We start from the raw sequence: 72,089 nt of genomic DNA, 5'->3' as shown, positions 1-72,089 counted from the left end.
TGAGCTTTCCTTTCAGCACAAGTGAGACTTATGCTCCATGTACTTCATTTATTCTTTAATAAAATCAAGTGAATCAACTTTCCTTTTCTTTCTTATTAATATTATTGTTTCTTTTATTTTTTAGCTAAATGGTTTTAACAAGTCATTCCAATTCTTGGAAATTAGATAATGACCAAACTGGGTCTGGAAACCAAGCCAGGTGACACTTGACTTCCAATCTGATTTTAACTTTTCCTTTCTAAGTTTTTGCTTTTTGGTAAAGTACAGATCCTTTGTAAATGCTCCTACATTTCTTGATTTTTGGGAATTATAACCAACTTGTAAAACCCAAATGCTGATCAGTGCAAACTTCAAAATGTGCTTCAGTGATTTAATGATGAGCATGAGGTCATGATTTTTGCTTTACATAAAGTTACTTAATCTACTTTGAAGAACAAAATATGACTTTATTCTCATTATTACTGCATGAGAACTGGTCAATTTAGTTTTTCAACAGGTTTCAGAATAATGTAAATATTAAAAAGAATATCAAGTATTATTGCAATCCTAGCATGATTTTAAATGACTCCTAAGATAAAGAAAAAATAAGTTACAGAAATAAAATATGAGTTCTAAAGCATGAATTGCTTAGAAGTTACTAGATTATTAACTTTTTATTAGCTCATTCAATGGAATTATTCTTCAAGTATAGTCTAACTAAAATTTAAATCTTGAAATATCAGTAAGGTAATTTCTATTTTTTAATAAGATTTTTATTTTTATTTCTATATAATCTTTGTAAGAAAATCAATATTCCCTCCTTTTCCTTTAGCTTTTTAAGTGAAGTTGCAATTATTATTGTGTTGTTTGCGTTAAATAGATAGTAGTACTGTTTCCTATCCTCTCCTTAGCAGTCAGTGATCTAATGATTTAAAGTTTTTGATTTGAATTAAATCATACAAAATTCAAATTTCTTCACATGATCTGCAAAAATACAGAGGAACCTAGTCCCTGACCACCTTCTCAAACTTCTCATGTTATTTTCTTCCCATGCTCCTTACACTACTGAAGACTATCGAAACCAATGTGATTAAGAGATTTGGGGCCTGAAGAGGGATAAAAAATTGTGATCTTGAAATTTCTGGAAATTAAAGTGCTTAGGGAAATTCGTATGTAATAATAGGTCTCTCAGCAGCGTCAAAAGAGCCCCAAGGCACCATGAAAGATAATGTCATTCATGGAACATGAAGACTATAATTATCTTGATACACCCTTAATGTCAGAAGTTGTCAGTATTGGTAGTCAGTATAATCATAGTCAACCAAGTAAGCTTCATACAAAATTCCTTGGCAGTAATAATACTCATAGGATTAATCAACTTTAATCCTCACAGAAATTATTTGACAATTTTACAATTGAAGAAATTGATGTTCTGAGAGATTGGTCATTGCCAAGTTCACACAGTTCATACATGATAGAATGGGGTTCTAATCCAGATCTGCATCACCCAGAGAATATGCTTTTACCCATCATGTGGTTCTGTCTCACTCCACTGTATCTTCACAGAGAGAGTATACTCACCTAAATGCACTCAGAAAATGTCTTTTTGAATATATATTAAGACCTATCTTTTGGTGATCATGGAATAGTTCACATCAATACTGTTTGGTCCTGTGGGCACTTTGGTGGTGAGGAAGCTGTGGTGACTACACCTGAGGGGATAAACTCTATATTATGAAAAAATAAACAAAGATGTTAAAAATAAAAAAGAGACTGCTTTGTAGGAACTTTTATACCACAGCAATTTTAAGTGTGAATTTTTGGAAGAAAAGCAATTCTGTGCTGTGCCTTTGCCTCTATTATGTCATATTATGTACAACATAGTATAATCCTAAATTCCTTTAAGAATGAAATACAATTGCTTTTTACAAATGTAGTCATCCATTTTCATTTTATTACTTTGTGCTTGAAATGTACTTCCAGTTCTCATTACATCCCATAATTTCTACCCATAACATCTGGATAAATACATATAGATTTTATGCCAAAGAGCTATAATGCATGGAAAAATCCTCTTGGCATTCTCTAGACTTTTCCATTTCTTTAAAGTTAGACTTTACTTCTCTAGTAAGCAGAAAAGAAAACATAATCATCTAATTTTTTCCTACTTGATGTTTTATTTGCTATTTAATTTTCTATGTCAATTTTCCCCCAATATGTCTCTTGCCTCTTGTTTTTGTGAAGATTCTTATACAAATGATACTTAGTGCTGATTATCTTTCTGTACTGCTTATAAAAGAATATAATTTCCCAGTTTACCCTGTGTTCATTCCTTAGTCATCTTAGGTCTACTGAAGCATAAGAGGATGCTATTTGATTGCTCATGCAGACTGCCAAAACCAGTTCTGGCTGAAACAGCATATCTATTTGTATTTCACTTAATAATTGGTGTCCCTAATTTTTCACAATTTGGTGCAATACCTAAAAATTAAGATGGCATCTGGAAATTCCAGACTCTTTAAGTTAAATAATAAGTATGATATTAATGTTAGAAGTATGAAGGCATTTCACAAAATTTCTGTATTTCATTTTACTTTTTATGCCAATTGTAAAGAAAGTAACTGTATATTAAGAACCTATAGATACCCTGATTTTTAACAAGGTGATTTTAATAATACACAATATTTAACCCTTTAATTAGTTTTAATTATGCAAAACTAACCACCAGAAACATGAAAATTGAGTTTTGTGAAAGTTGTGACACCAGTAAATCATTTCTGCCAATTGTGGTTTAGATCTGAATTATTTTTTCCCCAGAAAATTGGGCCATTTTCTTTGGAAACCATAACTCATTATATCTTATTTTTACTTTTATAAGGCTAATTAGCAATTTTTCATCAATTGCTTGGACAGGTGATTGATTGAAAAGCCCATGATTCTACATAGTATGCTGTTTTGTGATGTTTATATTTTGTTTCTTAGTTAAAAACTCCTGTGCATAATGGTCAAGAAGAATATAAAAATATTTTCTCACACAGATATAACTTTCTGAGGAAAGTTATATAAAACAACTAAATCCTTGACAAGTTTGAAGTTTTCATCACTGAGAATGTTCTTTCCGAGAACATTGGATGTCAGAACTGACCTCTAAATGATGAAGAGTTGCAGAGATTCTTAGGAAACCTGGAAAGGAAGGAACTATATTTGTCATTAACTCTCCATGAATAATTACTTGTCATAGATTTGTTGAGAATCAGTCTTCTTTTTCTAGCTCTATTAGCAGAATTCTGGGGGAGAATACTAACTAGGAGTTTTCACCTTTTTAATAAATTCTTTTGTAGTAAGAAACCTGAATTTCAAAGGGAAAGCTGTATTTTTTCCTGCATTATGAGTTGTATTAGGGTGCTTATATGGTACAAGTTGAATTCCATATTATCAAAAATATATCTTTTTCTAAAATTTATTTATTTATGCATACAAGAGTGGGATGTAGGCCAGGGGTGTGGAAGCGAGGTGGGGGGCAGGTGAGAGGATTCACCTGAGACAGAGTGGGGAGCAGAACAGGCAGATCTATTGATATACACTGCTGAGGGGAACAGTGGGTGAGACAGGAGAGTTCTGCTGTGCCATGTGGATCAGCTCCCTGGCTAGTTATCTAACTTGTGCTGTAGTGGCTGCCTATGGCTTCATAGTGCTAAGACTTAACCCTTTGTGCCACCAGGGAGGTCCTCAAAAGTATATTTTGGGCCTCCCCAGTGGCGCAGTGGTTGAGTGCTGGGCTGCAAAGCTGCCCGCAGCCTTTGCAGCGCTGGTTCGATTCCCAGCCCCTGGCAAGGGTCCCCCACGGAGACCTCTCCTGCTGTGCCCACTGCTCCCTTCAGCTGTGTATTTCATCAGTCTGTCTGTTCTGCACCTTGCTCTGGCTCTGGCTCTGGCTCTGGCTCTGGTGAATTTTCTCACCCTCCCCCGCTTCTGACTGTACCCAATGCTTGTATAAATAAATAAAATAAATCTTAAAAAAAAAAAAAGTATATCTTACTCCATAGTAAGCTTCTATTTTGGACCACCATTGGACTTTAAACTTGTATTTGAAGGGCAACTTTTGTGCTTCAAGGACAGTCTTTTTTTTTTTTAATATTTCCATTCATCTTCCCCCAATATCCTCCATCTCATATTTTTTGACTAAGCAATAAAACAATAATTTTATTTTAATCATTGCAGATAGAACCGTTCACTATTGACGATGAGTGACAGAACATGAGAATTGTCATTCAGTGTACTAATTGATTCCTTCAGATATTAGTCTAAATATTTGAGTATCAATTCAGCTTTACTTAAGTACCCATCAAATAGAATATCTGCATTTCAAATTTGGGACAGAGTTTAGCCATGAGATGATTATAATGCAGCTTGCATTAGTCAGTCAATAGAGCAATTAAAAATAAGAAAGGAAATTAATTTTTATATATGCTTTAATTTAGCCTCTTTCCAATACTCAACCTGGTATGTAGACTCAAGTTCTTATCATTTACATTATTCTGAAAAGATTCTTTATTTTTAATCTTTGTATTATATTATTTTTTATTGAGGTAAAATTGGTTCACAAAAACATTTATGATTTAGAGATATAGGATCACACCTCTTCAGATACATGGTACCACATATCTACCCATATTGCCCCTATCAATATGAGGGATTCCTTGCTGGTATCACTTGCTCCATATATGGATGAGAGTCACTGTTTTATTTACTAGCCAAATTAGGTTTTATGTAGAAATAATATGTAAATACTTTTTAAAATTCTTAATTCTTTGGGAATGTAACACTGAATGGTATGTTCAACACATGCTAGTGGTTTGTAATAATTATTTAGTAGCAAAAATCATACTTGAGTCCAACTTTCAACCATTAATATAATAGGATGTGTTTAATGAATTGTCATCATAAATTGTAAGTTAGCTAATTAGTTAATACTGAAGTCATTTTGCTTATTTTTTGGCTTAAATAATTCAAATAACTTGTTTTTATAAAATACAGACATCATTATCAAAAATATAATTTAGGGCTTCCCTGGTGGTGCAGTGGGTTGTGTGTTGCACCATGAAGCTGTCCGCAGCCTCTACAGCACGGGTTCGAATCCAGGCCGGTCAGGGAGAAACCCACATAGTGTGGCAGACCTCTCCTGTCTTGCCCTCTGCTCCCCTCAGCAGTGTACTTCAGTCTGTCTGCCTGTTCTGCCCCCACTCTCTCTGGTAAATTCTGTCACCCTCCAGCGCCTCTGACCTGTACTCCAGTTCTTTTATAAATAAATAAATCTTTAAATATATATATAATTTCCAGAATTAAAAATGTCAGCCTTGTGCAAATTGCTTCATGGTTTCATTCTAATTTCAATCTGAACTTTAGTGGGAATATGAGAAATGAGATTTAGAAGAAATTAATCACCCTTTAAAAAGATTATAATCTAATAGACACTGAGTAGAAACAAAGTTTGGATTAAAAAAATAAACATCTTCATATTTTAATTCAAATTAATTAATTTAATTCTTTCAAGAAATATCTGCATGGTGACTTCTATGTCCAAGCATCATCCTGGATGTATGCAGAGGCAAACATAAAAGGGAGTGGCACCATCCAAAGAGATCGGAAAGTGTAAATATTATTTCACAAAAGTTACAAAATATTTGGAAAAAACACTAAATGTTAAGCAGGGATAAATGACAGAAAAGGTCAACTTTATTCATACTGCAAATTTTCCAAAATTCAAGAAAGAACCTTCAACAGACCAATTGAAAATGGGCAAAGTAGCAATGAATAACTGGCATAAATAGAAAAAGAAATAAATTTTAAACTTGTGAAAAGAAGCATAACATCACTTGCAATAAGAGAAATGGAAAATTTTGCTGTAAATTTTTATTTTTCACCAGTGACCTTGGTATTAAAAAATCATTATATGTTATACTAACAAGGAAGAAAAGAAATAGGCAACCTCATACAATTTTGTTGGGAGGGTTGGTTGACATAATATCTTTGGTGTTCATTTTGCTCATACCAATCAAAGAATGAAATATAAATAACCACTTAAAAGAATTATTCTAGTAAAGTGTCCAAAATTATATACATATGGATATACATTTTAGCATGTTTGCTTCTAGTAACTCAAATATGTATAAATATATCAGATGCCCATTAACAAGGGAATTTCACTGCATAACATATTATACATAACATATGTGTAAAATGCTATAAGGAGTATACATTGTAATATAAACTAAATATATTATCATCCATGCATGCAAGAGAATATTATGCTCCATTAAGACAAATGTAGATTCTATAGGAACTGTCCTAATATTATCTCAGGGTATATAAGTAACTGGAACATGTAAATTATAGACCACTGTAAAGAATATACTACAACCTTTAAAAACTATATAAATGTGTGTCAGTGTTCTTCTATGTATATAAATTAATGTTTGTATGAAATATTTTTGAATAATGCAAAAGAAAGTAATATGAGAATGTGCCTCTGGGCACATTCAGCACTTGGAGAAATAGTGAGAAAAACTTTATTTTACTGCATATAATCTCCATTATCCAATATATGGTAAAAATAAAATAATAGCAGAGGTATTTCAGTAACATAGGTAAGAGATAATTAGCACTTTAATTTTTATAATAAACTCAAGATTCAATTCAGAAATAAACTCAGTTGGCATCATTTGGATATGGTTAACTAGAAAACATGACTATATATTTATGTTTATATACATACATATGTATATCTGTGTATATGTATATATGGCACCACCTCTAGCTTATTATGTGGTCTAGTAGTCAATCACATTCTACCAAGTTCATTCTCACATTTACAAATCTGTATTTCATTTTCATCCATTACCAATTTCTAAAGTTTCGTTGATATAAATTTGATATTATCTTTATTTGCATTTTGAGAAAATCATCTTATTTACAATAAACAAATATTAAGTGAGAAATATAAGTGCCTATCTGAGATGAAACTGTATGATTTATTTGTCCAAGAGGAAGTACCAGGATGAGGAGATTCTGAAGGCCAGATGTGTTAGTGGATTTCAGACAGGGTAATGAGTAAGAATAACCAAAGGAGACTCCTGGCTAAAGAGGGAATTTAATCCATTTTGTAGAAATTTCTCTTAGTCATTAATTAATCATGTTTTAAAATATTCCTCCTTATAAATGTATTCTAAAATTATTTTAATTAACATATTACAATAAGCAAATTATATTATTTAAATGTAAATTTTTATAAAAAGTCAATTAGTTTTTACTTAGCATCTGTTGTAAATTATGACTTACATTCACCCTGCTACATATCCTGCACACAAAGTGACAAAAGCACATGATAGATCTTTTGGTTCCTTACTGCTTGGGTATGTCTGCATCCACTTCATCCAACTTGGCAAAAAAAATATTTTTCTAGTTCCAACATTAACTATTTTTAATTCATTAGTTTGGCACACTATAATAATAAGTAATATGGAACATATTCTATACCTTAAGGGCTAACCATAAAATTACATAGAGCACATTTGTAAAACAGTCCCTCTGGTGGATTTAATCCAAATGTGATTTAACTGGACAAGGATTACTCACAGAAAACTGCTTTTATTTTTCACTTCTTATCCCCATTTCAGTGTCTCATTTTACCAGTCAATAAGATGTAAATAAATGTATATGTAAATTTTTTACTCAAGTAACATTTTTCTGGAAAATATACTTAATAATCAAGTTTTTAAAATATATATTACTACAGAAAAGATTGCTCTTTAAGGAAACCCAGGGGGTAAATATTAGAGATATAAATAATACCCTTTTTTCTCTTTCTAAATTTTTAAGTTGTTATAGAATGAATTCTTTCAAATGTACTATTGAAAAAATAACATGCTATGATTCATTTATTTCATGTTTGTTAATGTTGAAAATATGTAATGACTTACTATTTCAATTGCAATGGGTAAAGATTTGGTAGAATTTCCTAAACATACATTGAAGGGAGCTTAGAACAAGCAAGTCAGTATCTCAAAATGTTATACATTTATGGACTTTCTTCTTAGGACTTCAGCTAATTCCAGGACATTATCTGGCAATTCATCAGTTAAACATAGAATTAACATATGACAACAATTTCCACTCCCAATAAATGCTCAAGAAAAATGAAAATGTATATCAACATACCAAAAAATGTATATACCAGTGTTTATAGCAACATTACTTATAAAATACACAACTGCTCAGTAGTTGACACAAGATAAACAAATTAGTCTGTCTATATAGGCTAATGGGATATTATTCTATACAGAATAATGGGATATTATTCAGCATGAAGTACTTTTATTTAGAACGAGGAACTGATAAATAGATAAACCTTGAAACATGTTGGTAGGTGAAAAAAGTCATTCGTAAAAGACTCCATTTATATGAAAGTCATTTGACTCCATTTATATGAAAGTCCACAGTAAGGAAAGCTGTAGCTTAAGGTTAGAGGATATGTGGAGTAATAGCTAAAGGCTACAGGGCTTCTTTTGAGGTCATAAATCTCATGTTCAGGCTTTGAAATTGATTGGCTTTGGTGGTAATGATTGCATGAATCTGCACACATTAAAAACCATTGAATTGTGAAGTTTGAATGGCTCCTAATATGGCATACAAATTATATCTCAATAAGGTATTTAAAATTTTTGAAAAGAAAAATAATTGAAGAAAGAGTAGGTCAGGACTGAGTATACTTATTAACAGTATCATTAAAATCAATCTTCTGACCATCCATCCCTTACAGGCAACTTTTGAACATTGGGGTCTCAATGTGACCTCTTTATCTCTAACTCATGACCATATTAAGTGGAGAAAGAAAATGAACAGCACCAATAACAGAAAAGCAATAAGTTTCCCAGAAACCTTCATTGTTTTGCCTTTGGCTTTAGAAATATGGCCATACTTAACAACACAAAAGGATAGGTAATTCAATGATTTTGCCTGGACACGTTTTCACATCAATCCAAATATGAAGAAATGTCTATTAGGCAGTCAATTTGCAGAATCTGTCACAAATTCCTATCAATGAGATATTTAAAATTTACAAATCTTTCATTTTTTTTAATCAGGCACCAAGATTCAGGGATTTTATTTTTTAAATCAGTGTTGAAGTTATAGAAGAATAGGAACTTAAGACAATAAAAGCCCTCTATTTGACTTTAGAATGATAAGCAAATGAATCCTTCCCTACTAGTCATAAATATTAGTCTATAATTTCCATCTACCGGGCCTCCCTGGTGGTGCAAGGGGTTAAGCACTGCTCTATGACGCAACCCGCAGCCTCTGCAGCACAAGTTCAATCCCCGCCAGCCAGGAAGAAACCCACATGGTGCAGCAGACCTCTCCGGTCTCACCCGCTGCTCCCTCAGCAGTGTATTTCAGTCAGTCTGCCTGTTCTGTTCCCCACTCTGTTTCTGGTGGATCCTCTCACCCCCCGCATCTCTGACCTGTGCCCAGCTCTTGCATGCATAAATAAATAAATCTTTAAAAAAAATTTCCATCTACCCAGATAACTTCTTTTTTTTAAGATTTATTTATAAATAAATAAAATATATTTATACAATATTATATATTTATACAATAAAATATATTTATAAAAGCACTGGGTACAGTCAGAAGGCAGGAGAGTGAGAGAATTCACCAGAGCCAGAGCGGGAAACTTAACAGGCAAAATGACAAAATACACTGCTGAGGGAAGCAGCGGGTGGCAGGAGAGGTCTGCTGGGCCATGTGGGACCCTTGCCCGGCGGCCGGGGATTGAACTGGCGCTGCAGAGGCTGCAGGCAGCTTCACAATCCAGCGCTCAACTGCTGCGCCACTGGAGAGGCCCCAGATAACTTTTTTGATAAGCAAAAGTTAGGAACAAAATCCTAACATTATTTTCTAGGAACAAAATCCTAACTTTTTTTCTATATAACTGTCCCTATTAATTAATTTATAATAATAGATTTACTAATTCAATATTACTGGTTGAAGATGCTCTATTATTCACTACCCCTCAAGTTCTGAATATATACAGACATCTAATTCTATGATACTACAAAGGAAATTTTCACCAATTGGATGGGATTATCAATTCTTCACATTTGGACTGATTCTTAAAGGGAAATTGTTTCTTATCAGAGAAGAGGAGAAAGTTAATGAAAACCACAAGAATACTTGATTCATTCACCCAAGGGTATTTTATAAAGGTGGTATTGCAGGAAAAAAAGTGAAAAAAATCTATATATGCAAGGAGTAAACAGGGCACACAGAGAAGTGATGAGATGACATGCAGCTGCTAACGTACATTAAAGTGCCAATTAGCATGGATCTTACACTGTAGACTATGTGAGCTAAGGGGGCAGTTTAATAAGAGTTAGAAGAACCCATGATCGTTTTATACATTATAAGTAATATTATAAATATAACAACAAACAGTGTGTGGCTTTCAATGTTAGAATATAGCAAAAGTATGGTAATGTGTACGTGAAGGGGGTGATCTTTTTTTTTTATTTTTTTTTTATTATAAATTTTATTGTTATATTCCCCATACAATTGCAGCCCCCCCATTCTGACCCCAATCCCTCCCCTCCCGCCCCCGCCCCCCTAAAAGTGTCTCTGGTTCATAGTTTTTTGTTGATTTTGATTTTCACTTTCTTATAGTTATTCATTTTACTGGTCCCTTATTTAAGTTTTCTAGATTCCTGCTATGAGTGAGACCATCCGGTATTTTTCTTTTTCTTTTTGGCTTATTTCGCTGAGCATGATCCCTTCCAGCGCCATCCATGTTGCTGCAAATTGCATGTGTTTATCTTTTTTGAATGCTGAGTAATATTCCATGGTATATATGTACCACATCTTCTTGATCCAGTCATCTATTTTTGGGCATTTGGGTTGTTTCCAAAGCTTAGCTATTGTAAACAGTGCTGCTATAAACATAGGGGTGCAGGTGTTCTTTGGAATTGATGTTTCTGTGTCCTTTGGGTAAATACCTAGGAGTGGAATTGCTGGATCATATGGAAGCTCTATGTTTAGTAGGTCCAGAAATCTCCACACAGCTTTCCACAGTGGTTGGACCAGTTTGCACTCCCACCAACAGTGCAGAAGAGTTCCTTTTTCTCCACACCCTCGCCAACATTTGTTGTTGCTAGTTTTTTTAATATGTGCCATTCTCACTGGTGTAAGATTGTATCTCATGGTAGTTTTGATTTGCATTTCCCTGATGACAAGTGATGTTGAACATTTTTTCATATGCCTGTTGGCCATTTGCATTTCCTCTTCAGAGAAGTTTCTTTTAAGCTCTTCTGCCCATTTTTTGACTGGATTATTTTCTTTGTTGTTGTTGAGTCTCATCAGCTCTTTGCAGATTTTTGTGATCAGTCCTTTATCATTAGTGTTGGGTGCAAAAATGTTCTCCCAGTTGGTGGGGTTTCTCTTTGTTTTTGTTATTGTCTCTTTTGCTGTGCAAAAGCTCTTTAATTTGATGTAGTCCCAGCTGTTTATCTTTGCTTTCACTATCACTGCTTTGGGTGATGTGTCTGTAAAGATGCCTTTGATGTGCAAATCACGTAGTGTTTCGCCTATATTTCCTTCTATATATTTTATGGTTTCAGGTCTTATGTCTAGTTCTTTAATCCATTTTGAGTTGATTTTTGTGTATGGTGTGAGGTGGTGGTCAAGCTTCATTCTTTTGCATGTAGCGACCCAGTTTTCCCAGCACCATTTATTGAACAAACTTTCTTTGCTCCAATGCATATTCTTTGCTCCTTTGTCAAAGATTAGTTGACCATAAATCTGTGGGTTTATTTCTGGATTTTCTATTCGATTCCATTGGTCTGTATGTCTGTTCTTGTTCCAATACCATGCAGTTTTGATGATTATGGCTTTGTAGTATAGTTTGAAGTCTGGGAGTCTGATGCCTCCATTCCCTTCTTTTTTTTTTCAGGAGAGCTTTGGCTATTCGGGGTTTTTTTGTGATTCCATATGAATTTCATCAATAATTGTTCTATTTCTTTGAAGAATGACATTGAAATTTTGATTGGAATAGCATTGAATCTGTATATTGCTTTTGGAAGTATGGCCATTTTAATAATGTTTATTCTTCCAATCCATGAGCAGGGGATGTCTCTCCATTTCTTTGTGTCTTCTTCTATTTCTTTTAACAGTGTTTTATAGTTTTCTTTGTATAGGTCCTTTACCTCTTTTGTTAGATTTATTCCCAAATATTTGATTTTTTTGTTTCAATAACAAAAGGGATGGTCTTTTTGATTTCATCTTCTTCAGATTTATTGTTTGTGTATAGGAAGGCTACTGACTTTTGCGTGTTGATTTTGTATCCTGCCACTTTACTGAACTGATTGATGAGTTGAATTAGCTTTTCTGTGGAGTTTTTGGGGTTCTCTATGTATAATATCATATCGTCTGCAAATAGTGATAGTTTGACTTCTTCTTTTCCTATTTGGATTCCTTGGATGTCTTTCTCTTGTCTTATTGCCCTGGCTAGGACTTCCAGTATTATATTGAAAAGCAATGGTGAGAGTGGACATCCTTGTCTTGTTCCAGATCTTAATGGAATTGCTTTCAGCTTTTCACCATTGAGAATGATACTGGCTGTTGGCTTGTCATAGATGGCCTTTATGATGTTGAGGTATGTTCCTTGTATCCCAAGAATTTCAAGGGCTTTTATCATGAATGGGTGTTGCACTTTGTCGAAAGCTTTCTCAGCATCTATTGATATTATCATATGGTTTTTATATTTCTTTTTGTTGATGTGTTGGATAACGTTGATTGATTTTCGGATGTTAAACCATCCTTGTGCCCCTGGAATGAATCCAACTTGCTCGTGGTGAATTATCTTATGGATACATTGTTGGATTCTGATAGCTAAAATTTTATTGAGGATTTTTGCATCAGTGTTCATTAGGGAGATTGGCCTGTAGTTTTCCTTTTTTGTGTTGTCCTTGTTCGGTTTTGGTATTAGTGTAATGTTGGCTTCATAAAACGTGTTTGGTATTGTCCCTTCCTTCTCAATTTTTTGGAAGAGTTTGTGAAGGATAGGCACTAATTCGTCTCTGAATGTTTGGTAGAATTCATTTGTAAATCCATCAGGTCCTGGGCTTTTGTTTTTGGGGAGGTTTTTGATTACCATTTCAATTTCGCTAATTGTAATTGGTCTGTTTAGGTGTTCTATTTCTTCTTTATCTAGCTTTGGGTGATTGTAGAGTTGTAGGAATTTGTCCATCTCATCTAGATTGTTAAACTTGTTTCCATATAACTGTTCATAGTAGTTACTGATTATTCTTTTGATTTCTGCTGTGTCCGTTGTGATTTCTCCTCTTTCATTGATGATCCTGTTTATTTGTGCTTTCTCCCTTTTTTCCTTTGTGAGCCTGGCTAGGGGTTTGTCTATTTTATTGATTTTTTCAAAGAACCAGCTCTTGGTTTCATTGATCTTTTGGATTGTTTTTTTAGTTTCAATTTCATTTATTTCTGCTTTGGTTTTTATTATTTCTTTTCTTCTACTGGTTTTGGGGTTTTTTTGTTGTTCTTTTTCTAGATCTTTGAGCTTCGAGATTAGGTTGTTTCTTTGCGTTCTTTCTTGTTTCTTGAAGTGAGCTTCTATTGCTATATATTTTCCTCTTATTACTGCTTTTGCTGCATCCCATACATTTAGGATATTGGTGTCCTCCTTGTCGTTCAATTCAAAAAATTTTTTAATTTCTTCTTTGATCTCCTCATTAGTCCAATGGACTTCCAGTAGTGTGGTTTTTAATCTCCATTAGGTAGGAAAGTTCCTTGCCTTCTTTTTATAGTTTATTTCTAGTTTGATGCCTTCATGGTCAGAAAAGATGGTTGATATGATTTCAATCTTGGTGTATCTGTTGATGTTTGTGATCCAGTATGTGATCGATCCTGGAGAATGATCCGTGTGCGCTTGAGAAAAATGTGTATTCCGTTTTTTTGGGATTTAGTGTTCTATATGTGTCTGTTAAGCCCAATTGCTCTAGGTCCTTATTTAGAGCTTTGGTTTCTTTACTTATTTTTTGTCTTGTTGATCTATCCATTGTTGATAGTGGTGTGTTGAAGTCTCCCACTACGTATGTGTTTTCTCTGATGTCTGTTTTCAGAGAGGACAACAGTTGTCTGATATATTTTGGTGCTCCTTCATTTGGTGAGTATTAATTAATGAGTGTTATTTCTTCTTGAAGTATTGTCCCCTTGATCATAATGTAGTGACCATTGGGGTCTCGTTTTATCTTTTTGAGTTTGAAATCTGTTTTATCTGATATAAGTATAGCTGTTCCTGCTTTCTTTTTTGGTCCATTTGCTTGTAGGATTGTTTTCCATCCTTTAACTTTGAGCCTATTTTTATCTTTTGTAGCTAAATGTGTTTCCTGGAGACAGCAAAAGGTTGGGTTTTGTTTCTTAATCCAGGCTGCAACTCTGTGTCTTTTTATTGAAGAGTTTAGTCCATTTACATTTAGAGTTAATATTGATATGTTAACATCTGTATTTGCCATTGTGTTTGTCTTTCCTTTGATTTTATTTATTTATTCTTTTAATAACTTTTTTTTTTTTTGGCCTTCTTTCATTATTATTCGTCCCTCTGAGGTTCTGGCTTTAGGACTCCTTGTAGTATTTTTTGGAGTGGGGGTTTAGTTGCAATGAAATTCCGGAGTTTCTGTTTGTCTGGGAAGGTCCATATTCTTTCTTCAAAGAGGAAGGAGAGCTTTGCGGGATAGAGTATTCTTGGTTGGCATCTGTTTTCTTGGAGTCTGTTGACTATGTCCCTCCACTCTCTCCTTGCCCGTAGTGTTTCTTCGGAGAAGTCTGATGTCAGCCTGATTGGTTTTCCTTTGAATGTTATCTGTTTCTTCCCTCTTGCCAGCTTCATTATTTTTTCCTTGTCCTGGATTCTTGGGAGCTTTACTATTATGTGTCTTGCTGTATTTTTCCTTTCGTCGTGGAAGTTTGGTGTTCTTCTTGCTTCTTGTATATCAATTTTCAGCTCCTTCTTCACATTTGGGAAGTTCTCTTCAATTATCTCTTTGAATATTTTCTCTGTTCCTACATCTCTCTCCTCTCCTTCTGGTATTCCTATAACTCTTATATTTCCTTTCCTCATGGAGTCAGATAGTTCCCGAAGTCTTTCTTCGTTCTTTTTCCTTCGTACTTCTCTTTCCTTTTCTGTTTTGGTTCTTTTTATTTCTGTGTCTTCAAGATTACTTATTCGTTCTTCCATTTCATCTATTCTGCTTTCATTGCTTTTTCCAGAATTCTTTAGTTCTTCCATTAATTCTTTGATCTCCTGCATTTCTTTTACTTCCCTCTTTAGGGACTCAATTTCTTTCTTCTGACCATTGTTTTCCCTCTCTAGGGACTCAATTGCATTCTTCTGATCGTTGATTATTTTTCCCTTATCATTGTTTTCCTTTATGACTTCTGTCAGTTTTTTAATCACGGCAATTTTAAATTCTCTTTCTGGAAGGCTCAGAAATTCTTCCAAGTTATTGTCTTTGCAATCTGGGGGCTGGCTTTCTTTTTGTGGTGTGCTTTTTCTCTGGAGAGTTGCTAGGTTGCGTGTGGTTCTTCTCCTCCCTACTGTCTGTTTTCTAATTTGGCGTATGCGTTGGGACACTGTGTTGTTGGGACTGGCCGGCATCTTGGGTGGGCTTCTCTGTTCCCCTCTGGTTCTTCCAGAGGAAAGGAACTATTTCAGCCACCACACCCCGTGAACGGGAGCTGTGGAGAACCCTGCAGGATCCGCCGCGGAGGTGAGCTCCAGGCGCCATTAAAGAGAGCCCCGCCCCCCAGGAGGAGACCAGCACCAGCACACAGCCCCGGCCGCCCGGTAAGCTTCCGCGGAAAGCGGCGCTCAGATTGCAGCTGCCCAGGTCCCCGCGCCTGCGACCTAGGCTTGCGGGGAGACAGTGGAGGCCCTCCCTGAGTGGGCAGGAACAAGGCGCCCAGGCAGGGGAGCGGGATTCAAAAGGCGCCATTCCCGCGCCACTGATCTGGGCTACAGCCCGCGTCCTGGAACTGAGGGCTTTGGAACTGAGACCCGGGGCACGAAATTAGGGGCGTGGGTTCCCCACGACGGTGGGGCACAAGGCAGACACAGCACACCAAAGCCGTTGAGGTGTACCCTACCATCCCCGCTTTGCTCCCTGTCCCATGGGGTGGAAAATCAGCTCCCCAAGGGCTCTAGGAGAGATCTCTGGCGCCACCTAGCGACTTGAAGCCAGCAGAGGCTCCTGAAGGAGCTAGTGGCCAGCTGGGGAGTTAGCCCACACCGGGCCCCTTCCGAACAAGTAGTCTGAGCCCACAGGGAGAGCGAGCACCCACAGCCGGGGCAGACCAGGCGCGCAGAAGAGTGTGCCTGAGACCAGAAGCGCAGGGAGTGTGTCCCACATCACCATTTTAGAACAGGGACATTTCTTCAGTAAAGACTACCTGCAGAAGGCTTCCTCAGGAGCCAGAGGTGAGCGGGGGAAGTTCGCCCACGCCAGACCCCCTCTGGCCTGCAGTCCAAGCCCAGAGGGGAGCAGGAACCCACTGCCGGGGCAGACCAGGTGCACAGGGAGTGTGTCCCCACATCGGCATTTTAGAACAGGGACCTTTCTCCAGTGAAGGTGGTGATCTTAAACCTCCAAGTCAAATACAGTGTTGTCAACCAATGTTACCTCAGTAAAACAAAACAAAACAAAACAAAAAAGACTATCCTTATGAAGTTCAAAGAAATCTAATCTCTCTGTGACCTGAAGATTTAAATTATTTTACCTCCAAAAGATGTAGTGTTATAGTTCACCCCCAAAATAAAGATAAAATGACTATAAGATATAGCCTAAAATATATTTTTAAAATAGGAAAATATATGTGAAAATTAGGTTTCTTTCAAATGTATATGCTACAAAGAGCACAGACTCCAATAAAATGATTACTTTTTCTGAATTATATTTATATTAGTTTAATTTTTCAGTATTTATTTTTATAACTAAGATTTTATTTAGTTTGTTTCGTAGAATGTTGTAATCAATTGATAGTTTTACTTATTTGTTACTTTTTTATAAGCAGCATTGTAACAAAATAACACCTCTTTCATTGTATTACCATATCATTTAAAATATTTTAATTTATAATTTTAATATTGTATACATGCAAAAGGATAGTAGTGGGCTCATTTGTTGGTCCTTTGTTTTGTATTATTTTGGAAATTTTGAGAGAATCCCCATGAGATTTACTTGCAGTAGAAATTTAGAATATTTTAGATATCAAATTAATATTATACTTGTATAAAAACATTTTAACAATAAAGCTTAGCTTTTTTTTTCCTGACCCATGATGAATTCTAGTATAATGTAGAGTAAAATTTGATTTTTGTTTTAGTTATATTAGAAAAAAATATGACTATATGTGATCACCATAGACAGTGTTGGAATCAGGTTTTCCAGTTTTTATCATGTATCTGCCATAATCTGTTGTGGATCTTAGTAGCCCAAATCCACCCTCCCCCAGGGTAAAGAAGGAAAGCTTTCTGTCCCTTTCCCTGGGCAGTGTGAGATATATGAATACTATAGAATTGCTGTCACCTTTTGTCACAATAGAAAAGATCCAATGCAAAAGGTGACATGGTCATGGGAAGTCAGAAAAGAAAGAACCACTGTGAAATGGTGTCAGAACTCTGATTAAATTATACCTGAAGACCTCCTACTTCTAATTTTTTTTTTACATGACCTGGTGCAGACCTTCCATTGTTTAAAAAGTTTTGATTGAGCTGCCTGTTATTTGCAAGTGAAAAATGAACTGAATAATTGACACAGATTGAATTCCATCTCTATACTTTCTATTGTATCATAAAGGATAGGGTGGTGTAAAAGAGAGGCAGGGAACATGAGCTCTAATTTAGCTCTGTCTGCAGAGTGTTCCGAACATTGAATGAGCTCTGGCCCTGTAGGGTTGCATAAGATTCTACATTTCCTCCCTGACATCAACATTCAGCTGGTGCCAATGCTTATGATTGTGCAATATTTTTATATCACCCCTGCTGGCAATACAAAAGCAATTAGGTCTCTCTCAGGTTCTCATTTCCAAGATGATCAAGAAAGGAAGGAGTGTTGGTCATGCCAAAGAGGACTACAGCTATATGCTCACTGCACCAACTGTGCCCAAGTTGTAGTCAGGAATAATTCTCATGTAGTCTGTAAGGATGGCATACTCCTACCCCAATTTAGAACTGCAGGTGCTGTCCTATGACCCTCACCAAAGTCTAGACAAGGAATTAAGTCCCTAAGGACTGAAGAAGCTGTACTCTAGGAAAAAATGAAATGGAAATTATACTTTTTTAAAAAAAGATTTATTTAAACAAGCACTGGGTACAGTCAGAAGCACGGGAGGGTGAGAGAATTCACCAGAGCCAGACTGGGGAACAGAACAGGCAGACTGATGAAGAAATACACTGCTCAGGGGAGCAGCAGGCTTGGCAGGAGAGGTCTACTGCTCCATGTGGGACCCTCGCCGGAGGCTGGGATCGAACCGACGTTGCAGAGGCTGCAGGCAGCTTCACAGCCCAGAGCTCAACCACTGTGCCAACAGGGGAGGCCCGGAAATTATACTTAAAAAAAATAATCTAAGGGCCTCCCCGGTGGTGCAGTGGTTGAGCGCTGGGTTGTGAAGCTGCCCGTGGCCTCTGCAGTGCCGGTTCAATTCCCGGCTGCTCCCCGGCCACCGGAGGAGGGTCCCGCATGGCGTGCAGACCTCTCCTGCCACCCGCTGCTCCCCTCAGCAGTGTACTTCCGTCCTTCTGCCTGCTCTGCTCCCCGCTCTGGCTCTGGTGAATTCTCTCACCCTCCCGTGCTTCTGACTGTACCCAGTGCTTGTATAAATAAATAAATAAACAAATCTTTAAAAAAAAATCCTTTAAAAAATAATCTATTTCTTCAAATAATTTAGTGTGGCTGGAGAGTACATGGCATATAATTAGATGATTTTCTAAAATATTGTTTCATGTGACTATGTGCATGTGTGAGTACATCTGCACCTACTACAAATAGTGTTCATCAAAGAGAAGTAACTGAAAGAACCTGTCATTGCTAAAGTAAAGAAAGTAGGTAACATAATACATGGACAAAGACATAATATCATGAACTGGTTGATGTTACCATGTAGCTATTTGCCTGTAAGTTAAGAATTAGAGAGAGACTAATAGGAGAAGAAAGAAATCATGCATATAAACAAAACGAATATTGTTTTAAAAAGGTTCTGATAGTTAAGGGATTATTATCCCAACTAAATCATTTAATGATAAAGATTTAAAAGGATATTATGCCCTTAAATTTAAGACTACATAGAACAAATCCATAAAGTTTTATATATTTGATGTTATTTAAACTTAGATAAAAGTGTGTTTGACAGAATAAAGACAGTTATTATTTTATGGTATAGATTAACAGCAAGATACCAAATCATGAATTATAAGGGAAGGTTCCAGTTTCGTGTGTAAGGACTTAAAAATCTCCATTCCTTCCTAATAATTAGGAAGTTAAGTAAGCTAAAAAAATCAACAACTCTTCTTGGATTCATAAAGACTTGGAGGATATAGGACTCCCAAGAGTGGATAAACGGACAGGCAAAAACATGGAATCAACTTAGCAGAGCAAAGATTCAAGAGCAGAATCTGCCCCAGGTACCAGTGCAGGGGCAGAAAAACCTCCAAGCTAATCGATGAATGGCTAAGGCTCAGTGTGAACAACTCAGAAAAAAGTTTCAAGCACCCAATTGTTGGAGGCTCCTATAATATTGTGACATTTACCTCCAGGAGTTTAGCCAGGGTACCACAGTAAATCTCTGAAAAAAATTACTTCATACTTCTAGCAGGGGGTGGGGAAAAGGGGCAGTTTTGAAATAAACCAAAGTACTTTGTTATTAATAGTTTACTCTCCCTCAGGGTAAACTAGTTAACCAGAACCCAACCTGTTGGGGTATTATCAATCCTAACTGACCCAAGGGGAGGAAATACCCAAATCTTATCCCTCTACAGGGGGTTGGAGAAGAAATTGAGAAATTTGTGAAGACTAAAATTTGGGGGCATAGACTTACTAGAAGATTGAGACCTGTTCATTAGATTATAAAATGCTTCTCCCCTCACACAGCCACACATTACTAAGTCCTATTTACTACAACTCATTTTACCCAGTACGTCATGTTCAGCTACCAGTAAAAAATTACAAAGCATACCAAGGGCAAAAATTTCACTTTGAAGAGACAGAGCAAGCATCAGAATGTGCCATGGCAATGATACTGGAATTATCAGAATGGGAATTCAGTGCAACTTTAAAATGCTAAAGGCTCTGCAAGGACAAATGTGTAATGGCAGCAGGAGATGGAAATCCTGAGGAAAAAAAATTAAATCCTAGATTGAAAAAACATTGTAACAAAATGGAAAAATAGCTTTTATGGGTTTATTGGCAGGTTGATATGACTGAGGAAAAAATTCTCTGAACTAGAGTACATAACAAAACAAACAAACCAAATGCAAGCAGAACAAAAAATTAAATAGATTATTCATGAACTGTAGGAAATTTTCAAAAGATTTTACATATACATAATGGAAATATAGCAAGATGAAAAAGAGGAAGGAAGAGAAAAATTATTTGAAGCAATAATGACTGAGAATATCTCCAAATTAGTGTTAGACACCAAATTACAGTTCCAGAAAACTTAGAGACTGCCAAACAAATTAAACAGCAAAAAAAAAAAAAAAAAAAAAAAGAAAAGAAAAGAAAAGAAAAGAAAAAGAAATAAAGAGAAAAGAAAGTTGCACCAGGCAAATTAGTTTCAAATTACAAAATATCAAAAAATATCAAGATAAAAACTTGTAAGGAGTCTGAGGAAAATAATTCATTAGCCTCAAAGGAACAAAGATAAGAATTACATCTGACTTCTCAGAAACCACGCAAACAGAAGAAAATGAAGTGCAATAATTAAAGTTTTGAGGAGAAAATAAAACCTCACTAACCCAGACTTTTGTACCCTATGAAAATTATCCTTCACAGTAAGTGAGAAATAAAGGCTTTGTCTCAAAGAAACAAAAATTGTTTTTTGAAAGTAGATTTGGATTAGCTAAAATATGAATATTATAGATCTTAGCGCAACCACTAGAAAAATTAATAAAAGAAATGAATAAAACTGATATGCCATGAAAGAGCAAAAATGCAATAACACTAAATACTCAGTTACAACTACAAAAGAAAGAAAAAAGAATGGAAGTCAAAGAGAAAACAGCAATGAATATTGTAGCTATTACTGTCAATAATCACTTTGAACATCAGTGTTTTAAATGTACCAAGAAGAAAAGACAGATTGTTAGATACAACTGTGTGAGGTCTATAAGAAATCTATTTAAATATAAAGACACATATATATTAAAATAAATGGATGTAGGAAAATATAGCAGGCAAAGAAAAGTCAATTTCCTAGTAATAAATGAGGGTAGGCTTAAGAGTGGAGACTATATAAGACTCACAAGGTACATGGTGAAGACAAAAAGGCAGATGTAAAAAAAGGCTTTGTGATAGCCACTTAATCATCAGGTGGAAAATTAAGAGTGTCTAGTACACAGTATAAGATCATTAACTGTAAACTACTGCTTTTATGTTTTGACTACTTCATCTTGAGTTCTTCCCATGAGCTATATTATAAAGAAGTTGTGACAGTTCCACCAAGATCAAGACCACTTAACCCAGTATTGTTGAATCAATTTCAATATCCTTTTCACTGGCAGTTTGATTCTTTAACTTCATACCAACAATTTAAAAGACTTCTCTGGCTTAAGTATCTGCTTCCAGCCCTGGATTCCATCATTATTTGTCCTCTGATTCCTGGCATACCTGCTCCTACTCTTGATCTGTAGGAGTCATCATAGCCCATGGAAGGAGGATACCAATTGCATTCACTCTGCTTCTGAGACATGTATTGATGTTTAGAAATCACATATTTCATTTTCATTAGTTGGAAGCTGACTCTGAAATATGTTACTGTTGAGGTCACTGAATTTCTTTCATTTTGAAGGATAATCACTTAACCAACATCAATAAATTTTATATTCATTTATAGACATGACCACATAACCAGAGAAAGCATTGTAAGTACCAGCTCTATTAAATCTACCAGGTATTTTTTAGCACACAGTTAAATTTGGGTGAGGGCACTGGAAATAATTAGTTTTCCTCTCCTTGATGACACAATTCTCAGTTACTGCATGTACTCTGAGTAACACATACCAGCTATGGGAACAGTCCAGATTTTTAGTACACTTCTCTCAGAGGTGTAATCAAAGCCAAAAATATTACTGACTAGTTAATACCACACCCTAAAGCAACCACTGGTTAATTCTCTTGTGCTTTTGGGGAATAGATTAATATTTTAAAATAACAATGACTGGCATCAACTAAACACATTCCATATTCATAGCATGAAGTCTGAGTAATTGATTATTTTAAAGCATGTGGTCAATTATGTGACTTTCCTATTGTCTAGAAATAAATACCTAAAAGAGAAATGTAGTATGAGTTTATGCAGAACTTGGAAATTTAATCTTATAAGACTAGGATGTCTAGAGAATTAAGGCCCCAAGAAAATTTCTATTTTTATTTTTAATGATATGTAAATTCTTACCAGAGATAAGATGGGAATTGTGTAATGATGACCCTACTGTGTCAGTGAGGGAGATGAGACACTCTCCAATGACCATTGCATCTGTGCACTTGGTAATGAATCCAATGAAGTAAACAAAATAATTAACAATAAGTAATTTCAATAAAAGTTACACACACACACATACACACATCCTTCTCAAGTCACAAACCACCAGAAAAGAATTTTCATCAAATTAGGTCTGTTCTCTAGACAAACAGCTCAGTAAAATGTTAGCTACTGTTCCTCTGACAGTATAAGGTAGATAGTAATTGATACTGCAGAACTTGGTTTTTGCCACTATTTACAATTCCAGAATCAGTACTTTTATTTGCTTTGTCAAGTTTTTTGTGACATATTTTAAATGTTAAAAATAGTGTGAGAACTGAACTCACAAACCTTATGTTTGAGTGTTGTATTGAGTTTCATTTCATGTATTAATATTCAAATTTTTAGTTAACTTTCAGTTCCTGTGATAAAAAATTCTTATGCTCAAAAAATATTATGTTTTTAAAATATTTCTGGAGAGGAATGTGTTCAAGATGGCAGATTAGAAGGATCCTGTTTTAATGTTCCCCCCAACAGATTCTACAAAACCGTGTCAATATTAGAGCAACTGCTTTTGAAAAAGAACTGAGGATTTGTTATGAATAAGAAATCAAACAGACCTGAGGCCTACATCTTCTTAATCAATTTTATTAAAGATAGCATGAAACAATCTTTTGAAACATAATCAATCTTTGATTATGTCAGGATAATCAAAATTGATATGTTTACCAAAATATTAAGAAATCTCTACAACTTTTGTTTGTTGTTTGGCAGTTTCTAAAATAAACACCATCTTTGATAATTAAAAAAAAAAAAAAACTGAGGATTCGTGGATCAATGTCTCCATGAGATAGGTAACAGAAAGCCTCAGAAAGGGTAGGAAAGCTTGAGAAACAGTCTTGCCAAGAGCACTAACCGGGTACTGTGACCCAAGGAGGGATATCAGGGACACAGGCTCTCCCTGGGTACTAACAGTTAGTCTCGCCTCTGGAGCCTCCACCTGAGGGGACCATCTGGTAGAGGGGAGTACTATCATTCAGGTGTGGAAAATAGAGGGGCTTTCCCCTGGAGAACAATAGGACTCTGAGGAGCAGAGATCCTGGGACTGAGCACAAAGGTGGAGATTGATTAGAGGGGCACAAACTGAAGAGCTGACAATTGTTGAGGCTAAAACATTGGCATGAAGAGTATTAGGGGACAAATTCATATTTTTTGATTTAAGGTTTTAAAAGTTCCTTGTGGAAAATATTTTAATATTTTTATTCAGTTAACATTTTAAAATTAAAAATACACAATCCATCTTCCTTTGATATATAATAGAATAAATATTACTGTCTCAGTAAATTATGGAATTAGTATTATTCAAAGTTATATTACACTTTAAATATCAGGAACCATGTCCACATTAATACTTCTTTTATCATCATTAGTAAGATTTAAATATGAAGGAAATATTCACAAAATCTTAAGGGAAATTTCATATAAAAGGAGTGTTGGGATATTTAGATATTACTCCTAAGTAATTATTTAAAGTGTATAAAATAAAATAAAATCCACAAATGTGTTAAATATTCAAAAAATTTTAAAATAATGTTATTTTCTTTGTTGTCATTTATGGTTCTTTTCCATAAACTTTCTTGTAAAAAATCATTTCGCCTATTGCAATCTTAAGAGTCCATTGTTTCCATCGAAGAACATACTGTTGATCAGGAAGAAAAATATTTCCTCATAATATATTTAGAATTTTTATGTTGACATAAGTCCTCAAGTATTTCCAAGGACAAAAGTGAAAATTAATTTTGGGGTTATAAAATTCAACTTATACCAAAGTAAGTCATAAATAACTTAAAAATAATAATTTGGATTGTTTTAAGACCAAGGCGTGAGCTTTCTATTGATCTGTTAAAGTTACATCAGAGATGGTTTGTATAGTAAAATATTACTTTCTTCAGATAGCACATTCCTGCACAAGGTAACCATTGTCAGGTTTAGATTTCGCAAATTTTAAAATCAGATTTTGAACAGTCATTATTATTATACAGGATGATTCTTAGCATTTTCATCCAATAAGTTTTCTGATCCATTTATGTTCTTTATCAAATAATAGCCTGTATATTGTTAAACATAATAACATTCTATTTGTGTCACTGGCAAGAAGCCCTGTCTGACTTCAAACTTACCCTAATGGACAGAGCTCCTTTTTTATTATTTACTATAAGAAAATTTGGAAAATATTTTATAAAATTAGCAACCACATTTAAAAAACAATAACTGCATTGACTGTATTCTTAGAAATAAATGAATAATTTGGAATTAGGACTATTAAGAATGTACATTCAAAAGGTCACCATTTTTTATTGTACACCATCCAATTGCTGATACTAATTTCCATGAATTTATGTGAATCATGAAAATAATGTGTCAAGAATGTATTATGTTTTGGGGAGGGCTATAAAAAATTCTGATTTCTGTAAGACTAGCTAGTCTTACTAGGAATTTAAAAGTATGCAAAAGAACAAAAATGAACACTGTATCCTTGATTGGAGATACATATCTGTCAATATTTCATATTCATAAAATTATAAATAATGTTTGAAAAATGCCTACCTTTCACAGATATTTTACTAAGACCTTTGCATGCATTATCACAGTTAATTCAATCCACATAATATTCCAATATGTGATTACATATGTAGGAACTTAGTATTGAAGAAGTTAAGAAATTTCCCTCTTTTACCCAAATAAATGATGAATGAGTCATTTTATCCAGATATGTCCCATTGAAGAATCCAGACGGTTAACCATGTCACCTCTCTTTGCTCTTAAGTTAAACAATTAAGAAGCATATAATAAAAAGCATTCACATTATTTGTCTTATCTCTGTCCCTACACCATGTCCTTTTAATATCCTAGGTATGTATGCACTTGTTTTCTAATATTATATATGTATAATGTATCATATTTGTAAACATTGAGAGTCACTGTTTTCCCTTTCTTTTTCCATAATACCTGAAAAGACAATTTTTTAAACAATTTTATCAAACTTTCAGATTATAAATTTCAGAAGTACATTTCAATATGCCCACAATTGTAAAAGTATCTTAGCATGTCAGGAAATAACAATTAATTAAAAACAAGTTTGGAAAAGTCATTAAATTAAAATGTGAAATAACATATATGCTATATCAAGGAATTACAAAGGTGTACAATTTATTATATATGTGTATACACACGTATATAAACACGATTCTTCATTACCTGGGTGTGGTACACATAATCCTATGGTTTTATTTCACATGTAAACCTATGAAATGATATATTCTTTTAGTGAAAGATAATAAACATTGAATGAATAATTGGGTTCAAAATGTCTTTTCCTAGTATGTATAAATCAATCTATAATAAATTGTCATTTTCAAAAGAAGATAGACCCTCCTTGTGAACTCATGCAGAAAACATTCATATGAGTTAAGGTATATGCTAATTTCCAGAATAAGTTAGATTATCTATCAGGGACTATTAATGTGAAATAAGGTAAATGCAGCTAAAAACAAGAAGTATTGAAAAACAAAGTCACACAAATATGCAAAGTTTGAGACTGATGAAAATAGTAATCACCAATGTTTACTCAGTGATCAACATATCTTAGGTACTAATATTACTCTTTTAGAGAGTTTGCATCATTTGAACCCCCAAATGAATTTTCTGGTTGATAAAATAATCACAATCCCTATCTGTTATAACAGAAGAAAGAGAAACTTAGATGAAATGGCATGCCAGAGTTATACAACTAGGTAACAATAGGATTTGCTCTCTACCACCTATCTCCCTAACTCAGACTCTTAACTCTTAAATATAAATGTCTAAAATCAGGAGTATCAAGACATTATTTAAGTTCAATTATTTAAATATATTACATTTCAACATGTAGCTAAACATCAAAAATGAATCCTGGAGTACTGGAAATCAGGAGTCTGGGGCCTTGCGTCAGCTCTGAAAAAATTAATTATGCTTTTGAAGCGAATCATTCTGTCTGTAGGTGCCTCAGTTCGACATTTTGTATACCAAGAAGGCTAGAGAAGATGCACTTCAAATCTGTTTCCTTCTCATTCAATGTTTGCGAATATTCAGCTACTTTATAAGTTGTTTGATTATATCTGATTCCCTATACACAACGACATTTAAGGTCAACAAGGTGACATTTGTAACAACATGGATGGATGGAAGCTAAGTGAAAGAAGTCAGATCAACAAATATTGGATGGTGTCACTTACATGTGGAATATAGGGAGACAAAACTTGGAATCAAATAAAGCCAATCAATAACAAACCCTAGAAATCTTTCTGTAGAACTGAGGTTACCAGAGGTGTGCAGGAGAGAACTGAGGTTACCAGAGGGATGCAGGAGAAAACAAAGTGAGGAGGGAGCACAATGGGCCAGGGTGGAGCATTATGGGTGTTTAAGTGGTGGGCATGGTATGGAAACAACACTTGAAAGGGGAGATGCAAAGCCTCTAAGTCATATGCAGTATTGTAAACCAATGTTATCTTGATTTAAAAAAAAAAAAAGGAAAAGAAAAAAAATTCATCCATGGTGCTTAATTTGACTGATTACTACTATTAAATGAAATGTAGAAAATTTGATGTTTGAAGACTACCAGCAAAGACAAAAAATATAAACTCATATTAACTTATACTGGAAATTCCCTTCTGAACAAATCTTGGTGTTAAACGGATGAGTCCTGAGATGATACATATGTAAGAAAATCTCTTTAAAGGACATTTTATTTTATTATTTTTTTATTTTTTAAGATTTATTTATTTGTTTATTTATTTATACAAGCACTGGGTACAGTCAGAAGTGCGGGAGGGTGAGAGAATTCACCAGAGCCAGAGCGGGGAGCAGAGCAGGCAGAAGGACCGAAGTACACTGCTGAGGGGAGCAGCGGGCAGCAGGAGAGGTCTGCACGTCATGTGGTACCCTCCTCCGGTGGCCAGGGAGCAGCCGGGGATCGAACCTGCGCTGCAGAAGCTGCGGGCAGCTTCGCAACCCAGTGCTCAACCGCTGCGCCACGGGGGAGGCCCTCTCTTTGAGTTTGTAAATTTTATGAAATGAAAAAAATTTAAATACATTATCATGTAATAAATAGAATTTAAATTTCCTGAGTAATACCATTCTTAACCACTAGTAAAAATAAAATGTGACTAAGAAGTTACATAAATGAGTCTAAAATGTTTTGAATTCAGCAATTTGAGTGAAAATCAGTATGTTTTTATCTACTTTGGTTTGTAATCAAATCTCTAAAGGAAATATTCTAAATATTGTTAAGAACATAAAGAATATTCACATAGTTGAATAGAAATTACAATAGTATCATTTTTTAAATATACCTTATTTGCTTATTTTTTTATCGCAGTCTCCCCTTATCCTTTTCAGAGATACTTGTCAAACATATATTTATAAATTTTACGGAATGAATTTGTTCTATATATTCAACTAGGTCTGTTCTTTCTGACTCATGTGAGGAAACAGCCTGGTCACTCACCCCCACAAATACTTGAGGCCCACATGCAGTCTGTCTATATCAGCATCTACCACAGAGTGAGACATCTCCAGGCCTGTTTCTTGTTGCTTATCCCCAGTAATACCCATCTCCTGTATGCATTCTTCCAGTAGGCACAAGTTTCTCCCCTGCCTGCTGAAACATTGAAGCTGTCCCTCATCTCAAGCACCCACTTCTGAAGAACAATGGAAAAATGGGGCTGATTTTCTTCTAACTCTTATTTGAATACTTGAGGCTAAATTGTCTTGACTCATTAGGCAGTAGATTGATTGAATCAACCAAACTTACCTACCTGACACTCTGCAGCATGGTTCAAAGAATATGTGGAATAAAAACCACAGTGTCTGCATTCCTCTAGCCTTTAGAACCCCCAAAACCCTCCCAGGACTCTGGTGGTTCTTTCTTACCTGGACTCACACCATGTCTTGATCTGGTCCCCTGTTAGTGGGCACTTAGGTCATTTCCGCATTCTAACTATTGTAAATAATGTTGCAATAAATGTTGTAGGGCATATACTTTTTTTTTTTTGAGTTGATGGTTTTATATTTTTTAACAGATGCTGCAAAGTGAGATTTCTGGGTCATGAAATATTTCCATTTTGAGTTTTTAGGTAAGTTCAGAATGCTTTCCAAAATGACTCTACCAGTTTATAGTTCTACCAACAGTGTAATAGGGTTCTTCTTTCTCCACATCTTTAGCTCTTGTAAATTCTTGTCAATATGTGGCACTCATGGGTGTGAGATGATCTGTCGTTGTGGTTTTGACCTGAGCGGAAGCCAATTTAATTGTTTTTTCATCTTGACAGCTCCAGCAACTCACATAGTACAGATACATTTTGTTCAATAAACTGTGGCTGGATAAGTCAAAAAGGAATGTTCCAAATTGACCCAAGGAATAGAATGAGAGGTTGGGTGAGTTGGCAGGTCTATCAGTGCTCGTACTAATGTAGCCACCACCCAAGACAGTGATTCCAGAATATTATTCAGTGGTCCCTAAACAGTCCAAGGGATAACCTCTAGTATCTAGTCTTCATATTCCTTGTCTAGTAATTCTAAAATCAAAACAAGTTAACAGTAGAGCAGGTATATTTTTATTGCTTAAACCTATCAGACAGTGCACTGTTTTCTCCAGTGCCTTCACTGAATATTTGACCCAATTCCAAATACAAATACTCAAACATTTTCCCTCTATTGCCATGCCCACATAGTATGCAGTTAGTGTAATTTGGGGCATTCTTCATACTTGTGCATAGGGAAAGCCCACATTTACTTAGAATAAAGACACTGGAAGTCTGACTTCTATGTGGATTATTCAACTGATCTCTGATATCAGCATTCTAAAATCTGTAAGCTAACATCCAGAAGGTTTACATTGCACTTGTCATTAAGAAACTTAAAATAACAGTTACTTATTAAAATGCTATTTAAAACTTAATTTCATGGGCTAAAACTAATAAGGCTTGGAAATTTTTATTCTAAAGTCAGACTGCTATATTAAAAATAAATATATACTAATGTGTACATTTCAAAGCATCATTCTGCCAGGATAAAACAGATGGAGAATTTTGTTTAAAATATCCCAATATAACAATATTAAAAAATGAAACAATTCTAATGAAAAAAATGTGAGATAAGATTTACTATGATAGTTACTTCAGATGGTAGGTTCTAAGAAGTTAGAATTTCCATTTCATTTCTTGAGAGTGGATAAATTATTATTAGCTTATCTAAATAAGGGAAATAGGAAAATTATTTTAACAGGGCTATACAACAGAAAATGTGAATGAATTCTAAATATGCCTTAGTTAGGTCAATTGCATTTATCAATATCCAGCTTGCATATCATACTATCATGCTTATATATTTAAAATATCTGTACTTAAATACAGACTGCAGATCAAAATGAAATATTGTTTAAATGGTGGGAGGTAAGGTTGTTCCTGTAAGTGAAAACCTCAAAATATCTTTCAACTAGTCCAGTGTTAACATATTTCTTAAATCTTAATATTCTTGGCCAATACATACACAATTAGTTCCAAATTATTCAGTTTCAGTCATAGCAGTTCTGATGGTAATGCAAGATAGTGTTTCCTCTAGACTTATTACCTGCATCTCCTATTAACATTCATATCCTGACATTTAAGAAATTAAGATGTTTGTTAGGTTTTCAGTTTTATCAGATAATTCAAAAAGGTGCTGCTAGGCAGTTAGAAAACTATTTTTGTAAAAATGGAATTCTTACTTACTTGCTTACCCCCCTGCCTCAGTCCTCCAGCTTCATACAACTATCTTACTTACTTAGCGGCAAAGTGAGAAAATGTGTTAAACAATATAAATTTGCACCTTGCACAACCAAAAGATTTTATACAACTTCGATCCAGCTTTTTGTGGTTGTCTGCACATAAATTGAGAGTGTCATGGAGATGAGAAATCACTAGATAAATGTTATGTCTGTATCTGTGTGCCTTGTGGATATTGATGTGTTTCCACAGTGAGAAGACAGGGTGAGTAACTTCTAATAATACTCAGAGGGCCAGAGTAAGCTCCAGCCCTAATTGGTTGTTTCAGTTTGATTCCCACAGGTGCTTCCACATATTACTAAGTCTTCAAATGAGAAGAGTCTTTCTATTTCCCATTGCCAGGGAGTAACCAAGATATATGATGTAGAATCCAAATAGTAAATTTATCCTGTTAACTTTTGGAATGACTTGACGGTTTCAGCTACTCAGTCTTTAACCTCTAAAAAACTATGTTAGCTTACTCTGAACTGCTTGAAATATTCCAGAACAAGGATCTGTTCACCTCAAAATTAAAACAGTATTTTGGCAACTTTGGAAAAACAAGCATACTCTGATAAATTTCTTATTTTACACCGATTGAAATTTTGGATTCATTATTAAAAAGGTTCAACCTCTTCATTAAACGCTGTGTCTGACATAGAAGGAATGATAATCATGATACATACATAGAATCAAACCATTTTTGTTATCCTATCTGTGAAATCCTTGGAGAAACTTATGCTTCTGTGCAAGATTAGTGATGGGAACTTGAAAAATTACAGCTGAAATAATGATTTTTCTATAAAACATCCAGGGCTTTAGCAATGGTCAAAGTATTCTCGTCAGTCAGGTGGAACATCGACTAAAATTCTTTGTCACTATATGATGATACCAAAACCCAGGCTCAATGTAAGGAACCCACTAAGATTTCATTTCCCCAAAAGAAAAGAAAAACCTTTTATTGGCAGAACAAGTCAATAATTTGCTTCCCATGAAGGACAATTTGTCCGTGGCCATAAGATGAACATGGAAATATCTTATTGGTAGAAATGTTGCAGTAAGACAATTTGTATTTGCTGAACTTCGCAGTTTCTCAGCATGAGTAGCTGTTACACAAAGCTTGCCAAGAGGAGTGAGGAGTTAAGCGGTCAATTAGCCTCCTATAACCTAACAAATCATCCAAACATTTTCTTACACCTCTCCCCCAAGACACTGAAAATATGATTGTTCATGTTTATATATATAAACTATATATATATATATATATAAAATAGAAACTGAATCATATCTCCAGACTTCTCCAACTTCCTTTATGAGTTCATGTACTGGGAAAGACCACAGGACTAAGAAAATGGATTAGCCAAAGTGTTGTCTCTCTCTCTCTCAATTTGCTTAACTGATTTTTGTTTGTCGCAGATGTTATTAATGATGCATAAATTGCTAGAACCAATGTGGAAAATATTTCACAAAAGAAACGCTATCCTTTTAGTTTTATTGCCAGGTGTAATTGATTCCATACAGTCTGGCCATCATTCTTGTTGATTCTATTTCTTTTAGCACAGAAATATATTCTCTTGCATCGACATTTGGTGTTTGAGATTTTCTCACTTCTTTATATGACATCAACTCTTTGGGGGAGGAGGAGAGAGAAAGAGCTGGGTTTATGTAACTTCTCTGAAACTTAAAAATAGGGAATAATTTAAATGCCTTACTTATTTTGCTTTATCCTTATATTTATTTATTTTAACTCAATTTTGGTGGCCAAACATGATTTGACCTTTAAAGTGACAATTAAAATATATCTTGATAATATGTTTGATAATATCCCTTGCTATATCTTGGTAACTGACAGGCTATTAAATGTTCAGATGGTTTTTTTAAAGTGTGTAAATACCTAGGACATTTCTAAAAATTCTCCTTAAAATGAAATTTCATCTCATGTACTTCCCCAAAATTACTAACCTTTAGATTGCAAAGTGTTTTACAACAGTATTTGTCACTTGAACAAAAATCCAGCAATTATGTCTACTCCCTGAATGCTTTCGTACAATAGGTTATTTTCTCATGACTCATACATCTGGGAATCCTCCTGAAAAATAAATCACTCAAAATTTTTAAAGTTTAATTTCACATTTATATGACAATGAGTGTTTTGATTAGGTTGAAACCAAAAAAGGAAATATAAAAGGTTAGCTATTTACATCACTATTTATTCACTGTGAATGACATGTGTAAGGCAAGTCATTATAACTCCTACTTGATAAAGCAGATCTCAGTTATCTCACAGATATTTTCTTCTTTATATTATTTTTTCCATAAATTATGTAAGTCATACTTGAAGATATAATGAGAGTTTGGAATATGATAACATCCAAAGCATTCCCTCCCACTCCCCAAAGCATCTTTATTTTTCTTCATAGTATTCCAGAATGTTTATAAAAAAGAATTTCAAAACACATGGAAATATTTGCAGAAATGTCACACAGCCAAAATTAATAGGCTACTTCTTTTAAATTGGCATCTTTTTAGACTAGTATGTTAAGATCTGCTCATGTTTTCAATGTTCTTGAGATGTCAGTACAAATAATAATCAAATACAAATTAAACTTCTGTGTATCCAGGTTGAATAATCTTATCTTATTTCTCCCAAATTTCTCTCCAGGAATGGAAGACTCCAATACTGTATGTAGAAGACCTCAAATGTAAGTTCTGAACTTGTTTGTAAGTTAAGCATGAAGAAGTAGGTGATACAAAATGATAAGTCATAATATGGGTAGATTTGTGTTTCAGAAGCACCTAGTAAATAGATTTTTTTCCCCACAGAAACTCAGTGCTACTTACTGTTAGGTAATTGTAGTCAATATCCAGCATATAATTAAAGGGGGTTATTAGTTTAACTCCTTCATTTTGAATCAACTGAAATGGTAACTTCAGATGTATGCTAATGATAAATTATAGTAGCTGAAAGTTCACAGAATTTATTAATTATATTTTTGATCAATGGTAAGAAATAACATAGGTTACCAGAGGAGGAGGGGATAAAGGGAGAGTAAAGTAGGGAGAGGACACTACAGACTTTGGTGAGAACTATGGGTGCCTTGGTGGTGGGTGTGGTGTGGTAACATACACCTGATGGGTATCATCCTATACCTCTAAATCATACACAGTGTTGTAAACCAATGTAACCACAATTAAAAAAAAATAATGCAGGTAAGACTCTAATAATTTGCTACAACAAAATACAAAATAAAGTCATGTAGATATTGAAACACTTGTCTTACTGATGAGGATTCTAGTCATAAGAGTAGTTAAATGATTTCTTTAGTCAAAAAGTTTGAAAATGTAGGAAGCAAGACTTAAACCCATCCTCTGGCTCTTAGTCCAGAGTTCTTTCCCTTCACATCATCAACTGTGCAGATAAGGACCTAACGTACATTTTTAGTGTTGGATGTATGGAATCTATGCTAATCTCTGCTTGGATACTGAAATGGAATCAGATGTGTGAAAGATTTATTGAGAGGTAACTCCTGAGATCAGAGGAGGTAGGATTGGACAGGGCAAGTCTCAGAAAGTGAAACATTTATGTCAAAACTTAGTCGACCCAAAGAGGAGCTCTGGAGCAAAAAATGCTAGTCAAATCAGTCTCTTGCTGTATAAAAATGGCCAGGCCTGTCAGCTTTGTGCTCAGTCATTGGCTAGGGCTGCTTTGGAAATATTGACCTTGGCTCAAAAGGAGGCAGAACCTCCAAAGTGCTAACAGTTGTAGGCTATTAGCTAACCATTCTCCTTGCAACTGGATGGTAAGGTCTTTCTTGAAGACACTGTTACAGTAACTTATATTCACACATAAGTGATGGAGCTAAAAAAGGAATTTAAAATTTCTTGGGAATGTTGAAGCAAGGGACAAACAGCCAATTTTCAGTTTCACAAAGATTCTCACAAGAAACATTGTGAGAGATCATGGATTGGAAAAAGACTGGCTTGGACAGGTATTGAAATTACATAGATTTGAAAGTCTTTTTTTCTAGAAAAGTGTGCTCCACCAAAGTTAACATGTACTTGATCACTTCTGAGTTTGTATTCCTTCTTCAAGACAATAAGTTTGCCTGGTTTAATGATTATATTTGAATAATCTTCAGAAAATATTTCCTTTCGTGTCACATAATTCTTTTTTGTGACTTGTAAGCAAGTTTGTAATTGAAACATGAAAACCAAAAACAGCTGGATTTGAAATTTTATAAATGAGAATTTTCTTTAATAATTTAGCAGTGTATAGGTTATGCAAGATGGCTTAGAATTATTTCTTTCAAAAGTAACCCAACTCCTGAAAAGCAAATCCAATTTCAACATGAAGAGAACTTAAAACATAAAAATACTGTATACTGTAGTACCAAAGGTTCCTAAATAAAAAATCTTGTAGAGTTATATATTTAACTACTGGAGGAGTTAAATAATTGATTTATAAATAGTAGAAATAAGAATATAACTATCATAGCTTAATTTTAAGTTGTATGTATATTGTGAATTGTTTCTGAGCATTTGAAGGCAGAAATGTTGTGAATTTCTGTTTTTAATAATGAATAATGATGATGGCAGTAACTGACAGCAAAAACTTTATGCTAAAAACTGAGGTACATATTTACTAAAGGAAAGAGAAGGTTAATATTGGAACAAGGTGACAATAGCCTATTGACTGCACTTTCTCTCTAATATTTCATTATGAAAGTTAACCTATTCAGTCTTAATTAAGATAGGATACTTACAATTTCAGAAGAAAAAGGAGAATAAAAGAAGAAATATTAGGTTGACAATGGTAACATTATCTCTGAATAGGGAATACCATGAATATAAACAAAGTAATTTTAGTTCTGGTCACATTTTGGAGGCTCAACCTAATTTTACAATTCTTGGAATGTTTAGACTTTATGAGAAAATATTTTAGAACTAACAGATAACTTAGGAATATAATTTGAGAAGAGGTAAATCAGTGGCAATTATATCGCAGTAAATGTTTTCTTCTGGGGCTCACTAGCCTATCCTGTCACATGTCTGTTAATGACAAAATTACAATGACTTGAGATCACATAAGCTTTCCTTTTAATAAAATCTCATTTCCTGATAATTCCTGGAATTCTTACTTACTGTGCAAATCCATCTTGGATGTCACCAACTCCACAGTTAGCATCTGACCTTCAACATACTTTGCCCTTAAGTCACCTCCTGCTGGCTCAAGGTCAGTACTCCTAAGATCTCTACTGTTCACACCGTGAATGTCTTTATTCATGGACACAGTAGCTTCCTACAGTTTACTACCATGATTATTGTAACCAAGTTGTGATTTTTTTTTTAAAGATTTATTTATTTATTTATACAAGCACTGGGTACAGTCAGACGCGTGGGAGGGCGAGAGAATTCACCAGAGCCAGAGCGGGGAGCAGAGCAGGTAGAAGGACCGAAGTACACTGCTGAGGGGAGCAGCGGGCGGCAGGAGATGTCTGCTCGCCATGTGGGGACCCTCCTCCGGTGGCCGGGGAGCAGCCGGGGATCAAACCAGCGCTGCAGAGGCTGCGGACAGCCTCGCAACCCAGCGCTCAACCGCTGCGCCACCAGGGAGGCCCCCAAGTTGTGATATTTTAGAAGATTTCAATGAATGAGGGCAATATAAGAAAACAAATAAAGGAAACTCAATCAGATTGAATGTACTCCCAAGATTATATAACACAATTTATTGGAATTTCATATTATAAGTTGTTCTATAAGTACATAATAATAATTTAAAGATGTAGAACATGTTATTTCTTATGGTAACTCAAAATAGTCCAGTGTAAGCATACATTGGAAAATGATACCAAGAACAAAATATTTGTTGATGATATTTGGGACTTTTTCTACATAGATACTTAATCCAGTACTTTATATTATTAAATGCCAGCTGGGTTAGTCTATAATTTTTTCTGGTAACTCTTTAGGCAACTACTTGAGAAGAGCAGGCCTTCTATTTATTCATCAATTACAAAGAATTCTAAGAGATGGGAAAATGTAAGGCAGAAGCCAAGAATAGCTTGGCCCATGACTCAGATTCACTCACCTCAGGAACATAGAAGCAGAAAGAAGAAATCTAAGATGGGGGTGAGCTTTAAGTATAGTAATTACTTTCCTTTTCTTCTTTTAATAAATAATTTATTTTCACACTGTATCTCAAATCTCTGTCCTCTTTTTAATTTTCTTTTATCTCAAATCTTTTTCTTCTTATAACTTAATTCTTTGAATATATCTTTTCACAATATCACAAAATTTATTTTTATTGGCCTCCAAATTTGTTGCTTAATATCTCTAATTTATACAGCCCCAGTATTTTCTATTGATGTCCAATTTTCTGTAAAATTCTTTTTTATCCCCTTTCTCATCTCATTCAGAGAGTTGAATTCTTTGTGTCACAGATACACTGTGACGATAGTCATTAGCTATGTCTCTTTTGTGTAATGGTAAAATTTCCTCCTCAGGACATAGTGAAGAAAATGTTGAGGAACTTCCAGTTAAATTCTTATTTTTCAGCAAGTCTTTATTTATTTATTAAACCTTTCCTCTAACATCTGGTGCTGTAGTAGTCTGGATACATGTAAAGCATTGAAACTATAATCATCAGCATGCAAAAGAATGAAATTAGACCACTCTTTAACACTATACACACAAATTAACTCAAAATGCATTGAAGACTTTAGATATAAGACCTAAAACCATAAAATATGTAGATAATAGCTGTGACATACTCCTTGACATTGACTTTCAAGGTGTATTTAGGGACTTGACCCCAGTAGTAAGGTAACAAAAGAAAAAGTAAACAATGGGGCTACATCAAACCAAAAAGCTTCTTCATAGCAAAAGAAACTATCAATAAAATAAAGACATCTTGCTGAAAGTAAGAAGATATTTGCACATCATTCATCCAATAAAGAGTTAATATGCAAAATAGAAAAAAACTAATAAAACTTAACAATAAAAAGGCAGACAGCCTGATTAAAAACTGAGTAGAAGAACTAAATATTACTTTACCAAAACAAACAAACAAACAAAAAAAACCCCATACACATAGCCAAGATACACATGAAAAGATGTTTATCATCTCTTATTATTAGGGAAATGCAAATCAAAGCAAGAATGAAATATCACATTACATCTGTAAGAATGACAAAAGTAAAGAAACAAGAATTGCAGAAGATGAGGAAAGAAAAGACCATTGTGTGCTATTGTAAGAATATAAATTGGAATAGCCATTATGGATAGCAGTATGGAAATTCCTCAAGAAGCTATAAATAAAAATTTCATAAAATATAGTTATCCTACTTCTGAATACTTCCCCTAAAATACAAAAGTACTAATTCAAATATCTATATGCACTCTCATGTTTATTGCAGCATTATTTACAATAGCTAGTATCCAAGGTGTTATCTTTTATTTATTTTTTCAATACAATTTATAATATCTGTATTTTACCTTCTCATTAGCATATATACATATATATACTTTTTATATCCATTATATACACAGATTTACTTTCTTATTATTTAATTTTTTGTCTTCCATTGAAATGAAGAGATGGGTAATTTTTTTTAATCACCAAATCCTAATTACTAGAAACAGCCATAATATTTGAGCTGATCAACATTATTCCAAATAACTTCTAGAGAGAAATAAAATAAATACAGATTTAATTTAGAGATGTGGTCTTAGTTAATAAAATTATTACATTTAATTTCAATTGTAACCCAAAATTTGCCCTCAAACTGTTAGAATTGATAAAAATCAGGCAATTGCCTCTCTACCAGTATTATTTCCTAAAATATCCTTCTTAAGATTTAAAAAGATAATGAAGACTTGTAAAAAGAAATTTCACATTTTTTCACAACTTATCTGAAAAATTTGAAATACGTATGAAATGCAAGCACAGTTAAATGAAATACTCATATATCCTTGATGTAGATTATTAGATCTAGTCCATTTTCTGGAGTTTTTTTCAAATTATGGTTTAATTACTACAGTTTCTACTTACTTCTTAGTAAAGACGATGTAATGCACATTTATGTCTCTTCTTTTTCTTATTGTTACTGTCTTGAATTGTGTTATTATCACTGATTCCCAAGTGTCATTGTCTGACTTTCATGAAAGAATCTCCACTAATTTTTTTTTTTTTTTTTTTGTGGGACCCTTGCCGGTGGCCGGGGAATGAACCAGCGCTGCAAAGGCTGCAGGCAGCCTCGCAGCCCGGCGCTCAACCACTGCGCCACCAGGGGAGACCCTCCACTAATCTTGAGGTTTGAAGTGGAGAACATTTATTGTGAATAACACTATAGGAAGGGGGCAGAAACTATCCTGTGCCATCCTCTCCCTTGAGAGCTGCCAAGTCTTGGTTTTATAGTGCTGATTACAGGATGGATAGTGGGAGAGCATGTTTTGGGCTGGGTTACACTAGAGTATGCAGGGAAGAGACACATGCTTATTCTTATTGGCATGTCTCATTAGCATCTTGAGTCTCCACCCTATGGCATGAGGTTTAGCAGGTTAAAGAGGTCTAGGCCACTACTTGGTCAGTTTTCTACAATCAGCATCTTTGTGGCCACCAGGTTTTAACTGGTTCTGGAACCATTGCTGGAAGACTGGAAGCCTCTGCAGAATGGAGTGTCTGTTTCTCACTGGTGATTAGCTTAATTCTTATTAGGCTGGGAGCTCAAAGACAGGAGTTTAGGCAGGCAAAGTCTAGGTTCAGTGGTCCTGTAACACTAATATATGTGCATACTTCCACTCTTTAATAATTGCTATAGATGATTTCAAGTCTTATATTTAAAATAATTTTTCACTCCATACAAATCTTTCTACTACCTCAAGGTAGTTTTATAACCATGAAGTCTTGGTACTCGTTATCTTGGAATAATATCTGTTTGTTTGGTGATGAATTTATTGAAATCCTTGGAGACTTGTAATTTTCTATCTGCTGCTGTTATATTTAATGAAATTTGACCTGAGAAAAAACCTGGGGCTATATTTCCTGTCTCTCAAAATTTGACACCAATTTAAGGACACCAATTATTAGAGGCATTAACCCTCCAGGACAAGTCTAGTGTCTATTGTTCACTATCCATTTTTCCTGGTAAATAGCAGTTCCAGTTTTTATTTGTTTCAGTTTTCTCCAATTATATATTTCAATAGATTTTGAGTTCTATGCATTATGTTCTCTTCAGAACCACTCTCATGTGTGGCCCAGATGGCCTTTGTTAGCATACTTTAAACTTTTTGTCGTCCTTCTTAGTAGGTATTTTCATTTGTTACTTGTTTTGGCTCAAAATCTATCTACATACTTCTAACTTCTTTTCTGTCATATTATTCTACCATTTTTGTTTCTATTCTTCCTCTAATATTTTTAATTTATGTCCATTTCTTCTCCATTCTTCTCATCTATTTCATTTCCTCTGATCTATTACCTTCTTCTGATTTCCTAAAAATTTTTACCTCTCATTTTGTTTACTTATTTTAAAAAAGAAAATGCTATCTTATAATATTTTGAAAATTTTAAAGATAATTTTAATGTATTTTTAGATATTGATGGAGTGATTCTTCTTGAGGATTATGTTTATCTTTTGATTGTGTCCATTCCATTTATCATGCATGGCAGTTTGGTTTTTTTGGGGGGGGGCATTGGAGCTTCATATTTTATTTCTGATTAAAACACATATTTGAGCACTGACTTTTCAACAAAATATAATGTAAGGACAGTCTTGTAAATAAGAAACAGAGTGAGCTTGTTTTTCTAGAACAATGAAAGAACAAACATTTCTTTCTTTTCGAACCACACTTTTTTTATACTAGGACACAGTTTTTGTCGAGTTTTGCTCTTCAAGAGACAATAATTCCATGTTCAGACTTAAACCTTCCATTTTGTGGTGTTACTCCTCTTTATTTACTCTATTTTACTTTCTACAATCTCCTTGAGCAATAAACTAACACCCAAATAAAAGAAACTACTTATCAGTTTGAATATTTTTAGCTTGTCAACCTAGTCATTTGATCTGGGTATCTTTCTGATGCTTTTCTACTTCAAACATGTAACCAGTACTGACCTAGGTCCAGGTCCAATTTCTCTACCCAACCTGCATTTGTGTATGCCTTTAATGAAGATGATATTTGCTTTGGAAAAAATGTACTTTCCTAAAATTTAAAAGCAATGAACATCAACTCTCTGCATGTTCTTCATCTTATTCTAGGCTTTAGAGTTTCAGTAAGTATGCTCTGTGGTTTATGGTTTGAGGTTAAGGCTGAATCACTGATTGGGTGTTTTCCTCTATTTTATAAAATTGTTTTCAGTGAGTTTTAGAGGAGAGTCAAGTAATGCTTTAATTCTCTTATTTTTTTATGTTTTATTCTATTGTAATGTACAAATTAGCATTTACTTTGTCATCACAATCTCATACTTAGTAAGGATTTGAATTCAGGTGATCTAGCGTCAAGACAATGGTCTTTATCATTGTATATTTTGCATCTTTGTAGACAAAATTCCTTCTCTGATAGCCACTGATCATGTATTATTCTGGTTCCACCCTTCAAAGTTTATGACTCTGATCCAATATATTACGTGAATATGTTCACTATATCTGTTGGAAATTTCAACAGATAAAAAGGGAATAAAGGAAAAATTTAATTATGTATTTAATTATGATTATTTGCAATTTTAATAGAGTCTTGGGTTTGAATGCAATGAATTATATTTCATGGAAAACCATACTCAGCGATTTTAATGGAAAAGCATGGCATAACATTAGCTATAGCAATACACACCTGTGTCTAACACCTGGTTGAATTTATTTTTACTACTCCTTGGTGGGCTAACAAAGCAAATAACAAAGAGAATTTGGATTTTTATGTTTTTCATAACCAAAAAAAATCATGGGTCATTTAAATAGAAATTGAAAACATAAATGAAAATTAAATTTGCCTTTGTCTTTGTCTTAACTTCTCTAACAGTATTATTGATTTAGTAAATGCCATCCTCTCAAGTTAGGTACTTAAGTAGGAAGGGTTTAAGATTAATTTGAACAACAACAAAAGATTAACCTTTTACATAACCATCAAATAACCTATAAATGACAACTTCTGCATGAACAAAATAATAACTAAGGCATGAGCCACCGTAAAATTTCAATGCTAATTAAAATGTGGTTACTTGATAATTAAAGACACTGAAAACAACCACATCAAATGTAAAATTTGGCTAAATGTGACATGATATATGCAAAACAGTACAGAAAGGTGAAATTCTCTCCCCAGTATGTCACCAAGATGTGAATCTACCAAAATCTTTGCCTCAAATTTCTAGGTTCATTTGACCAGAATCATAAGTAAAATAGCCTGACAGAATGACTTCATTATCAAAGAGTCTGGCCACTGATAATGGGGTGGTTCAACTCATTCAACTGACTCTTCTGACCAATATACATGTAGGGAAATATTTATTACCAGATGTACTACTAGCTTGCTGATTTGTTCCTTTTTCATTCAGTCAATAAAATGTATTAAACAGCCTACTGTGTTTCAGCAGTATAGGTTTGCAGTACTGAAGAAAACAGAATGCTGTCATTACTTAACAAAAATGTAAAGCAATTTGAATAAGCATAGAAATATAATTCAGCAGTAAAGTGGAACCAACACCTGCAGGAACCAACTATTACAGAGAAAGTATTCTGGCATAAAACAATTACAAATGATATACTCTTCTTGGAAAGGGAATTTGTGAGAAGCTCATGAGTCTGAGTCAGAGCTACAGAAGTAATTCATGTAAGAAGAAACCATCACCACACATCAAAAGATATTTTTGTGTATGAACATCAGTTTTTCACTATCCCAGTTGCTGTAAGAAATTGCATGTTCAACATTCTTAATTCCCCTTTTTGCTCTTTCAATGACAATGACTCAGATTTTTCATCTAGTCCCACAAATTAGCAAGTTGCACTGGGAGAATTTCTAGTCATTTAATTATATACTGTAAGTGAAGGAGGCAGAGAGTTTTAATATTCTCATCCAAATATCATTGGGTTGAATTTTCCAAGGGAAAATACAGAGGCTGTCATGTCTTGTTTTTTAAATGGTTCAATTTTCCTATGGACTTGTTAATTAAAGATTGGGGGAATCCACAAAAATTTGAAAAATGTATTATCTAAAGATGCCAAGAAGGAAAATAATATGAGTGTTCTTTTCCCTAAGTAAATTTCTCTTTTTTATAACAGTTGAGAAAGAGTAGCTTCCATACTTCTTCTCATATTTTAAGTCAGCCTTGTCCAATTCTATGCCCACACATTTGTACAGATTTCAGCTATCCTTAAATTCAGGAGAGAGTTCTGGTCCAGAAACAGACTGCAGGAAAGCCTGTGTTATCTCCCTACAATATTGGCATAGTTTTTCATCAATAAATATCAATGAATGAAGAAGGAAGAGAAATATTTAAGAAAAGATCAAGAGAAATTGATGAAAGGCCATTTGAGAAATAAAAAAAAATTAATGTAGATCTACATTACAGAATAGAATCAAGGTATTATACATAAAGTATGATTGGACAGCTACAAACTGGAGTAATCAAGAATATAAAAATGATTACTTTGGAATTAAATATAATGTTAATGATAGAATAAACACTATTAAAGACCAAGTTAGTTATATAGAAGATAAATTGAAAGAAATATCCTAAAGCATACAGCAAAATGACAATCAGAAAGCTAAGATCAAAGAATGTTAAAAGAGAATAGAAACAATGGAGGAGGAGAAGGTTGCAATTCAAGAGATAATAGAGCATGATATTGATTATTTTCAGGAGTGTTTCTCTCTCTTCCTAGCAGAACATTATACATTTCTGCTGTTAAAAACAGTAGTGACAGGTGAGTTGCTTTAGATCAACTCTCCTGGAGGTAATGTGTGCCACTTCTATAGCTTGAAGTCTATTTTTCTTTTGTCTGCCTGCCATAAGACCTGAGATTAACCTAAGTTAAAGCTTCAGGAGGTTACTATTGATATTTTGTGAAATATTTTGCCACTGAATAATATTCTGAGACTCTCATAACAGTTTTCTCCCCATTCCTCTCTGCTTTAACCCTCCACGGGCATACACAGTGAGAAAATCAACATTTTTTATGTTTATGCTTTGAAGGATTTAATGTTTTATTGCTGCAGTCATAATTTTGAATTTCCTAATTGATATACAAATTGAAAACTTCAAATATGTGGAACTAGTTTTATAATTAAGCAGCAAGAAAACAATGGGAAACAGTGATCAAAGGGTTACTCAAGCTTATAAGGACAGTAATAATACCCAGTGATAAAACATTTCTAAATCTGTCACCAGCTATAGTTTAGAAAACAGGTAATGTAATAATTTTAGCTTGTGCCTTTGGCCCATAGGAATATCAGATGTTAGTTGCCTGTCATGATAGTATTGCTGCATTTGACAAATTTCTTTTCTCATTTTATTTTTTTATTCACTTGACAAACATCTAGTGACTGTTTTTTGAGCAAGGTAATTTATTACTGAACCAATTTTATTCATTAAGTTTAATATGGAAACTCTTGCTTACCAATATTTATGTTCTTTCTATTTTTTCCAGAAGCTTTAATGAGATTTCATACCAGAAAAAAAGCCAAATAGTGATATTAGATGCAAGTCTTACGCTTGACTAACTCCTTTTTATTAATTTATTTTCAAATTCTGAGATCACGCTCATCATACAGGTCTTGTCTGATGATCAGTAGAAAATGTAATCAGTCATGCAGATAGTACTGTCCACACTATTTAGCAGCCAGTTATTTGGAAAAAAAAAATCATGACTAATCAATTTCTTTGAAATAGCCAATTATTAACCTGTTATAATGGAGCAATTTTCACAAGGAAGGAAATGGAGTGTTAAACATCCAGATCCACTTTGAAATTTTTTTTGTGTACGTGCAAAAACCTAAAGCAAAACAAGTCCTATGAGAGATTTCCAATGTCAGTGTATTCTTGAGGAATCTACATTATTTTTTTATGGCAAAACGTTTTGCATCTATTCTACCAACATTCTATTGTAACTTTATGTCAGGAAGTTTTGCTTTTACTTCGAAATTCTAATTAATCATAATAAATGTGCAGGTTTAAAAATAGTCACAAGTGAATCAGTCTAGTTAAACCCTTGGATTTATGACACAAAAAGAATGTGAACAAATAATGTGGTACCCATTGAAACTTCTCCAAGATTTTTACCACTTAATCCAAAAAAGGGCATTGCTCGCAATTAGACACTAAACAAATCAAATATTGGAATTGCTCCACAGCCCTTTTTTTAGAAATACATCTAGCCATTTTTAATTTTATTCTTAAGCTGATCTTACCAATTAAGATACACAAAGCTAATTTAAAATTATCTGCCGGGCCTCCCCGGTGGCGCAGCGGTTGAGCGCTGGGTTCCGAAGCTGCCTGCAGCCTCTGCAGCACCGGTTCCATCCCAGGCAACCAGCGAGGGTCCCACGTGGCAACGCAGACCTCTTATGGCTGCCCGCTGTTCCCCTCAGCAGTGTACTTCGCCAGTCTTCCTGTTCTGTTTCCCACTCTGGCTCTGGTGAATTCTCTCACCCTCCCGCGCTACTGACTGTACCCAGAAAATAAATCTTTAAAAATAAAATAAAATTATCTGCCAAGCTAAATTAGCAATAATGTACACAATTCAAATGCAAAGATTTTTCATTGTATGTATAGTGAGGAAAGTGCACCTTTATTAGCTACTTATACATAGAAATTACTTTTTACTGGATTTTGATAAGAAATGTCATTAAATAACCAACCACTACACATCTGGGTAGGATTGTTTACAACAAACACTTATGACAATATATGCTAACTGACTTAATAGCAACTAAAATCATATTAATTAGATGATTGGATTTATGTCAAAAAGTTATATCAATATAAAGTGATTAAAAATAAGCATATGAAATCAAAACTACCATGAGATACCATCTTACACCAGTGAGAATGGCACATATTAAAAAAACTAGCAACAACAAATGTTGGCGAGGGTGTGGAGAAAAAGGAACTCTTCTGCACTGTTGGTGGGAATGCAAACTGGTCCAACCACTATGGAGAGCTGTGTGGAGATTTCTGGACCTACTAAACATAGAGCTTCCATATGATCCAGCAATTCCACTCCTAGGTATTTACCCAAAGGACACAGAAACATCAATTCCAAAGAACACCTGCACCCCTATGTTTATAGCAGCACTATTTACAATAGCTAAGCTTTGGAAACAGCCCAAATGCCCAAAAATAGATGACTGGATCAAGAAGGTGTGGTACATATATACCATGGACTATTACTCAGCATTCAAAAAAGATAAACACATGCAATTTGCAGCAACATGGATGGCGCTGGAAGGGATCATGCTCAGCGAAATAAGCCAGAAAGAAAAAGAAAAATACTGGATGGTCTCACTCATAGCAGGAATCTAGAAAACTTAAATAAGGGACTAGGAAAATGAATAACTATAAGAAAGTGAAAATCAAAATCAACAAAAAACTATGAACCAGAGACAATTTTTGAGGGGTGGGGGGTGGGAGGGGAGGGATTGGGGTCAGAATGGGAGGGTTGCAATTGTATGGGGAATATAAAAATAAAATTTATTATTAAAAAAATAAAAAAAAATAAGCATATGAAGAATTTGGTGTCTGATCAAATCTGAAGTTAGAATCCATTGAAATGACATGCTAGAGATTTTGTGCTTGATTTTGGACTTGAGAGCAAAAAGAAGCCATTAAAACATTCTACTTTTAAAAGTTAATAGAGATTTGGAAATTTTTCTTGTAGTATTTACTTTTAAATCCAGAAAATAATTGACTAAACATCCACAATTATTACAAGGCTCATAGATGAGCTGGTATGTATGTATGGTTGATGGTAAATTAAGTACAGTTAGATGGTTAGATCATGATTGGAATTTCATACTATTTAAGGAGTATTTAATGTTAGAAAGGAGTATTTATGGAACAATCAGGCACATTCATACATACACACACACACACATATCTAGATACACATATGTATATACCTAGGTGTGTGCTTAAAAACTCTTGATGAATGTGAGCTGTCTAAACATAATAGAAAATACAATAATTTTGCTGATAAAGTGTTTTCAAAAATCCCAGCTTCTAAGTTCATTATTCAATGAACATTTATTGAGCACCTACTATGTGCAAAGCATTTATCAGAAATGGTGAATAAAAAAGAGCTTTTTTTTCATTATGATGTTAAATTTGAGAAAGACAGTTAATAAACAGATGTACACACAAATGTCAAGTTGTAAGGCTTAAGTGCTGTATGATAAGATATTTGGGAAAAATAATAAGATATTGGGGAAGTGAATAACTACATGGGTGAAAATTTTTTCTTTAGAATTTTTTCTTTAGTCAGAGAAAACTGTTTTGGGAAACTGTCATTTCAGTTTTAATATAAATAATGAGAGTGACATAAAAAGTATGGCAAGTATTCAAAATAGAGAGATTTCCATATGTAAAGATCATAGCAAAGTTAGACAGCACATTTTAATAATTCAAAGAAAGTAAAATTAATACAACTGAGAAAATGATTGGCTTATATAGATTAGTAATAGTAATATAGAAGAAAAATTATGCCTTCTAGTCATTGACCCTAGAATTAATTACATCAGTGAGTGAAAAATTTGACATTTCTGTGCTTCATTTTATTCACCTGCCAACTGGGAATAATAACCTGCTTATGATATTTAATAAACCTTATAAGGTTTTCATGAATATTAAATTAGTTGAAATAGGTAAACTTAAAATAGTACCCAAAGGAAATGCTCTATAATTATTAACAATCATTTTTATTGTTATTTTAACAATAAGTTTTCAAAGCCCTAAAAATATATGCCGGTATTCTTCCTAATCAGGAGAAAAATCAAGTACAATGGGAACCAGAGTGTCAACCAAGTCTTGTCAAGTACTGAAAGGTAGGGTTTGTGAAAAAAAAAATTGAGATTATTGGTTAAATTTATGATTTTTTTAAGAATATATTGTAGTTAATAACAAGAAATAGTCACAAATTGTTGTTGTCCTCCATCATATTTATGTGCAACACAGTATCTAGCATTTTGACCTGCCAATCCTAGCTAACCTGGCAGCTCACTATAGACCTATTGGAAATCTTCACCAAGATGAGATTACTATTGCTGGTCAGCTCTGCTAAAGTTGGTAATCTATAGAATCCTGAACTAAATAAATATAAATTTCAATGTCAGGCATTGTTTGCTATGTAGCAAAAACTAATTAACATATTTAGCTTGGATATTAATCAGCATTGCATTAAACAGATGAGTTATCTTTTTAAGTGATAGTGAAACTTGTATAAAATAGAATTAGTATCAATAGCAATATTTTCTGAGTATCCATTACTCATGGGGACCATGCCTGAGTTTTGGTACATACCAAGAATCAAAGTATCATGGTACCTGCCCTCAAAGATTTACATTTATCATATCTGAATGAGAATTACTAGAATGGTCTAATCCATTGATAAAGACTAACTTTTTGCAGTCACAAAATGAGCAATCATAGAAACTTAAAAAATTTAGTGAGGCGCTATTCAAGAAGAACTAGAGTATTTATAACATTGGACTCTGCTTCTTTTACTGCTTGATTCCAAAAGGAAGAATAATGCTGTGACCCATTCTTTTCTTCAGTTTTCATTTTGTGGGGCAGCTTGTCTTTATATATTGTATTTACAGGGTCTCTTTTTCTTTTCCTGTGAGTCTGTTACAAGTGGGAGTTGTAGATATGTGGAACTTGAGCATTTTGAAAGAGCTTTGGCAGACTTCCAGTCCTTTGAAATTTAGTTCTGCTTTCTGAACTGTAATAGTTTCCATTTTGAGTCTTAGTTTCAATATTTTGCATCTTACAACTGTTTGCTGTTAGGTTAGTTAAGCCTACTTAAAAATTCATTGACATAAACAATAACACATCTGTGTGCATCATCAAAGCCCATAGTGTATATTGCCTATATACTCTTTGAAACTGAAAACTGAAAGAACTGTATGTCTTCACCGACTAATTAATTCATCTGTTAATTAATAACTATCTTATTAAAATGTGTGTGATTAAATATATTGAAGATAATCTCATTTTTCAACTATCCAAAAGGTCTTCATCATGTTTTTAAACAGAACTGAAATTTGTCACACACTTTATTTTAGAACTGGGGTGTGGGCCAGAAGTGAGGGGGGTGAGAGGATTTACCAGACAGAGTGGGATGCAGAACAGGCAGATCTACTGAAATACAATGCTCAGGGGAGCAGCAGGAGAGATTGGAGAGGTCTGCTGCACCATGTGGATTAGTTCCCTGACCAGGGATTGAACTTGCTGTAGTGATGATAGTGCTGAGACTTAACTCCTAGGCCACCAGGGAGGGCCCTATTGCATACTTCTTAATGTTTAAAATCCCTATTGCATCTGAAGTCATGGAAATAATAAAGAAAATGACAAAACACCTTGTTCATGATCATAAGGGTGTGTTCAAAGTGATTGAAAGTATTTCCAAAAAATTAACTTCAATTTCAAACATAAACTAAAATTCCTAAGTACATTTAACACTTATTATCTCATGAGATCTATCTATAGATAATAAAATATTAAGAGTTTTTAATTTTTTTAAGATTTATTTACTTATGCAAGAACTAGGGTACAGGCCAGATTTGTGGGAGCATGAGAGGATTCACCAGAGACAGAGTGGGGAGCAGAACAGGCAGATCTACTGAAATACTCTGCTGAGGGGAGCAGTGGGTGAGACAGGAGAGGGCTGCTGAGCCATGTGGGTAGCTCCCTGGCCAGCCGGGATTGAACCCACCCTGCAGAGACCGCAGACAGTCCCACAGTGATGCACTCAACCGCCTGCACCACCAGGGAGGCCCAAGAGTTTTTAAATTTGAAAGTAGAAATCAACTTATATATATAAACATGCTTAAAATGGTATTAAAACACTAAGGGTAAATATTATCTTTGTTATATAAAGTACATAAATGGCAAAAAAAAAACAACCAAAAACCATCATAAGCACTTGTGTTTGTTTCTTTTAGATACTATTAATAGAAGTCATGCAATGTGTTAGTTTTTAACTTAATATGCACATCTGGAGTAGTGCGTTAAGATGGCATCTATACCATCCTGATACTCTCTTAAATTCCCCCTTATACTCCACATGTCAGACTACCATTCACAGCTGGCCATTAAAAAGAAACAGTCTGCAGCAAATCATATCAACTGTCCTCTGTGTCAATCACTGAAGAAATACTTGAGAAAATAGGTTCATCATGAGACTGTTTGTCAGCTTAAGTTGTTCAATTCTGTTTTTCAATTCTCACATACAAATGTTTTTGGTATTAAAATTTTTTTAATATCCACATTTTTAAACTTTAGTTAATTGTAGGTAAACTTGACTAGACATATAAGAAACATATCCAGTCTATTAAATTTTTTGTTATGAACCAATCAAAGTATCATATCACATGCCTAAAATCTAGATGTTTATGCCTAACACTTCTCAGCCTTGGTATCCTCATGGATGAAACTGTACTAATGATAATAGTGGGCACTTCATAATGTTGTGAGAATAGTATAAGATATATGTAAAGTGCTTAAAACAATGCATAGAATAAACAGTGTTAATAAACAATAACCATGTTTATTGTCATGATGATTAAAATAGTGAGCTACTCAAATTCTTGCATATATTATCAAAAGTGTATATTTTAATCTTTTATCCATGAAAAGAAAGATGAAAGAAGAGCGGGAAACAAAAGAGGAAGGCAGTAAGGCAGGCAAGAGAAAAGAGAAAGAAGGAAGGAAAATAAATTAAGAAAGTTACTATTTAAGTCAACTGGTAGATAGAAATGTGTCTTCTCATTTATGAGACTAATTGCTGAGACACTAGAGTTTCTAATCTGTAAATAATTGTAAAATCATTACTGTCTATCTTCTAATTGGACAGTAAGCTCTATGACGGCAGAGACGTGGTGGTTGTTTTTGGTTTTGTTTTTTTAAGATTTTTATTTTTATTAATTTATGCATACAAGGCCAGAGGTGCAGGAGGTGGGGGATAGGGGAGTGATGAGAGGATTCACCAGAGAGAATGGGGAGCAGAACAGGCAGATCTACTGAAATACACTGCTGAGGGGAGCAGCAGGCAAAATAGAAGAGGTCTGCTGCACCATGTGGGTCACCTCCCTGGCTAGGGATCAAACTCCTCCTACAGTGGCAGCTGATAGCTTCATAGTGCTGACACTTAACCCCTTGCACCACCAGGGAGACCCTGTTTTTGTTTTTACTCAGCAACGAGAGGATAATAGAAATGGAAAATACATGATGAATAAATGTCATGCCTTGCTGAGTTTCAATTTCTTATGAGAGAAAAAAACCCTTCATATAATTACTTATTATACAACTTAATAACAGAAGAAGTAACTAATGCAATTTATATTCAAAGCATTCAATTTTAGCCTTCTAAATACTGTTCTGAAGCAAATATTGGGAAAAATGAATATGAAACCTAATAACAGTGACAGTTGTGACAAAGACTAACAACCTAATTGTTATCGGATTTCAGACTCCAAATAATATCCATAATAATCTATTAGCATATTTGCCTGCTTTCTCTGTATATATTAGAAACAGCATAATTACAGGAAGAATGTGGGGATGATAAGTTAAAGAATACTTTGATTCTTTGTGGTTTGCATTGCCCTTGAAATAAATATTTCAGTTTTACCAATTTGTATAAACAATATGGAAAAATATGGAGAGTCATTCCACTCCAGGCGCTCAATTTCCTCAACGTTATTTTTCATTCTTACACAACCTCTGTGAAGTGGGGATCCATGATGTGGCAAATTGGCTTAAACAAAAGTGAAAACTGAACGTTTCTTTCTCCTGTCTTCAGAAGAAAGGCTCTGTCTTTTATGTTTTTCCCCTCAAGCCACCCAGTTACTTTGCAGCCACTCCCCTTGGCTCATAACAACAAGAATATGTCATAATTCCCAAAAAAGCAGATGCATGTAGTTACTGTGCTCTAGGCATGCACACATCTCAAATCAACACCTTATTAAATACTGATATCTTTAAAAAATTCAATCTCTGTATGCTTTGGAAGAGACGAAAGTAAATGAGCACTGGACATTACACAGGCATCACCTGAAGAACTCAGAGGAGGGGCTAATTTCAGAGTGAGCACATGTACATAATGAGTTTCCCAGACCCCCATCCTGTGAGCCACTGAAGGGTAATAGAAAAACAACAATACAACTTGCTGAATATTTTCCCTACTATATTGTGAAATCTTTAGTGATTCTTGCTTAAGATCCTTCAGTCTCAAAAGATTTTGATTTTATGTTTTCCTTTATTTTGAAAGCAACTTATATAAATACTGTTACAAGAAAAAGACAGCAATAAGAGTATTTACTAAATCACTTATGAGTTGATCAATAAAAAGGCGGAAATGGTATCTCAACTGTTTTCCTATGATGTAAAATTCAGGAAGCATCAAAATATAAAAATAAATATATCTATACTTAAACTATATTTTAGTGTGTTTTATAATAAACTATATTTATGTCCTTGCACTATCATTTTTTGCACTCAATTTTGTTCTTTTCCATTTTAGCAAACATTTTCTTTATTATTTGCTACTTATTCTGAATTCCTTATATTTCATGAAATCTATTCTTGATACCTTCATCCATTTTTATGTTCTTTTTTGAAGTATTTCAGTTATAAAATCAAGGACACGTAAAAATTTATTGCTGTAAGATATCCCAACATTCCACTTTGGAAATGTACCAATTAGGCAAAAGTAAATTAGAGAGGCAGATTATAACTAGTCCATGTTGAACAACTAGATTTTAGAGTATTTTAATGGTATCTTTTTTTTCTAAGCAATGTATAAATGTAAAATTACCTAGATGGACTCCAGATGCATTGTCAAAAAAAAGTATCACTAGTGTCATTTGATGGATAAATATACTTGTTTCCACATTTATCAGACAGGGTAAAACTTGACCTCAAATTACATAAAGTATCTTTTTTCTTACACTGTTAAAACATTAGCGAAACTGGTTATTCTATGGATTCTGTTTGCTAAAAAGTTTCCATGGACAGGAAATGCACTGAGTTGAAGACCTATAGAATCTCTAAGTGCATAAATAGAGACCTTTCATGATAGTCATTCGTTAGATTTCCCATTAGCAAAGTATGGGAGAATATAATTTCAGTAATGAGTAATTATCAGAAAATAATGACTAGGATTGAATTTGGATATACCACCTTATTATTTTTTCTTTCAAGTTGACAAATTTTTGATCCAAACAAATATTTTCCTTCATCATATAATCTCTATTTTATTTAGGTCAGTCTTGGGACAAAATAAAAGACAAATTCAAAGTTGATAAGATATCTCAATGTCATTTTCCCCATCAAAGGTAAATATAATGTTAAAGATATACTTTTTAAATCAAATTCACAATGCAATATCACTTCATTAGCATAAAATAACTAGAAGTAAAAAAAGCAAAGTATGTAGAAAAGGGAAAAATTAAAATAAACTGGAAAGCTCCCCAAATGCTGGTGGAACCTGCAAAATTGTGTAGCGTCTATATCACCATTTCTATTCCACATTGTTTTGGAAGTCCTAGATAGTACAATAAGGCCAGAAAAAGAAATGAGACATTAAGATTAAAATGGAAGAAGAAAACTGTCATTATGTACAGATGGCATCATTGTGTAAGTATAAAATTCTATGGAATCCACACTTGCAAAACTGTTAGAAGTAATATGTGAATTTAGCAAAGTCTCAGACACAGGGTGAATACTCAATAGTCAATTGTATTTCTAATTCCTAACAATTTTAAACTACAATTTAAAAATGCCTTTTAAATAACTTCAGAAAACCTTGAATATACCTAACAAAATAAGAGCAAGTTAGAAAACATTACTGAGTGAAATTTTAACATACCTAACCAACTGTCATATTTATGGATTATCAAGTTCAATATTATTAAATGTCCATATACTCTAAAATTAATTATAGATTTGATTCAAACTCAAAAAAAAGACAATTTGACAGTTCTTTAATAAGTTAAACTTAGAATTACTATATAACTTGGCAATTCCACTCCTAAGTACTCAAAAGAATTCAAACAAAAGCTTCTATAAAAATATTCATATTTACAATAATCAAAAAAGAGAAACCCAAATATCCATCAAGTGATGAATGGATAAACAAACATTGTATATCCACACAGTGGAATATTGTTCAACCACAAAAAAGGACTGAAGTATTGATCATATTACACATGGATGAATCTTGAAAATATCCTGAGTAAAAGAAGCTAGACACACAGGAACATATTGTATCATTTAATTTAAATGAAATATCCCCAAATAGGCAAATCTGTGGAGATAGAAAACAGAATAATGGTTGCTGCACATGGGATAGGGTGGGAAGGAGAAAGGATGCCAAGTGGTTATGGGGCAAGGAACTTGAGTGGTGATAGTTGAATAACATTATAAATGTTCTAAATATCACTTAATTGTTATCTTAAAGTGATGAGAATATCAAATTTTATATGCATTATACCAAAATTAATTTTTAATTTAAAAAATGAATGTTGACAGTGACTGACATATGACCTATTATCTATTTAAGAATTTATGTACTGGTGTATTGAATTTTATAACATTTTTCTACAGGAAAACTCAAAGCATGTATACCTCTGATCCCTTACATAACTGAAAATTAATCATGATAAACAAATACTGAAATGTATATAAACTTATAATGACAAAGGTAAGAACAAACTAATACTAGCAAATAATAATTATCAACAATATTTAGAAAACTAGGAAGAAGACTCATGAATATTATGAAAGAGACTATTCAGTCTCCAGAATCTATTCTTTCTACTTTATGTTACTAAAATTTTTAAATAGGAGTAGAAAAATCAATTAGGGGCATATTGCCAAAAACTTTTATTCCCAAATTAAAAATTTTGAAATTAAGCTTTAATTTTCTCAACTAATAACAGTGGCCTTTGTCAGAAGAAAACCCAAGAAGCTGGATTCATCAATTTTATTTTTATTCATTATTAAATTATATCTCTAAAGGTAGAGACTACAGAAAAGTTCAGTATATGTACAAATAGTTGATTATGTATAATTTCTTCCAAAATAGCTATAGTGAGAGAATATAATTTCCAAACATTGCTTCTGAAAATAGTACATGTTTTATTTATGCATCAAAAGTTTTCAATATCTCAGTAAAATATTATGCTGTCACCCTATTTGTGAGTTATGGCAACAAATCCAGAATCTAGTTTGGAAAGAATTTATGTAAACTTTAAATGAAAGTTCCTTTCTCTGAGACCATAAAAACAGTTGCATGCCGAGATAGGGTTTTACAAAAAAGGAGCAAAGGACACTGGAATGTAAACAGTCTTGCCATTTAAAATATTCGTGTGTTGGAATTCTTCAAAGAGCAGTCCTTGTATTATCTTCAACATGTGCATATGCAGTAAATTATAATCACATGCATAGTTTTGGATTTTTAGAATTTATAGTTGGGATACTATCATTTTCTGCATATCTAAAAGTTTTAAGTTCTAGTTTTCCATAATACACTGGTATTGGTGCATAGGGTATGGGTGAGATTAAAGACAGAGGATGGGAAACGATATATTAAGAAGTTTGAGGAATAAGATTCAGGAATGTGAATCTACTAAAGATATAGCTCCAGGGCATGATTATCTCACTGGAGTGCACTGGGACACAGATGGGGTTAGACTTGCGTGGATTAAAACCCCTAACCCAGGCCTCCCGGGTGGTGCAGAGGGTTGAGCGCAGCAATCTGAAGCAGTCCACAGCCTCTGCAGCACGAGTTCAATCCTGGGAAGCAACTCACATGGTGCAGATGACCTCTCCTGTCTCACCTACTGCTCCCCTCAGCAGTGTATTTCAATCAGTCTGCCTGTTCTGTTCCCCACTTTGTCTCTGGTGAATCCTCTCACCCCCTAGACCTCTGGTCTGTACCCCAGTTCTTGTATGCTTAAATAAATAAATCTTTAAAAAAAAAAAAGTGAAAAAAAATCCCTAATCCAATCATCTCCTTCATAAACATTAGATGAAACCTGTGGAACTATCTGCTTAGTAGACACTATAGTGAAGCATTGAAGGACCTGGGTAACTGATTTTTTTCTTTTTCTTAGTATCTACTCTGAAGTCCTGATTTCAAGGTAAAATTTCAGGGTGGGGGGAATCCTCTTCCCCATGACAGAAAAAATTTAACAATGCCAACTAGTAAGCCTACCATTTTCATTCTTCTGTTCCTGATAACTCTATAATCAAAAAGAATCTGCAAGGAAAAGGGCAGAACTTTGTTTTCTTTCTGTTCTTTCTGAAGTATTGATCATATTACACATGGATGAACCTTGAAAACATCCTGGGTAAAAGAAGCTAGACACACAGGGATATATTGTATCATTTAATTTAAATGAAATAATACAATGTTTGTTTATCCATTCATCACTTGATGGTTATTTGGGTTTCTCTTTTTTGAGAAACAGAAAGAACTTCCAAGATTATCCACCCTCCCTCGCCCCATGTACAGACTGTGTTGCAAACTTTCAATAAAACATGTTCCGTCTCTTTACATCAAGGAAAAATATATCAAGTATTTGCCTTTTTAAATGTTCACTCAGTATTAACCTGTATTTCATTTTTAATACTTCAGTCTAATTCTTGCTCTCAATCTACCCCTTTAACTTAATACACAGAGTAACCATTGCTTCCTAGACTCTTAGCAGGAGCTGAGTCATATATGGCTCCTTCTTGCAACCAGTCTCACTCTTAAGGTATTCAGTCCAAGTTAGAATGTCAAAACCTCTGCTTATTGCAGGAAAGGAAAGAAGAGTAAACAATGTCCATTTTCAGATGTTACTAACCTGGGAGAAGTGAGTATGAGAAAACTCCAGCAGGATTAAAGAAGATGAAAATACATGGTAAAATCTGTTTGTTATTTTCGTTCTACATTAGAGAGTTGGATAGCAACTGTTATAGAAAACAAATTGGAGAAAAAAATAAGGGTTAGACTAAATAGGTATTTCCTATCATCTTCCTGCCCTGTCCTATGCTGAATTCATGGAAAGTGATGGTAGATGAGAGAACCCCTTTTAAATGTAGAGATCCAAGATGCAAGATGTACTGTGCTAGTACATTTTTTTTTCTTTAACTCAAGTGTTGATTTATTTATTTTTTTAAATAATAAATTTTATTTTTATATTCCCCATACAATTTCAACCCCCCCCCATTCTGACCCCAATCCCTCCCCTCCCGCTCCCCCACCCCCCAAAAAGTGTCTCTGGTTCATAATTTTTTGTTGATTTTGATTTTCACTTTCTTATAGTTATTCTTTTTCCTGGTCCCTTATTTAAGTTTTCTAGATTCCTGCTATGAGTGAGACCATCCGGTATTTTTCTTTTTCTTTCTGGCTTATTTCGCTGAGCATGATCCCTTCCAGCGCCATCCATGTTGCTGCAAATTGCATGTGTTTATCTTTTTTGAATGCTGAGTAATAATGCTGAGTAATATTCCATGGTAAAAACCATATGATAATATCAATAGATGCTGAGAAAGCTTTCGACAAAGTACAATACCCATTCATGATAAAAGCCCTTGACCCTTGAAATTCTTGGGATACAAGGAACATACCTCAACATCATAAAGGCCATCTATGACAAGCCAACAGCCAGTATCATTCTCAATGGTGAAAAGCTGAAAGCAATTCCATTAAGATCTGGAACAAGACAAGGATGTCCACTCTCACCATTGCTTTTCAATATAATACTGGAAGTCCTAGCCAGAGCAATAAGACAAGAGAAAGACATCCAAGGAATCCAAATAGGAAAAGAAGAAGTCAAACTATCACTATTTGCATGATATGATAATATACATAGAGAACCCCAAAAACTCCACAGAAAAACTAATTCAACTCATCAATCAGTTCAGTAAAGTGGCAGGATACAAAATCAACATGCAAAAGTCAGTAGCCTTCCTATACACAAACAATAAATCTGAAGAAGAAATAAAAAAAAACTATCCTTTTTATTATCGAAACAAAAAAAATCAAATATTTGGGAATAAATCTAACAAAAGAGGTAAAGGACCTATACAAAGAAAACTATAAAACACTGTGCTAGTACTTTTGAATAGGATCCAGGATGTCAAATCTTATCCAATAACCTGCAACACTGTATGACTACATGGGAAGAAGCCACTCTTTCTGGGCATAAGAAGACCAGTCCGCAGCCTCTCCTCACAGCAGTTGTGCAAAAGAACATATATTTATTTATTTTTAAAGATTTATTTATTTATGCATACAAGAACTGGGGTACAGGCCAGAGGGGTGGGGGGTGAGAGGATTCACCAGAGAAAGAGCAGGGAACAGAACAGGCAGACTGACTGAAATACACTGCTGAGGGGAGCAGCGGGGGAGACAGGAGAGGTCTGCTGAACCATGTGGGTATCTCCCTGACTGGGCGTGGAACTTGTGCTGCAGTGGCTGCAGACAGCTTCATAGGTTGTGTCTTTTTTTTTTTTTTTTTAGTTTTAGTTTTATTTTTATATTCCCCATACAATTGCAACCCCCTTATTTTGACTCCAATCACTCCTTTCCCGGTCCCCCACCCCCCATAGAGTGTCTCTGGTTCATAGTTGTTTGTTGATTTTGATTTTTACTTCCTTATAGTTATTCTTTTTCCTGGTCTCTTATTTAAATTTTCTACATTCCTGCTATGAGTGAGACCATCCGGTATTTTTCTTTTTCTTTCTGGCTTATTTCACTGAGGAAGGGATCATGCTCAGCAAAATAAGCCATAGGTTGTGTCTTAACCCTTTGTGCCACCAGGGAGGCCCAAAAGAACATTTAAAACTGCCCCTTGCTCCAGCTTTTCCTGAAGAAGAAAGTGGGAGTTTCCTAAAAAAAATTTGGTTTGAGTCCTAGAAAAGGAGATGCCATGGCAGGAGATACAGGCTACATATCCAAGCAGGGAATTGATAAGGATCACTGTTATGCCAAAGAGATTAAAAATATACTACAAACATGCTACAGAAGATTCCTTGTGTCTCAAGGAATACCAATATGGGCTCACACAATAGTAGTTCTTTCTTCTCCTATAACTTAGTATTATCCCAGGAAGAGGTTCTTAACTTCAAACCTGGATCACAGGGCCTCCTCTGGTGGCGCACCGGTTGAGCGCTGGGCTGCAAAGCTGCCCGTGGCCTCTGTGGCGCCAGTTCAATCCCCGGCCACCGGTGAGGGTCCCACATGGCGCGCAGACCTCTCCTGCCACGCCCGCTACTCCCCTCAGTAGTATATTTCGTCAGTCTGCCTGTTCTGTTCCCTGCTCTGGCTCTAGTGAATTCTCTCACCCTCCCATGCTTCTGACTATACCCAGTGCTTGTATTAAAAAAAAAAATAGATTTTCTAAAAAAACAAAAAAACAAAAACAACCTGGATCACAGCAGATAAAATTGATTATTGAATGGGAAATGTTATCAGGCCATAAAAGAGATCTTAATAAACGGCTTTCATGCAAGAGTTACTGCTTCTGTGCCTGTTTGCAGGTTTTTAATAATCAGGAAAGTTTTCTTCAGTCATTTCAAAGGAAAACAAAGAGCTCTGTGACTTTTTCTCATTTTCTCTAGAATTCTATAAGAAAAAGCTGGCACAGCATATTATATTTGGAAAAAAGCCAAAAGCCTGATGTTAATATCATGAGGGAACCAGAAACTGAGAACTGCGTTGTACTAAATATGATAGCTTTCCCTCCTGAAGCGGCCTTAAGAGATTCACAAACTGCATTATACTTAAAAATCTCTAGACATGGGATCACCCACATTGCAAAGCTGGAAAAGATTAAACTATTTAAAAGACACACAGAGACTTCTTTAAAAAAAAAAGTATTTTTAAACAATATACTGTGAGTGGACAGGAGTGGACAGGGAAACTTTAAGATATCGGGCAGGAGAAGACAGAGAGAGGGAGAGAGAGATTTTATATATATTAACTTTTTTAATCCACACACAACAATTTATGCCATGGACTATTTCATGCATGAGATGACTGAGACATTGGCCTCGTTCAAGTAGGAAACAGAAAACTGAATCTGAATTGATAAGATAAATATAGCTAAGAGATACATAAAGCTGCCTTTTTACTTCAAAATTTTGAAATTTCTTGTTGACTGTGATACTGTTTTTAATTTCTGAGTTTTGATTCTTAAAAGTTTCATTGCTTTGGCTCTTATTGATGTGGAACTTAGATTAATCTATCTGTAGGATGGCCTTTCTGTCATAATTTTGTATGACATTCTACAGAAACACATTTTTAGAGGATTTCCGTTTATTTTGGAAAGTACTCAACCTTTACATTTGCTCGCAAACTATCATCATATCTGAAATTTAATAAAGAACTTTAAATGATTTCATTTTTATCTGCATCAAATATATGAAATTGTGGTGCATGTAGTCTATATTTTATATCAAACAGATCAAATACATACTCCACATTTGATTAGTATTCTTATGTGCTAATACGCATATATAAAAGAGATCCTTTATGTAAATTTTTATTTAAGAATAATGGCGGATTGAATATAGGCAATGTCATAAAATAATCAGTTTCCCCCTTACTCCTTTTACTTATAAATCCTATGATCAAATTAAATTAAGCTACCTGCATATATCTACTCTATATTAGTGAATTACATCAGATGAAAATAGTTTAGTTGAACCATCTTATCCTCAGCCAGATTATAAAAAATAGCAGAAAAATTTTAGTACTTTTGTCATTCAAATCTGTCCTCTCAACTAGAATTACTTCTTTTACAATCATTTATACATGGCTTACCAATGTCAAAGCACTGTATTAAATTTGCTAGGAATATTCATGCTAAAATCCATAAGGATCCATGTGATAGGTACTGGTATTCCATGCCCATTTTACACTGAAGAAAACTGAGGCACAAGCAGTTAGGAAATGTATGAAGATGATCCAGCGAATAAAGAGGAGGACTCAAACTCTCTCAGTCTGAATGTCAGCCTGTCCTCCAACTCATCACTCTCTACTAACTACTGCTGCAGTTTCCTTTTTGTATCTGTTTCACACTTGTAAAAACAGTATTTTCAATTTAAGAGATGTATGATTACGTTATATGAACAATAAAGTGTGGCATCATTAAATAACAATGCAAGCAATAACTTTATATATATAGGCTTTCATACTTGTAATATGCATGCTTTGCATATCCTATTTTTTTTTTTCTAACTTACTTTATTTTTTCATTGCTGACATACCAGAGTTATTTCAGACAATGGTCTTTCTTACCTAGGTTGATCTTCATATTAGTCAGACCCCTCCTGCTTTATTTCCACAATTAAATCTTCCTCTCCTACACTGATTTTTAAATATTTTTCAACTTTCTACTCTGGGTAAGACTTGACACCTTGGAGGATTGTCTTTCTGCTGAAGTTGAAATATATAGCTGAAATCATTGGGGTGGCCAGATATATGACTACACAGTGGAATATTCTTGAAAATTGTTGAGATCTTATTGATAGTCACTATGTGACGACAGACACAAAATAGGCTATTTGGTGAAGATATCATTTTATATTTACTTGAGAGATCACTGATGTGAAATGGGGCTTGAAATGAATATATTTGTTAGACAAAGATGGTGAACTATTTCAAACACAAACAGTAGGGTCATTAAAAACAAGGAAGATTGATGTATGTTTAGAAAAAGTGCAAGAAGCCCAGGATGGCTGATAGAGACTCCATGTTCCACTGCCAGTAAAGATAAACCTGGAGAGGAGTTATTTGTAATGAAAATGCAAAGGGCCATGAACATGAGATTACAGAATCTGATCTCAATTTGGACATTATTGAATGTTTCAGGGCAAAGCATGGAAAACCAAGAAAAGGTGGTCCAAAGTTTAATAAGAGTGGTTTGATCAGTGGCCATCACAGATGGATCATGGTATTCATTTAGATGCGATGATTCAGTTTGAGGTGAGAAGCTTGACCTGAGAGGTCTAAGACGATTAAGATAGGTTAGAATAATTTAATTTTATTGTCTAGATCAATGTAAGAAATCTCTTCAGGTAAATCTCTTCAAGTAATTTCACAACTTATTGTATTCACTGGTTTTTAGTAATCACATGTCCACTAACTTCTATCAAGTAACTAGATTCATTACTCTTTTTTTTTTTTTTTTTAGAATTTTTTTTTTTTTTTAATAGAGGCATGTTTTTTATTTATTTAGTTTGTTTGTTTGTTTGTTTTGTTTATACATGCACTGGGTACAGTCAGAAGCGCGGGAGGGTGAGAGAATTCGCCAGAGTCAGAGCGGGGAGCAGAGCAGGCAGAAGGACCGAAGTACACTGCTGAGGGGAGCAGCGGGCGGCAGGAGGGGTCTGCGCGCCATGTGGGACCCTCCTCTGGTGGCCGGGGAGCAGCCGGGGATCGAACCAGCGTCGCAGCCGCGGGCAGCTTCGCAACCCAGCGCTCAACCGCTGCGCCACCTGGGAGGCCCTAGATTCATTACTCTTAATGAGACCCTCATATTATCAAATATTTTCATAGCTCTCGCAAAGTCACATTTTTCATGTATTGTTTCATAGTTCAAAAAATTTTTAAAATATATCTTCTTGCTCTATATTCTAAACTGTGTTTATTACTGAGAATTATCTGCTTACTTTAGTTTTCATGATGCTGATGAGGTTATTTATTTATTCACCACTTCAGTGTACAAGTTGTCATTGTTAGAAAAATGGCCTGAGAAAGTAAAATGCTGTTGACAGAAGAAGATATTGATTAAAGAGATTTACTTTATAATTAAAAATGGGGAAATGATGCCCTTGAATTTATTCAATTATTTGCTCAAAACTTTTATGTCTCACTGATTATATACATGTACTTTGTGCCTGTGTTAACATTGAGCTATTTGTATAACCTAGTGGCAATGACTGTGATTTCTTTCTGATTTAAACCTATTCTCACCTAAACATTTATTTAAACTTTTTATTTTCTAATTTATTTTGCTAAATATTGCATAATGATCCCCCCTTAAAATACTTTGATAGCCATGTAACCCCAGATCTTATTGATGCACTCCTCTTGTGACTTTCCAGAAACCCATTTGGTAATTTTCTAAGTTTTATTGTTTTTGTTGTTTATATGCTAAAACTTTTCTCTTGCAAATGGATTTGTAATGTAACATAAACCATTTCTCCGCCAAACTATTACCACAGAGCACGATCTCTTTCAAAAAATGTACTTTTCTAACTTGCTTGGTAAGCTTACTTTTTACTTAAATTTGCTGACAACAATTTTTTTCCTATTACTTTAGTTAAATCACATACTGATAACATTTTTTATAAATCTTTGTTTTAAAAACAATGTCATAAAATTATAAACTTTTCAAATTTCCTATCAATTAGGTCTTTTAAAATTATTCATTTTTAGTAATATTTCCAAATAATTTTATGGACCTTATCCATATAAATGGGAACAGAGGGCAGCTATTAATCCAAAATTTGATCTCTCTTAATGGAAGTATTCAATCCTCCCATTAACTGATTTGTTATATTCACAGTAGCTATTATTTTAGATTCTTGACATAATGTTGCATAATATACTAGCATTGTTAGGGGGAAAAGGATGTCCCAAAGCTAATTCCATATAGGCTTTGTGGACTCCACCCCCACGCCAGGTCAAAGCCAAAGACACTGGGAACTCCAAATCCCATCACCACCAAAGGCAAGGTGGCTGGGACCTGAGGGTGGGGTTAAGCAGCTAGGTGGATATAAAAGGGAGACACATGGGCTTTGGGAGCCCCCATTTTGGCTCTCCACCAGCTCGCGGCGTCTGGCCAGCTCTGAGAGTGACTTTGGGTTTCCAGGTCCTTGGATCGGGTAGGACGCATTAAAGACTTTATTTCCCTATTTTCTCCCTGAGTTGTACATTTTCCTTATTTCCTTTTCTCTTGTAAATAAACCTTTTATTAACCTTTTGTGTGTGTCTGTAGTAGAGTATTCATAAGTCCTTTTAAAGCGCGCGGGTGAGGACCCACAGCCAGGAACCCGTTTAATATCGGGGTTGCTCTATAACAGCATCAAAACCTAATACTGAATCAGGGTTTTGGGGAGGTGGCCCAGAGTCTGAAGACACCAGGTGAGCTCTTTCTCACTTCTTGTCTTCAGTGAGGAAAGTGTTTAATGTGAAGGCCAAAGATACATAAATGCAAGCAATTTGTTGATAGGCAGGAGGAAGAAAAGGAAACTCTGACCAGAGAGGGTTTCCCAGTAGAAGCCGATTGATAGGCAAAAGGAAGGACAGGAAAGCTCTCTGAGCAGAGAGGTTCCTGAGAGGGTAGCCATGGAGGTGATTAAAAGTAGGTACTTATTTACAAGGCATGGGGGTTTGATTGTTGAGTATCTCTGCATGTGTCTCTTGCTGATTTGCTGGGCCTGCAGGGTCCTCCTAGGCTACCAAGGTCCACTGAGTTTTGGGGTCTCCTAGGCAACCAGCGGCCACTGAGTTTGCCCCATTACTTGGTCTACCTTTCTGAAACTAGCTTTGGCCTGCTCCTTTAGCATTGTGTTACTGTTTTGGTGTTCTGGATGTTTTATTCTTTACTGGGTTGGGGGAGGTATAGTCCTGGTTCGTGATTGTTATCCAATCAGACTGAAAAATGAACCTAGGCCTTGGAGTGGGGGAAGGCACCCTCCTGGTTCCAACCGAGTATTTTTCAATTAGGCTGATAAGTGAACTTAGGGGCTTGGGGCACCCAGTTCCTAACTGATTGCCTATACCCATTTCCTAACTTCCTCATTCAGTACATTTCTTTCTCAGGCAGTACATTTGTTCCCTGATATAGGCTATTGATTTGTTTCTGATCCCATTAAATCTTGATTTATTCCTCTATTTCTGAGGTTGAAATATCCAGATTGATTATTTGAAAATGATCAGGCCCACTATGTTCACAAGTTCTCATCTGCCAGGAAGTTGAATAGAAGGTATTCTGTTCCTCAGGTCATTCATATTGATCATTGCTGAGATACTTAGAATAAAAATCCAAAGGTTCTTCCCAAGAAGACACAGCTTCTCTCCCTCAATGCCATATGGACCTTTGGATCTTTTGCAGAAGCTTCAATCAGAGATGCCAACTGTGGATCTCTCTATATGAAAAAAAAACACATAGTTATCTTTCCATGAGGAAGGGAGACTCTGACATCCCTAAAAACTCCAAACCTGTCATCCCTTCTTTGCAATTGGCAGCTCCTCTGTCAGCAACAAGTTATGCCTTTGAAGTTAAATCCTTATCTCCATCCTCAAAGTGCTTTTATAAGCTATGTCTCAGAAAGCAATCTTTTAAAGTAAGTCAGAGGTAAGTAAAGAGTAAGTAGGAAATGAATGTTGAAATCATTGACAGTGAGCTCCTGTCTGCAAGATAATGCTAACAATCTGCTCTGCTTCATCTCATTTGGCTGTTTCTCTTAAACCTAATCTCCAAAGGACTCTTCAGCTTTGCTGAAGCTACCCAATATAGTCATTTGAACAGGAAGACATACTGATGTTCAAATACTGGTGCTGAACTATTTTCACTTTAAAATTCACTATGTTTTTTTTTTTATTTCATAAAATGTGGTAAGTGAAAAGTTTTGCTTTATTACTGTAATCTGACTGCTTGAGAAATCCAATACTAACTAGCAGCTCTAGTGGGGGGAACTTACAATCTTCAGTGATGGACTTTCTGGCAGCAATATTTTTTTTCCAAGACTTACTCCAAAGTTATCTGAATGAATACAGCTGCAAAATTGAAACCTTACAGCTTGTACTCAAACTCCCTAAGTTTGAACATCAAGAAACATATATTTTCTAGTTTTTATACATGACTTTTAATGAAGTTGCAAAACTTTTATAATCATGAATCGCTTCCATTCATATATTATCCCCAAAAGGTAAAAATACAACATGAAATCTTGGATTTCCAAGGAAAATGAAGGCTATTGTATTTTACAGTGATATGTTGCAATACTTATTGTTTCTGTCTGATTTTGAAGAAATAAAGGGTAAAAAATCAGATTTAGTAATTTCTAAGACTACGCAGTAATAATTATGACTAAAAGTATGATCTTGTTTGAGTTATCCTTGTAAGATAGCTGAGGTCTTGTCTGAGTCTAGTACTCCTCATACCCTTTCTACAAAGAAGCATATTTTAAAAATATAGAAGAGATACCAGATAGTAAAAATTTCACATCATTAGATGTTATTTTATAAAAACTGTCTTCAAACATCATAAAAATTATAATACTGCTATATTAGTCCATATTTTAAAATGATGAATAGAATGCTGACCTAAATTTTTTCTATAATGTATACAAAGAAAGATAACCTACAAAGTATTTATGCATAGATTAAAGAATAAATAATCCAGGAAAAATCTAAGAACACATGCTAGTGATTAATAGTAGCACTAATATTAATGATGGAATACCTTCCTTTCTTAGAGTATAGATCCACCCCATTTTTTTTTTCTTTTTTGCAAGTAAGTGTAGACTTTTTACGTGAATGTGATGGAGGACAGGAACAGAAAAAAAAAACTGAAAGGGAAGTGGGCGCAAGACCAGAAACCTGCCTTACAAAATGCTTAGAGCTGGAGGTGGGGGTAGAAGGGATTAGTTTAGCCATTGACCCAGCTATAACAACCAAGATCCATAGGTGCCAATGCCTTGATTACAAAGTATGAGATCCAAGCAGATATCAGACTGCTGTAGGGAGTGTCTAGAGCACAGGCCCAAGGGTAAAGATATGGAGATTGAGCCCAACAGACCCCAAAAGTAAAGATATGGAGATTGAGCCCATTGTGGAATCTCTGGTTTGGCCCCTTTCAGATTCTGCATAGTTATCCAAAATCAGCAACTAGGAAGGCTCACAAGGTACTGACCCCTCCCAAGCAGAGGAAGACTATATCAGTGCACAGGCTCTGGAAAGCACTCCCACTGCCCACCTGTGCTTATGCAGGTGCTTCTTTTCACCAACTCTCTCCTCTGCAGGGCAGCAGCTTCCTGCCTGCCCGTGACCTGTACCTGCCAGGGCTTCTCTTCACTGACCTCCCTCAGCGGAGGCCACTCTCCTCAGAGCTGCCCGCCTGCAACCATGCAGGCCTCTCTCAGCAAACCTGTCCCTTTCGGGGCAGCTCTTCCTGCCTGCTTGTGTCTATACAAGTGTCCTTTACTCTTCTGTCCCTTTCCCTAATAAACCTGCCCTTTAAATATAACTAACATCTCTGTCTTGTGGAGAAACTCTCGGGGAAACTCACCGCGTGTCGCTGAAAAGGGAGCTCTGGTGAAACCTTCCCCAGAGTGAACCCAAGGACCCTGTGCCAAACTCACAGACTCCGAAAACAACATCATATGTAATATCCTTGAATTTTCATTTTATTCTAAAAGCTGAAAAATGACAGGTAGATTTGTATAATTACTGCTACTGACAATAGATATAATTCCAAGTTACCTCCAAAAAAAATCTTTTACTTCACTACAAAGTAACAAATGATGTGTTACTTGATGTTTTTCCCCTTTATTCCTTGATACAAACTTATATAGATCAATGCCTAGTTCTGCTTAACCATAATCTATCAAGTGGAAGTCTCTCAAGTACCATCTTAGCAACAAGTGAGTCTGCCGCTAAGTAAGTCTGCCTTTATGTGCACCAAAAAAACTTAATATACATTTGAATCTTCTGGAAATCTTGTTAAAATGTTGGTTATGGAGCCATAGGTCTAGAGTTGGGCCTCAGATTCTGCATTGTTACCAAACTTACATCATGTTTGTTGCTGGTTCCCAGACCACCCTTTGAGTAGTAGGAAGGCAGTAACCTATACTGAAAAATCCAGGTCATTTTCACTAGGCTTCTCACAGCCCTGTGCACAGAAGATATTTGGAAAGCCCATCGATACTGGGAATTGCTAAGTTTTTGCCAAAGCAGTTGCAATCAACTTGAATGTATTCTCAGTAAGCGCATTCCACACAGTTGAGGTTAAAGGAATGATAATCCTGGAATGATAATAAAATATGTTAGTGATAAATGTTACAAATAATGCTAGTTAGAAAGTACACTTTTAAAGGATTGCTCCATCCAAAAAAAAGTGTTTCAAAATACATAGTCTATTTCTTTAGATCGTATTTCTCAAACATAAACCAAGATAAAAAATATTCTACTTAAATTAATTAATTAAGCAGAAAAGCTGGGCACAACTAAGATATGTTGTGATTTTTTTTTTTTTTTTTTTTTTTTTTACCTAATGAAACCTAGTTACTTAAATATAGCATTTCAACTTATAGTTACTGAAAAGCTTTGGAGACATTTCTGTTTTTATTTCAATTGTTTTGTTTTTTATTGAGGTGACATTGGTTTATACCACTATATATGATATAAAAATATAAATTTACACCTTTTTAGATGCATATGGTTGAGGATTATTGGTGCTTTGGTGGTTGGTGTGGTGTGGTAATATGGATATAGTTTTTAATGGTATCATAGATTTCAATGTTTTTTAAGATTTATTTATTTATACATACAAGACCTGGGGTGCAGGCCAGAGGTGGGGGGGTAGAGGGAGGTAAGAGAGAGAATTCACCAAAGACAGAGTGGGGAGCAGAACAGGTGGATTTACAGAAATACACTGCTGAGGGGAGCAGCAGTCTAGACAGGAATGGTCTGCTGCGCCATGTGGGTCACCTCCCTGGCCGGGGATTGAACTTGTACTGCAGTGGCTGACAATAGCTTCATAGTGCTGCGACTTAACCTCTTGCGCCACCAGGGAGGCCCTCATAGTTCTCAGTTCTTAAAGAGGTGACAAATGTAAATTAATCCCATTACATTAATTTCTATTGTTAACATATTCCTAATACTCTTACTTTGTATTATTTTTAATCATGTGTCTCCAAATGGCATTGGAGATAACCAGAAAAATAAAAGAATGGAGAAAAAGAAAAATAAACTATAAAATAGAATTGTAGCAGCGTTATGGGAGGAAGGGAAAAAAGAAAAAAGATTAGGAAAAAGGAAAGGAGCAGGAAAATTAGGAAGGGAAGACAAAAGCAAGAAGTGAAAGAAGGAGAGAAGGAGGAATGAAGAAAGGAAGGAGTTAGTTTTGTACAGGGTTTGAAAATTCATTTATGTAAAAGGTTTAAGATTATGGTCAATTTCCCACTGTTGTAAAGGCTATATTTTTCCCCATTGAATATTTTTGATAGGATATACCTCAGTTTTCATTTTTTTAATTTTGAGCAATTATAAAATGTATTATTAATGTTGGTGACCATTTGTTCATTGATAGTATGTAGAAAAACCATTGATTTTTTTGCATGTTTATCTTTTATCTTGTGAATATGCTAAATTTACTTATAAATTCTAAATATGTTTTATAGATTTCTCTGGATTTTCTTAGATGGCTTTATTTGTTCCTTTCTAATATGTATGTTTTTATTTTATATCATTAATTTGTGCTCTTTTTATTTATAATTTCCTTCTTTCAGCTTGCACTGGTTTTATTTTGCTATTTTTCTACATTGTTGAAGTGGGGACTTAGATTATTGATTTGTGACTTTTTCTCTTTTCTAGTATATGCAATTAGTGCTATAAATTTTCCTTTCAGCACGTATATTTTGTTTTGTTGTGTTTTCATATCCATTCAATGTATTTTGTTATTTCCCAATGTTGTTGGAGTTCATCTTTACAAAAGTTTTGCTTAGAAGTGTGTTGCTAGGCTTTTCCTCTTATCTATCCCTTGTTTTCTGGTTTGATTCAGTTGTAATTGGTGAACACTTTGTGTGACATCTATTCTTTTAAATTTGTTGAGGATTTTCTTATAGCCAAGGATGCAATATATCTTGGGCTATATTCTGTGAGCACTGGAAAATAATGTATATTTGACAGTCATTGGATGAGTGTTCTATAAAAAAAGTATCAAATTATTGTTGATAGTGTTATTAAGTTCTTCTGTATCGTTGATCTTCTGTCTGATTATTCTTGTTGAGACAGAGGTGTTGAAGCCTCCAACATACTTGTGGATTTAGCTGTTTTTCCTGTCCTGATACTCAAAAATGTCTCCAGACATTACTAAAAGTCTGTGGGGAAAGAGGGAGTACTAAATCATCTCAGGTAGAGAAATACGGTCTTAAACCCAGGACTCTTAATCTGGTATCCATGATCCTTAAAGGAAGTATAGATAGGAGTATTCTAGGGATCCTTAAACTTAGCTGGAAACTTTTGTAACTTTATTGTCACTAGCCATTATTAAAAAAAAATAGTATATTTCTTTTCATTGGAGTAACATTGGTTTACAGTGTTGTATAGGATTTAGAGGTGCAGGATTTCCCTCTTCAGGTATTGTTATAAAACCACACCTATCACCAAACATCAACATCCCTCAACTGTAGTCCACTGTGCTCTCTCCCCACCTTGCCTTCTCCCCTTCCTCCTTTGGTAGCCTCCATTTTATAGTTAGATTTCTAGCATTTGTTATTGGTTTGATTTAATCTGACCCTTTTGCTTTGTTTTTCTATATTCCACATATAACTGACACCATTTAGTGTCTTTCTCCTTCTGATTTATTTCTCTTAGCATAATTCCCTCCTGTTCTATTCATGTTTTTGCAAATGGCAAGAGTTTATATATTTTTTTTTAATAGCTGAGAAGTATTTCATGTGTGTGTCCCACCTCCTAATCCAGTCATCTGTCTTTGGGCACTTAAGTTGTTTCCATAGCTTGGTTACTGTAATCAGTGCTGCAGTGAACATAGCAGCACACATTTCCCTTAATTAGTGCTTTTGTAGTCCCCTTAATAGAAATGATTCTCAATATAAGTAAGGATTGGTGACATATCTCTGGTAACACTTTTTCAAACTAGATAAATCTAACTTCTTCTTTGGTAGATGATGCCCTCTTTCTCAGGATCACCACCCATTGTTCACTGTTTTTGATGGAAGTGTCACAATATTAAGTAAGTTTGACTGAAAAATTGTTTTGAACCGTTGCCTTACAGCATGTTTTAATCATTAAAACAATCTTTACAGAGAAATGATATTGTATCTAGTGAGAGAAACCTGTAAATGACAGTGAATCATCTTTTCTGTCATCACATCTTTCTTCACCTTCCCATCCCTTTTTTAAACATAATAAAATTAGATTGAAACTTGAAGGAAGTAGAGGTGTAGAATTAAGATGAAAACAAGGTTGCTAGATCCTTGGAATGAATGCAGGGTCAAACAGTGGTTAGTTAGTTCTCTGCAAAAGACTTGAGAAAAAAAGGACCCTCTGGTAACATTGTAAAATGGATATAGCTCAGTTGTAATGTCCTTGGAAATAAATCACAAAATTTCCCTAAAGGAAATTCAAATCCATTACGCCAGCTGCATTTTTATCTCTTATACTAAGAAAGGCTGAGAAGATTTTGTTCCAGAGATTTTAAGTGTGCTGTACTTACAAGAGGAAACTAAATTTTATACAGGACATATGAGGAGCTTGCTTTCTTCTACCAGAAAAATGAAAAAATATTCCCTCTCTGAATACACAGTCTTGAATTTTTTGAAGTATTTGCTTTTCTTTTTTTTCTTTTTTTTAAGATTTATTTATTTATACAAGAACTGGGTACAGTCAGAAGCGTGGGAGGGTGAAAGAATTCACCAGAGCAGGGAGCAGAACAGGCAGAAGGACTGAAGTACTCTGCTGAGGGGAGCAGCAGGGGGCAGGAGAGGTCTGCATGCCGCGTGGGACCCTCCCCCAGGATGGGGATCAAACCAGGGCCTGCAGAGGCTGTGGGCAGCTTCACAACCCAGCGATCAACCGCTGTGCCACTGGGGAGGCCCTCACCAATCATTTCTATTCAAGAGATCAAAAAATTAAATATTATTAAATTATATTGAATTTATATACTTTAATTTATAATTAATTGATATGAAAAATGGATAAACTAAGGAATGATATAGGTTTATAGCAGTATCATTTTTAAACAAACTGAAGTTTATGCTTTTCATTAGCTAAAATGTTATTTAGAAATCTTAGATAATACTTTTATATTAATAAATATTTACTAGGTGAAATTAAGCTAAAAATATCACATTTTTTGTAGAGTGGGTATTCAATAAACAAGAGAGCCCAAAGAAGAGCAAATACATTCAGGAACATCTGACTCTCAAAGACTTGTGGCAGTAAGAATGAAGAGAACTTTATCATCGACCCCTGCCCACATTTATGACTGTGTAGGAATGTATATTGATTGCAAAAACTA

This window comes from Talpa europaea (assembly GCF_964194135.1).
Source record: "Talpa europaea genome assembly, chromosome: 1".
NCBI classification, from domain to species: Eukaryota; Metazoa; Chordata; class Mammalia; order Eulipotyphla; family Talpidae; genus Talpa; species Talpa europaea.
Note: the sequence above shows the minus strand (reverse complement) of the source record.